This window comes from Callorhinchus milii, unplaced genomic scaffold (genome assembly GCF_018977255.1).
Source record: "Callorhinchus milii isolate IMCB2004 unplaced genomic scaffold, IMCB_Cmil_1.0 Scaffold1, whole genome shotgun sequence".
Taxonomy (NCBI): Eukaryota; Metazoa; Chordata; class Chondrichthyes; order Chimaeriformes; family Callorhinchidae; genus Callorhinchus; species Callorhinchus milii.
In genome coordinates, this window is record NW_024704742.1 from 112,198,293 (window position 1) to 112,270,381 (window position 72,089).

The 72,089-nt window shown below is 41.3% G+C and overlaps 1 protein-coding gene across 2 annotated transcripts; it reads left to right on the forward strand.

Annotated features, from left to right (window-relative positions):
* The first annotated feature begins 9,065 nt into the window (after nt 1-9,065).
* On the forward strand, nt 9,066-58,322 carry tmem161b (transmembrane protein 161B). Of its 2 annotated transcripts, none has more exons than XM_042334450.1 (12): nt 9,066-9,083; nt 22,334-22,437; nt 31,733-31,816; nt 34,260-34,357; nt 36,469-36,625; nt 43,188-43,339; nt 45,386-45,446; nt 46,212-46,352; nt 47,213-47,326; nt 50,981-51,155; nt 52,005-52,101; nt 54,880-58,322. In XM_042334450.1, the coding sequence occupies exons 2-12, from the start codon at nt 22,364-22,366 to the stop codon at nt 55,155-55,157; spliced, it is 1,431 nt and encodes a 476-aa protein (XP_042190384.1). In that variant the 5' UTR covers nt 9,066-9,083; nt 22,334-22,363; the 3' UTR covers nt 55,158-58,322. The 2 variants fall into 2 exon arrangements, with proteins under 2 accessions (XP_042190384.1, XP_007897928.1); XM_007899737.2 differs by lacking the exon at nt 9,066-9,083 and adding an exon at nt 10,196-10,313.
* Nucleotides 58,323-72,089: the final 13,767 nt, after the last annotated feature.

The following is a 72,089-nucleotide window of genomic DNA, read 5'->3' on the forward strand; positions in this document are numbered from 1 at the left end:
AATATGTCCGCACTTTTCTCTTGGCCCAGCTCGTAGCTCACTATGTCAAAGCAATGCGAAGCCGCAATAAACAACAACAACAACAACAACAAGATTCCATTTATAAAGCGCCTTTCACGTCAGGAGGACGTCCCAAGGCGCTGCACAGTTGGGTCATGACCCGAGCAGGGGGGAAATGGTCAGGGTGAGGGGAGGGAAGGGAGGGAGCGAGGAGGGGGAAATGGTCAGGGTGAGGGGAGGGAAGGGAGGGAGCGAGGAGGGGGAAGAGAGTCGAGAGGGGAGCTGAAGGCTCGGTCAAAGAGAAAGGTTTTGAGACCGGCCTTGAAGGAGGAAAGGGAGGAGCGGCGAAGGCACTGGGGGATGGAGTTCCAGAGCCTGGGGGCTGAGAGGCTGAAGGCCCGACCACCGATGGTAGGGCGGTTGGGGCGGGGGACGTGGAGCAGGAGAAACGGAATGCTGGGCTAAGCAAAAGGCAAAGTACTGCAGATGCTGGAACTCTAGTATAAACACAGAAGTTGCTGGGAACACGCAGCAGGTCAGGCAGCATCTACGGAGAGAGGAAAATGAGTTAACGTGGCGGTGGGGAGGCCCTCCTCTCCAAAGCTTCCCTTGGTCTTACCCCCTGTTTCTCTGGCTGCTTCCCCTCTTTTGAGCACCTCATCCTCTTCCATCCCTCTCGCCCACTGAAAATCTTTCTGGTCTACCACACCCCTAAGCCCCCCGGCTCCTTCCTCTCTGTCATATCTACTCTCCTCTCTTCCCTGTCCGTCTGCTCCAAACGCCTGCTCATAATGGGCAATTTCAATCTCCACCTAAACTTCCCTTGTGCCACATCTTCTGACTTTACTGCCCTCCTCTCCTCCCTAAACCTCACCCTTTACATTAATTCACCTACCCACAACTGTGGCCATGCCCTCAACCTTGTCATCACCCATGGCCTTGACATTTCCCACCTGAGCATAGTGGACAAGGCCATCTCGGACCACTTCCTCATCTTCTCCTCTCATATCCCTCTCTTCTCCACCAAGCCCTCAACCATACTCTACCTCCCGTGGAAAAGGCTACCCCTGAGACCCTCACAAAGGCCCTCACATCCTCCAATATCCTATCCCTCTGGCCTTCCACCCACAGAGATCCTGAAGCAGCCATCCAGCTGCTTCATGATCGCCTCTCCTCCATCTTCAACTCTCTCGTCCCCCTGAAATCCAGGACCATCTCCAAACCCACCCAATCCCTCTGGTATAACAGTCATCTCCCCTCCCTAAAAAATCCAAACCCAGTTGCTTGAGTGCAGAGGGCAGAAAACTGGCCTGACAGTTCACTACCAACTATGCCTCGAGCATCTCCACAGCTACCGCCGTTCTTTGACGCGTGCAAAACTGCCTCCTACTCCAACATCATCTTGGAGGCAAAAAATAATCCCAAAGTCCTTTTTTCCACCACCCACTACCTCCTCCGTGTGCCCCCTCAGGCCTCCTCAATCTTCACATCTAATGTCAAGTGCGAGGAGGTCATGGACTTCTTTTCAACTACCTGCATCTTGTCACCCACCACCAACCCCTCTCCGTCCCCCTCACCCGCCCCATCATCAGCTCCTACCACAGCCCCCATCCTACATTCCTTCCTCCCCATCTCTCCTTCCTCCCTCTCACCCACCATCATTTCAATGAAACCCACCACCTGCTGCCTCGACCCCCTCTCCACCAACTTGCTGGTCACCCAGCTCTCCCTCCTTTGCCCACTACTGGCTGATGTCATCAACCAATCCCTCTCTGGATCAGTCCCTGCCCCCCCCTCAAAACTGCTGTCATCAACCCCCTCCTCAAAAATCTTTCCTTCCCTAGATCCCTCAAACCCTAGCTACTACCGCCCTATTTTAAACTTGCCCTTCCTCACCAAAGTCCTAGAACGTGCTGTTGCCAATCAACTCCACGCACACCTCTCCTCCTACTCCCTCTTCAAACCCCTCCAGTCCAGCTTCCACCCTGCCCACAATACAGAGACTGCGCTTGTGAAAGTCTCAAACGATATCCTCTATGTCTGTGACCAGGGCTCCCTCTGCCTCCTTGTCCTCCTGAACCTCTCTGGCGCTTTCAACACAGTCGATCATGCCATCCCCCTCCACCGCCTTTCCTCCATCATCCACCTCAGTGGGACCGCACGTGCCTGGTTCGAGTCCTACCTCATGAACTGCCAGCAGTACATCCGCACAAACAGCTTTTCCTCCCGCTCTCACCCGGTTAGTTGCGGGGTACCCCAAGGATCCATCCTTGGGCCTCTCCTCTTCCTAATCTACATGCTCCCTCTTGGAGATGTCATCCGCAGACATGGGGTACACTTCCACATATATGCAGATGACACCCAACTCTATTTTTCCACCTCACTTTGCAACCCCCAGTCCCCTGATATTCTGTCAGCCTGCCTGTCAGACCTCAGGAGCTGGATGAGCACAAAATTCCTTCAGCTAAATATTGACAAGAAGGAAACCATACTCTTTAGATCTCGTCAACGTCTTAAATCATATGATTCTCACCTCCTCCACCTACCCGACCTGCCCCTAAAACTCTCCAAACTCGTACGCAACCTAGGCATCAGGTTCAACCCCCAAATATCCTTCCTCCCCCACATCCGGTCTCTCACAGCACCACCTTTTTCCACTTCCGATGCATTGCCCATCTCTGCGAATACCTCACCCCAAAAGCCGTCGAAATCCTGGTGCATGTCTTTGTCACCTCTCGGCTGGAATATTCAAATGCCCTCCTCACCAGTCTCCCCTCAACTACCATTCATAAAATCCAGGTCATCCAGAACTCAGTCGCTCGCATTCTTACCCATACCAAATTCCGCTCCCCGATAATCCTAGTCCTTTCCAGACTGCACTGGCTGCCTGACCCAGAGAGGATTGACTTCAAGATTCTCACCCTCATCTTCAAATCCCTCCACTTCTCTGCACCCCCCCTACCTCTGACCTCCTCTCTCCTCACAACAGTACCCGTTGCCTTCGCTCCACTGGGTCTGGCCTCCTCCTTGTCCCCCGAATTCTCCGGTACACCCTCGGCAGCCGTGCCTTCAGCCACTACACCCCGAGGCTCTGGAACTCCCTTCCTCACTCCTTTCGTCTCACTCCCTATTTTCAGGTCTCGGCTGAAGACCTTTCTTTTCAACCTCGCCTTTGGTCACCTTCCTCCCCCTCCCCCTGGCTCGGCACCGGGATCCGTTACTGCAAAGTGTTCTGAGACACCGTCCGGCGTGGAGGGCGCTATATAAATCCAAGTTGTTGTTGTTATTAACGTTTCAGGTCAATGATCATTTGTCAGAACTATTGAAAGCTGGGCTAAATCGGTAAATCAGTTGAGTTTAGAACCCCAAACGTCAAACTCAGGCTGTACAGTGCTCTGATCAGACCACACCTTGAATACTGCATACGGTCTAGTTTGCCTGACTTTTTTTTAATGGGTTCCCTAAATAAGGAATCAGAGTCATGCAAATGAGTGCTCTATCTGGTAATTGGAAAGTCTTTGCCAATCTTTGCTCCAGAGTGGAGTTTCAAGGAGTTAATAAGAATCTGTTAAAAACGACTTCAAATTACACCCAATTATTACTACTCTACTGTTCTATATAAGTGAAAGTTGTTGTTGTTCTCTATAAAACAAGTATAACAGCAAACAATCCAACAAGGTCAACCAGGATTGGCTTGAATCACATTCAGCATCATCCTGCTACTAGATGGAAAACTTACTAACAGAGGTGAGATTGCTCACTAATTTTCTTCTTTCTTGCTTCAAGAGGAAATAGAGAAAACATGGCAGATAACTGAGGAACACATCATGCATTGCAATTGTCCACTGAACCATAAAGTGAATGCATTTAGATGTTTAATTCCCGTTTGTCACTTATTCTGCATAAGTGGAGCACTGGCTGAAATCACGTCATTGGGGATGAAAGAAATGGAAGATGGATCTCATAACATCTGCCGTTGCTTGTGCCCATCCCTGAACCACTTGAGTAAAATTACACTGGCAGTGATGTGAAAGCATGCCAGTGGCTAAAGTAAATTTTATTTGATCCTAAAAATGTTGTTTCTGATGCAAGCTGCCAGCTCCCTATTAGTTCTGCAATGCTGAGACCTCATGTTTCAGTGACTTCCACCACCCCCTGCTGTTCAACAGAATGGTTGAAAAATCTTTCTGCAACAACATTACAATTTTTTTTTAAATTTGCTTTTCTTCTCTGTTCCAATTTTATTTCTCCAAAATGTCTCTCCTTACCCCTCCTTCCCTGAAAGCAACAATTAATTATGTTGAACACTTGCATGGAAGTTCAGACCTTCATACTTTCCATTAGAGATAATCTATGAGGCTTATTATGTGTTGTCCATTCTATTGCCAAGTATGTCACCTTGGAACCATCTTAACTTCAAGGAAACCCCACTTACTTATCTGTCTCGTTCTCTTCCCCCCACCGAGAACAGCAAAAGCAGTCAAAAGGTATTACTGATTGGGAGGAGGAATTCACCCCAAGGCCAGTGATAACTATTGACTGCATTAGACTGCAGTTTGGTCAATATCTGATCTCTCATTTGATCAGGTACCATTGATACCATTACATTTCCGATTCTTCCCCTCTCCCCCAAACCCCATTGTATGTCATAATAATAATCCTTGCATTTGATATAGCACCTTATCATGTCTTCCATATGTCTCAAAGCGCCTCACAGAATATACTGTAATGTGATTGACTGTATATTTTGTGGGCAAAACTCGGGCAGCCAATTGCACACAGCAGTATACCACAAACAGTCGTGCATTGAGTGATCAAATTATTATTTTGTAAAATGTATTTTTGAAGGGATAATTATCCCCAGAAAAGCAATCCACCAATCGACTAACAACCAGGTTCCTACTTATTGCTAGGTGAACAGAGACATGTGGAGTAAGGAAACTAGCCCAATGTTTCACCCTGCCTTGGAATCGAACCCAGGTCCTCTCAAATGCAAGGCGAGTGCACTAGCAATGTACTACAGGAAGCTACAACATGCTACAGGACTCCACACTATTTGAAATAGCAAACAAAATGATAAGAGAATAATGCATTTTTAAATAGCATATAATCAGCCTTTTTTGAGGTGAGTGTCGACTGTGAGCACTGGAGGCTTATCACCATGGAGGATACCACAGGTAAGCCCAATCCTATCTCCATCCAATGCCTTCATATATACACGCTGTTTCTCCAGGGAACAATAGAATACAATCAAAAGCAAGAACTCTGGCTGTTTTTATTCCCATCCTATTACATGGCAACTTGTAGTGTTTCTCTACTGATTCAACTGAAGTTGACTGAAATGGCATAGATTGAGATTTGAACCTGGATGCCTTCATAATTTATTACACATAAGCACCTCGCCATTCAGGGCATTTATGCATTTACTCAGTGGGACCAAAGGAGAAACTCTTGATAATTTCTGAATAGTTTAGAGATGGATATTTAAAAAACTCTCTAAGGTATAGATTCCCTCTGAGATGTTAAAATGAACACAAAATAGAAGATGCATGTTCCTATGTTGGCCCATGTCCTATGTTGTGGAGTCCTGTAGCTCAGTGGTTAGAGCACTCGCTTTGCAAGTGAGAGACCTGAGTTCAATTCCAGGCAGGGCGAAACCTTGGGCAAGTTTCCTTACTCCACACGCCTAATAATAATCCCTCCAAAACAAAAACAATAATAAATTGGTCATTTTCAATCTACGACTGTTTGTGGGACATTGCTGTGCGCAATTGGCTGCCGCGTTCGCCCACAAATATACAGTCAATTCACTTTACAGTCTATTCTGTGAAGCGCTTTGGGACGTCCTCCCGACGTGAAAAGCGCTATATCAAATGCAAGGATTATTATTATTATTATTATTATGTTGGTACATATTCCTATTGGACTCTCATGTAAATAGTTGCTCTATCACTCCTTCAATGATTGAGTCCCACCTAAGTACAGGTAAAATAGAATCACACATGATAGTGAAATTCATATTTGTGTCTTTGCACAGATAGTTGGTGAAATAGATGCCTGTTGGAGGTGGCTAGAACTAAGACATTTCTTTCTCTCTGTAAAGATATTTGACCGTTTTCCTTTTATTCAGCAAGAGGCTTCAAATCTGATCTCAATTTGAGTTTACCAAAATTCCACACCTCACATCTTATAGCATAGATGGGGTTATTTGAGACTAATTGCAATTGTAATGTATTTAGGATTTATTTAGTATTTAGAATTGTAGTATTCATGATTGTAAATTTATTTATTTATAAATTATTTAGCATTTACTGTGGAGTTCTATAGTTCAGTGGTTGGAGCACTCGCCTCAAAAGTAAGAGACCTGGTTTTAATTCCCAGCGGGGCGAAATGTTGGGCAACTTTCCTTAATCCACATGCCTCTGTTTACCTAGCAATAAGCAGGAACCCGGTTATTAGTCGATTGGCGAATCACTTTTCCAGGGGTAATAATTCCTTAAAAAAACAATAAATTGGTCACTTCAATCCATTTACTGTTTGTGGGACACTACTATGTGTAATTAGCTACCACGTTTCGCCCACAAAATATAGTTAATACATTTTACAGTATATTCTGTGAAACGCTTTGAGACGTCTCACAGACGTGATAAAGAGCTATATCAAATGCAAGGATTATTATTATTATTATTCACAATTATAGTGCCCCTATACTATATAATTATAGTGTAGCTGGGGTACTATAAATGTAAATAATAATAGGTGACCTTTCAAGTCACCTAATTTAACACAGATTGGAATTTGGATCTGCATCTGTATGGTCTTGTGCTGCACTCTTACCTAATAATACCAACAACAAAATTACATTTATAGAGCACCTTTCACGTTGGGAGGACGTCCCAAAGCATTGAACAGTCAGATGTTGGGGCCTGAGCATGGGGAGGGGTGGTGTAGGGGTGAGGGAAGGCAGAGAGATGGGAAAGAGACCAAAGGCACGGTTGAAGAGAAGGGTCTTGAGACCGGCCTTGAAGGATGCAAGGGAGAAAGCGAGGCGAAGGGACCGTAGGATGGAGTTCCAGAGTTTGAGGGCAGAGAGGCTGAAAGCCCGGCCACCGATGGCATTCTGGGAGACATGGAGCAGGCCGGAGCCTGATGAATGGAGGGAGCGGGGAGGTTGGTAGGGAGGTCAAGACCGTCTACAGCTCTAATGCCACAGCTGTTCCTTTCAAACAGTAAACACTGATCTGCTTCATGTCTCCTGCCTTTTCCACCCCATCATTGGCAGATAAGCTTTCAGCATTCTGACCCTACTCTATGGAACTCCATGCTGGAAACCGTCCAGCTTGCTTACTCCCTTCATTGTAAAAGGCTGCCTCAAGATGTACCTCTGCGCTTTCTCCTACTGACTCTCCTCGGCTCGCAAACCCCAGCTTTGGTGAACGGCCAGCAGTGAGATACTTTGAGATATCCTCCCAATGTGAAAGGTGCTATATAAATGTAAATTGTAATCCATTGTAAGGCAGCGCAAAGAATTTAGTGGTGATTTAAGACACTGTTGCAGAGATAAGTTTTTGCAAAAGTGTGAAAGCAGAGAGGTGGCAAAGACCTTAGTGGTTTACAACAACAACAAAATGACATTTGTGTAATACCTTTCATGTCAAGAGGACGTCCCAAGCTGCTGTACAGACAGAGTTTTGGATCCGAGCTGGGGGTCGGGATTGAGGAGGGTGGAGGGCGGGGGGGGAAGCAGGCAGATCGAAAGCACAATCGAAGAGGAGGGTTTTGAGATGGGTCTTGAAGGAGGCAAGGGAAGGGGTGAGGCGAAGGGACTGTGGGATGCAGTTCCAGAGGGTGGGGGCAGAGTGGAGGAAGGCCCGCCCACCAATACTGGAACGAGTGAGGCAGGGAATGTGAAGCAGGCTGGAGCCCACTGAGCGGAGAGCGCGAGCAGGGTGATAGGGGGTTAGGAGGTCACAGAGGTAGTGGGGAAAGCAAGACCATGGAGGGTTTTGCAGGTGAGGACCAGGACCTTGAACTGTACCCTCTGTGTGATGGAAAGCCAGTGGAATTAGGTGAGGATGGGGTGATAGGGTCATGGAATCAGGTGCGGGAGAGGACATGGGCTGCAGAGTTCTGGATGATCTTCAGCCTAGGGAGGAAGGAGTTAGGGAGGATGACAAGCAATGAGTTTGAATAGTCAAGCTTTGAAGTAATGAAAGCATTTATGAGGGTTTCAGCGGCCTGCGGTGTGAAAGTGGCGGAGCCGGGTGATGTTGCGAAGGTGGGGAAGTGCAGAGCGGGTCATGGCGCAAATGTGGGGTAGAAAGGATATTTGAGGGTCAAACGAGATGCCAAGGTTCCGGACTGGCTTAGCAAGGTGGAATGTGCGACCATGGATGGTGATGCTGTCAGCACTTGAGGTGAGGAGGCGTTGACTGGAGCCAATCAAGCGAGCCTCGGTCTTGTTGATGTTCAATTGAAGAAAATTAGCTCTCACCAGGACTTGATGTCCGACAGACACTCTATAAATGTATTTTTGTTGTTGTTATTGTTGTCAAGAGTGGAGGCAGAGAGGTACAGTTGGGTGTCATCCGCATACATGTGGAAATTGACCCCATGTCTCCGGATGATATCACCAAGAGAGATATTGTGGAGTCCTGTAGCTCAGAGGTTAGAGCACTCGCTTTGCAAGCGAGAGACCTGAGTTCAATTCCAGGCAGGGCGAAACCTTGGGCAAGTTTCCTTACTCCACAGAGCCTAATAATAATCCCTCCAAAACCAAAAACAATAATAAATTGGTCATTTTCAATCTACGACTGTTTGTGGGACATTGCTGTGCGCAATTGGCTGCCGCGTTCGCCCACAAAAAAAAATACAGTCAATTCACTTTACAGTATGTTCTGTGAAGCGCTTTGGGACGTCCTCCCGACGTGAAAAGCGCTATATCAAATGCAAGGATTATTATTATTATTATTATTATTGAACAGGAGGGGACCAAGGAGAAAGTCCTGAGGAACGCCGCACAAATTGGTGCTGGGGCTAGGGGAGAAACCGTTTGTGGAGATGAAGTGGAGGCGGTGAGAGAGGTACGATCAGAATCAGTCAAGATCAGAGCCGTGAAGGTTGAGGTGAGAGAGGCACTGATTGAGAAAAGATTGGTCGACTGTGTCAAAGGCAGCAGAGGTCAAGGAGGATGAGGAGGCAGAGGGAGCCCTGATCACAGATGAACAGAATGTCATTTGTCACTTTGACCAGGGCTGTTTCAGTGCTGTGGGCATAAAAACCCGATTGGAGGGGTTCATGAAGGGAGTACCGGGATAGGAAGGAACAAAACAGGGAAGCAACAACTCGTTCCAGGACCTTTTGAGAGGAAAGGGAGTTTCAAGATGGGGCGGTAGTTTGGGAGTAGAGAAGGGTCCAGGGAGTTTTTTAAGGATGGGAGTGATCACAGCGGTTTTTAATGGGGTGGGAAAAGTACCGGAGGACAGGGAGAGGTTTATGTCTGTAAATAGAGGGGCAGGGAGGTGGAGCTGGGATGTAAGGAGAGGGGTAGGGATGCGGTCGAGGGTGGTTTCATGTGGGCTTAAGAGTTCGAGATGACATGTTTGTGAATTGCTGCTGATGGATTGGGTACAAAAGTACAGTCCTTCCACTTTACAGTAATCCTGACATGAAACGCACTGTACCAAATGCAAAGATTATTATTATTATTGTAAATAATATGTATTCACCCACAAAATATACAGTCAATTCACTTCACAGTACAATCTGTGAAGCGCTTTGAGACGTCTCGACGACGCGATAAGCCGCTATAACAAATGCAAAGCTTATTAATTATTAATAATATATTGCTCAGGTGATATTGATTGATCAAGTGATGAACAGGTGATGCTGCCCAGGTGTTGGGCTCAGGTGATGGAGTGAGAGACACTGTCACGTGATCTTCAGGCTCTGGTGACGGTCTCGGTTGAGAGTGAAGGACAGTGGGGCCTTTGTAGCCGCCGCGCAGGATACAAACCGCCTGCTTTTCAGATGAAAAAATCGCCAGCTCATACGGGAGTAGGGAAGGCGAGGAAACCATTGATTTTTTTTTTAAGCAAAAAAGTAGCCCATCATATGGCTGAATCTAATGTCTCGGTTTGGTCGGCGTGGGTGAAACGGGAGGTTGTGTTTGGTTCAGGCGGGGCTGTCCGGGGCGGGGTCCTGTGTGACCTCTGGAGCGCGCGGCGGGGACATGGCTGTCGGTTATTTCAAACCTGTCTGAGGGCTCGCGCCCCGGCACCAGCAGCAGCACCGGCACCAGCACCAGCACCATGGTGAGCGGCCCGGGCAGGAGGGCAGTGTCAGCAACGGATTGGGGGAGACGGGGAACAGGCCGGGGATTGTGGGGGAGCTGGGATTGGGGAGCTGAGATGAGTGGTTGGCTGGGATGATGGGGGAGCTGGGATCGGGGGTGGACAGGCAAGGATGGGGGCGAGGCTTGGAAGGGTTTGGGGGGGGCTAGGAGGGGGGCTAGGGGTGTTTGGGGGGCTAGGAGGGGGGCTAGGGGTGTTTGGGGGGGCTAGGAGGGTTGGGGAGGCGGTTGAATGTGGGGGAGCTATCTGGAGATTGAGGGAGATGGAGGTGGGGTGGTTTTACAGGTCAGGGATTGAGGGGGTGATGGGGGACTGGGAGGGCACAGGAAATGGGACTAACTGGCCGGGGAATGGGGGAAACGGGTGGACTGGCTGGGAATTGGGGGGAAGACAATTGGACTGGCTGGGGGTGGGGAGATGGGGGGGTCCGGCCGGGGATGATGATAATATAATCCTTACATTTGATATAGCGCTTTCCACATCTTCTAGACGCCTCAAAGCGCTTCACAGAATATACTGTAAAGTGAATTGACCGTATATTTGTGAAAGAAAATGTTAGCCCATTTGGTTCTTTTCCCAACTTTCTGCTCTCTATTTTGGGGGAGACAGGGGCTGACACGCCGGGGCTTGATGGGGGACGGGCTGGAGATCGGGGGAGACGGAAGGATGACTGGCCAGGGGTTGATTGGGACTGTCTGGGGTTTGAGGGGGACTGACCGTGGATTGGGGGGGAGACAGGGGTACTGGCCGGGGATTGGGGGGAGATGGGGACTGGCCGGGGATTGGGGGAGACGGTGACTGGCCAGGGATTGGGGGAGGGACCGGGACTGGCCGGGGATTGGGGGAGGCACTGGCCCAGGATTGGGGGACTGGCCGGAGATCGGGGGAGGGACGCGGATTGGGGGTGGGTCGGGGATTGGGAGTGGGCCAGGAATTGGGGGGGTGAGATGGGACTGGCCGGGGTTTGGTGGGAGAGACGGAACTGGCCGGGGATTGGGTGGGGAGTCGGGACTGGCTGGGGATTGGTGGAGGTAGACGGGGAGACTTTTCAGGATTGTGCGGTGAAGGTGGGAGAGAGGACTGGCCGGGGATTGGGGGAGATGCTCCTTGTGTCCCGTGTTCAGAGGTTGCTCTTCCTTTCCTCCTTCCTCTCTTTCCTCCTCTCCGGTGGACACAGTTAAAAGCTGTAACAGCCTCTGGGTTGCCTTTAAATCAGACAAACAGCTACTTTTATTTCCATAACTTTTTATTAATTATTTGCTTCTTATTGTAAATGACGAATGATGAAATGTGGTGTGATCAGCCTCAATGCAGGGAGTCTTGGTAGATTGAGGAGTTGGGCTAATTGGTGATATTTATGCTCAGCACCCACAACTGGTGGAGCTATAGTACAAACACTAGGGATGTGTGCCTGAGCTGTGGGTAGAATAGCCCTTCTCTTTCTCCTCGACCCCATCACCACTTCCCTCTGCTCCAGCCTGGGCATCCTTCGCCAGACCCATCGTGGTTCCCGGCACTGGCTGTCCCAGAGCAGCAACCCCACGTGTCCAGTCATTCACTCCCTCCGCTTAAACCGCCTCCTTAAGGCAAAACCAACTTCCCCCTCCCTCATACGTACCCTCCCAAACTCTCCACTCACACCACTCTACACAACCATCTCTCCTGTACACCTGAAAATCCTCTCCGCATCACTCTCTCCTCCCTCCCCTCCCTCCAGCAAACCCACCTGCATTTCCCTCCAAAACGTCCATTCCCTCTCAAATAAAGCCCTCACCATTCACGACCTCATCCTGGACGAGCACCTTGACATTCTTGGGCTCACCGAAACCTGGCTCTCACCAAATGACCCCGTCCCCCTAGTGGAAGCCTCCCCTCCAGGTTACACCTTCCACCACATCCCCCGTCCAAACCAGCATGGCAGCAGGGTGGCCTTCATTTCCAAAGCCTCCCTTGGTCTTACCCCCTACTCTTCTGGCTGCTTCCCTCCTTCGAGCACCTCACCTTCTTCCACCCCTCTCTCCCATTGAAAATCCTCCTTGTCTACTGCCCCCCTAAGCCCCCCGGCTCCTTCCACAGACATCTCTATTCTCCTCCCCTGTCCCTCTGCTCCGAACGCCTGCTCATAATGGGGGATTTCAACCTCCACCTAAACTCCCCTTACACTACTTCTGCTGACTTTACTGCCCTCCTCTCCCTAAACTTCACCCTTCATATAAATTCACCGACCCACAACCGTGGTCATGCCCTCAACCTTGTCATCACCCATGGCCTTGACATTTCCGACCTCAGCATAGTGGACAAGGCCATCTCGGACCACTTCCTCATCTCCTTCTCCTCTCACATCCCTCTCTCCTCCACCAAGCCCTCAATCATCCTCTACCGCCCTTGGAAAAAGCTACCCACTGAGACCCTCACAAAGGCGCTCGCATCATCAAACATCCTAACCCTCTGGCTTTCCATCCGTGGAGACCCTGAAGCACCCGTCCAGGATATCCAGGACCGTCTCCAATCCCACCCGATCCCCCTGGTACAACAACCATCTCCGCCGCCTAAAAATCCAAACCCGTCTGCTTGAGTGCAGATGGCGGAAAACTGGCCTGACAGTTCACCACCGACTATGCCTCGAGCATCTCCACAGCTACCGCCATTCTTTGACGCGTGCAAAAACTGCCTCCTACTCCCAACATCATCTTGGAGGCAAAAAACAATCTCAAAGTCCTTTTTTCCACCACCCACTACCTCCTCTGTGCCCCACCTCAGGCCTCCTCAATCGTCACATCAAATGCCAAGTGCGAGGAGGTCATGGACTTCTTTTCATCTAAAATTCATAACATCCGCCAGGCAGCCTCATCCACCTGCCTCTTGTCATCCACCACCACGCCCTCTCTTTCCCCCACACCCTCCCCATCATCTGCTCCTACCACCACCCCCATCCTACATTCCTTCCTCCCCATCTCTCCCTCCTCCCTCTCACCCACCATCACCTCCATGAAACCACCTGCTGCCTCGACCTCCTCCCCACCAACTTACTGGTCACCCAGTTCCCCCTCCTCTGCCCACTACTGGCTGACTGCATCAACCAGTCCCTCTCCTCCGGATCAGTCCCTGCACCCCTCAAAACTGCTGTCATCACCCCACTCCTCAAAAACCTTCCCTAGATCCCTCAAACTCCAGCCACTACCGCCATATTTCTAACCTGCCCTTCCTCGCAAAAGTCCTAGAACGCGTTGTTGCCAATCAACTTCGCGCACACCTCTCCTCCCACTCCCTATTCGAACCCCTCCAGTCCGGTTTCCGCTCTGCCCACAGTACAGAGACTGCGCTTGTGAAAGTCACAGACGACATCCTCTCTATCTGTGACCAGGGCCCCCTCTGCCTCCTTGTCCTCCTGGACCTCTCTGCTGCGTTCGATATAGTCGATCATGCCATCCCCCTCCACCGCCTTTCCTCCGTCATCCACCTCAGGGGGACCGCACTCGCCTGGTTCGAGTCCTAACTCACAAACCGCCAACAGTACATCTGCACAAATGGCTTCACCTCCTGCTCTCACCCGGTTAAATATGGGGATCCATCCTTGGCCCCCTCCTCTTTTTGATCTACATGCTCCGTCTTGGGGATGTCCATCCGCAGACATGGGGTACACTTCCACATGTACGTGGATGACACCCAACTCTATTTTTCCACCTCTCTTTGCAACCCCCAGTCCACTGATATTCTGTCAGCCTACCTGTCAGATCTCAGGGGCTGGATGAGCGCAAATTTCCTTCAGCTGAACGTTGACAAGACGGAAGCCATACTCTTTGGCTCTCGTCAACATCTAAAATCTCACGGCCCTCACCTCCTCCACCTACCTGACCTCCCCCTAAAGCTCTCCAAACCCATATGCAACCTGAGCGTGAGGTTCAAGCCCCAATTATCCTTCCTCCCCCATATCCGGTCCCTCACCAGCACTGCCTTCTTCCACCTCTGACGCATCGCCCATCTCCCCCAATACCTCTCTCCGAAAGCTGCTGAAATCCTGGTCCATGCCTTTGTCACCTCTCGGCTGGACTATTCTAACGTCCTCCTCCTGGCTCGGCCCTGGGATCCTTTACTGTGAAGCGCTCTGAGACGCCGTTCGCCGTGGAGGGCGCTATATAAATCCAAGTTGTTGTTGTTGTAGAAAGATGGTGGCATTGTTCTCATGCATTTTATGCTGCGCTGTGTTGCCCACTAGGAAGCTCGTAGGGAGTTCCCGGTACCTGCTATCCACCTAGTAAGGGCTCAAACCTGTGCTTGTTGGATGTCTAAAATGCTGTACATTGTCCAGCACTTTGGGACTTCCTCCCAACGTGAAAGGCGCTATACAAATGTAATCTTGTTGTTGGCATGAGAAACTAGTGACTATCCTCCTTGTGTGAGGATAGACACTAGTTGCTCCTTGGAGTTAAACTGGCTCCAATGTTTGGCAACGGAATTTTGGATTTGAGCCAACCCTCTGTCGGTCGTGGTTGTCCAGTTCCTAAACCAGCCCGGTCCGCAGCATTCCAGGGGACTGTTGATGACAGCACCACCATTCTGGCTCATCGGCAGGACCTGGTGTGACAGACTGATAAGTGGGAGCAGGGATACGTTGCACTCAGCTCTTGTCACTGAAAAGCCAGGTGCGGGCTGCTGAACGCACCTGTGTCAAATCTGGCCTAACGGTCCACCGACAAATCTGGCTGGACCTCCTCAAAATTTACCACTCCACTCCAGCCTCGGCCAAATCGTCCTTCTACTCCAGGATAATCCTGGAGGCGAAGAACAACCCCAGGCTACTGTTTTCCACCACAACCCGACTCCTCCGTCCCCCCCGCCACCCCGCGCAGGTCATCTCCTCCAACCTTCACTGCGAGGAGATGCTGGATTTCCTTGAATCCAAGATCAAGGGAATCCGCTCCGCGGTCACTTCCCCTCCAACTTCCACCCACCCCCCACCCCTTCCCTCCCACACTCCGACTCCTACCCATCCTCCCCTACACACCTTCGTACCCGTTTCCCCACCCTCTGTCACTGAACTCATCCTATCCCTAAAACCAACCACCTGCTCCCTTGACCCCATCCCCACTCCACTCCTTATCTCCCAGCTCCACTTTCTTGCCCCACATATCACTGACATCATCAACCTGTCCCTCTCCTCTGGCTCTGTCCCCATTCCATTAAAAACTGCCACCATCACGCCCACCCTGAAAAAACCCTCCCTTGATGCGTCGCAGCTATCAAGCTACCGGCCCATCTCCAACCTCCCCTTTCTCTCCAAGGTCTTGGAAAGAGTTGTCGCCTCCCAACTGCGCTCTTTCCTTTCCACCCATTCTCTTTTTGAACCCCTTCAGTCAGGTTTCCGTGCTGCTCATAGCACAGAAACTGCCCTGGTCAAGGTCACCAATGATATCCTGACCATCTGTGACCAGGGCTCCCTCTGTCTCCTCGTCCTCCTCGACCTATCGGCAGCATTCGATACGGTCGACCACGCTATCCTACTCCACCGCTTGTCCTCCCACCTCAACCTTCAAGGCACTGTCCTTGAATGGTTTAGGTCGTACCTTTCTCACCGTCTTCACTTTGTCTCGACGAATGGCTTCTCCTCCACCCCCCGTACTGTCTCATGTGGTGTCCCTCAGGGCTCTGTCCTCGGTCCCCTCCTCTTCACCCTCTATATGCTCCCCCTCGGTGACATCATCCGCAGACATGGAGTTAACTTCCACATGTATGCGGATGACACCCAACTCTACCTTTCCTCCTCTACTCTCAACTCCACGACCACCGATGTCCTGACAGCCTGCCTGTCCGACATCGAGTCCTGGACGAGAGACAACTTTCTTCAGCTCAACGTGCGAAAAACCGAGGCCCTCCTGATTGGCTCACGTCAGCGCCTCCGCACCTCAGGCGCTGACACCATCAGCATCCAAGGCTGCACTCTCCACCTCTCAAAGCCAATCAGGAACCTCGGCGTTTTGTTCGACCCTGAGCTGTCCTTTCTCCCTCACATCCGCACCACAACTGGCACCGCCTTCCATCACCTCCGGAACATCGCCAGACTACGGCACTACCTCACCCCTCACGCTGCTGAAACTCTGGTCCACGCCTTTATCACCTCAAGGCTGGACTATGGGAACTCTCTCCTCGCCGGCCTTCCCGCCACCTCCCTCCACAAGCTGCAGGTCATTCAGAACTCTGCAGCTCGTGTACTGTCCCGCACCAGGCTTCGGGACCACATCACTCCCACCCTCGCTCGCCTCCACTGGCTCCCCATCCCCCAGAGGATTGATTTCAAGATCCTCATCCTCACCTACAAGGCCATTCACGGCCTTGCTCCCTCCTACCTCTCCAACCTACTATCCCCCTACCTACCTGCCCGTACCCTCCGTTCCTCTGGCTCTGGTCTGCTCCACGTCCCCCGCCCCAACCGCCCTACCATCGGTGGTCGGGCCTTCAGCCTCTCAGCCCCTAGGCTCTGGAACTCCATCCCCCAGTGCCTTCGCCTTGCTTCCTCCCTTTCCTCCTTCAAGGCCGGTCTCAAGACCTTTCTCTTTGACCGTGCCTTCAGCTCCCCTCTCGACTCTCTTCCCCCTCCTCGCTCCCTCCCTTCCCTCCCCTCACCCTGACCATTTCCCCCTCCTCGCTCCCTCCCTTCCCTCCCCTCACCCTGACCATTCCCCCCTCCTCGCTCCCTCCCTTCCCTCCCCTCACCCTGACCATTTCCCCCTGCTCGGGTCATGACCCAACTGTGCAGCGCCTTGGGACGTCCTCCTGACGTGAAAGGCGCTTTATAAATGGAATGTTGTTGTTGTTGTTGTTGTTGTTAAGCCTGCAAGCCAAAGCCCTAGCTGGACAAGCAATGGGAAGTTTGCCAGACAGACAGTGGTTTTAGTGGTAAGCCAAGCAGTTTTAGATGGCTAAATGCCCATCAGTTCCCAATGGCTCCTTCAGGTCCCTGCAAGCTTTGCCTCTTGGCATCCTGTGCTTAGTACTCTGGAATTAGGTAAGCAGGGTATGTCTCTCCAGGGAGCAAGTGTGCATTCTCTTTGAGAATTAGGGAAATTTCCCTGTGTCGGTGGCATACCTATATGGAACTGTTTGGTTTGGAAACTGTTAAGCATAGTAATGGATTTCCACATGTGGCAGACTGGCTGACCCCAATATAGGTGACATTTAATTTGGGATGCACAGTGGTGAAAGGGAGAGTAAATGGTGGGAGAACTTTGCTGAGGTGTGTAGCACTCAGTTGATGCGTACTTGAGATGGAGAGAAATAGTAGAGGGGATTAGGAGGGGTAGAAGCTCGTGTATAGAGAATATGAGCACCAGTGCAGACTAGTTGGGCCGAATAGCCTGTTTCTGCATTCATCTGTGAAATTCTATATGCAAAATGTGAACAGACGGTTCAGATTTAATTACTTTTACATAGAGATTGATGAATATGTAGATTAGATTAACTGGATAGATGGTGGAAAAAAATCATTTCAACAAATTCAAGAGCGAATTGGGTAATTGTGTGTAATTGGTGAAGAAATGAATTGAATATGAGAGAATAGTATATGACTTTTTAAAATAAAGTTACATTGGACTCTGGGCTCTGTTCCCGCGACTGCTTTTGTCTTACTACGAGCATTGTCCCATTGTGGTGTATGTCTGAATTGTGTTTTAAGATTTATAACAAACTGGAATAACATACATGCCAGGTGTTGCCACAAGGCTTAAGGTGTTGGTACTGATGTACGATAAGAAAAATAAATTACACATAAGCCAATATATATTTATCCTCCTCCTCTTCAATAATAATAATCCTTACATTTGGTATAGCATCTATAATATCGCAAAGTAGTTCACAGGATATACTGAAAAGTGGGGTGACTGTATATGTTTTGTGGGCTAACCCGGCAGCCAATTTGCACTCAGCAATGTCTTACAAACAGCTACAAAGTGAATGCCCAATTTCATTTGGGGGATTGTTCGACAGGACACAAGGAGAAACAGATAGGGCCTCAGTTTAACGTCTCATCCGAAGGACAGCTGATGCAACATTGCAGCTTGAAGATGTTACAATACAATAACAGAATACAATTTACACTTGTAATGTGCCTTTCGTGTTGGGAGGATATCCCAGAACACTTGAGAATTCTAGCTGGACATCAAAACATGGATTCAGGCAAGGCTGATCCTGCCCTTGAACAATGTTCATTCCTAACTCCAAACTTTTCAGCTGGAAAGTGATCAGATCTAGAATACTGTTTTATTTTCCTCCTTCGTTCAGGAACACTGAGGTTCCAGACTTGCCCTTTTTGAATTATACATTTATTGTTTCCACAACAATAGAACAATCTGTTTGCATCTCAGTATAATTTAAAAATTTTCTCCAAAATGGAGAATTTCATTCCTGTTTTGGCTCTATGTTCATTCTTCCTGGGTAGTAGTTGGGGGTGGGGAGAAAGAAGTGGCTGTGTAGGATAGAAACTGAGCATGAGAAACCCTACCACTAATGATAGATCTAGAATTACCAGTGTTCACTGAATGGTTCAGAATTGAATGAAATGCTACTTGCTGTTAAATAACTTATGAATATTCATTATCAAGATTTGCCCATAAATAATGTCCGCTTGGGTAAGCTACTGGTGGTAGAACAATAGCTTTTTAACTGAAGTATATCTCAATAGAAAAAAACGAAGGGATCAAACTCAATCAGGAGATGAGGAGGGGAACCTTGGAGGAGAAATATTGGTGAAAAACAGCAGGATTATTATTATTATAATCTGAAGAACATTACTTTCATTGTAAAATCAGAAGAATTTGATTCTTTAGCTTTCCTGTACTACTTTGAGGAGAGTTATGCAAAAATATGTCACAAATGAAAGTGAGTTATGTCACATGGTTTACTTCACTATTAGTCTCTGATTTGTATTCCATTTGATATGACATAAGCTGTTTTCTTTTGCATAGGGTGGTCTTTTTTAAGTGAGGATCGTGCATGATCATGTCAGTAGTTTTGCTTGGTTGACAATTGTGTGTATTATCACATGATGTTAATGCATTGCACAAATTCTTGTTTGTGACAAATTTATCCAAGTATGTTGATTTAGCTAATCGATGGTTCCTGTACTGTAGACTTGAAGCTGAGCAGAGTAATTGAGTTGATGTTGTTGATTCTTGAACAGTCCAGGCAGATCATTGTTCTTTAATTACATTTCCTGCAATATTTTGAGCCAGTGCCTTATTTTAGTTCATTTTACACATTTCAAAAATTACTGCCTGAGATCAAACAGCAGCCGAGAGCTCCCCATGGTTACTGACACCCATCACCTTTATGGGATCCATGATGCATTCTCAGTGAAGTATAAATGTATAGCATTGAGTCAGTTGTCATTGTGTATTTTCAAAAGGAAAGTTCAGGGGAGTATTTGCTGTTCAAAGTACTCCTTCTAGACATTGAGAAAAAGAATGTTGTTATAAAATTGTTTATTACGAGAAATCCTTACTGTAAGTATAAGTTTGTGGCAGTAAGTTCCTCTGGATCTATGGGGAGTGCCCTGAAACGGAAAGTATTCCTGCTCTTCCCTATCACTCCTTCACCCTCAGACTTTTCAAACGGTGATTCGCTGGAGCACTATAGGACTATAGTTGCCAGTTCTGATCCTAGCCATTGGGTTGGAGGTTGGGGGAGAGCGATTGGTGTGCATCTTGAGAGAAGGCTAACTCTGACCTTGGAGAGAGTGAAAATCAAAGGTCACTTTCCCTTAGATTAAAAAAAAGGTAATTATTTTAAGTTTGTTACCATATTATATTGAAAATACTAAAGGCCAGACTCATTTTACTTAAATGTAAAATGGAGGCTGCTCTATGTGATTGCCTTTCAGTCTCTCGATTAGATTTTTCCCAACTCATTGCCACAAATATGAGGGAATTCGACTGCTACAGTTTCCTGTGAATAAATCTATTATTATAGTCTGTCTTGTGCATTCACTTTGGTCGGATTGTATGTGTAACAAAAGTTTTGTGTAGACATATTAAGCATTGTTGCACTTCACAATTCTAGAGGGAGTACTTGTGTTCAATTGGAATTGGGATCAATGCCAGTCTAACATATGGTGCTGTCCAAATGTGCCAGTAACCATTGTGTGTCCCGATGTAAGTCTATGATTTCTATTTATGTTTATGTATTTGCACACAGGCACTCCCCAGGTCAACTTGGGATATGGCTATTATTCTGGTTGCACATACACCCACTTCAAATTTTGCATACTCACAGCTATGCAGGTAGTGCATTCATAGGGCAGTTGGTGACAACAATCCCAATTTTAGAGGGAGACAGAGTGGCCACTATAACCACCTGCCAAATAAGATATATTGTAGTTGGTGTGAGCAGTTGGATTCATGCTGGCATAAGTGGAAAAGTACTGCAGTTGTTTGTGACGGATGTTTCTGTAGCTAAGGTGGATTGTACAGTTGCAGAATTTACACCTTTGCTAACGATCAACTCTACTCCACACTGAATCTGAAGGCCATAAGCTTAAGAGATTACTTGGTTTCAATAGATTTTTCCACATTCAAAATCTTTATATTAAAAAAAGCTTTAATATAGATCCACACAGTAAGCTATTGGCTAATCAGCAGTTACTAATGATTTTAATAATGATACTAACTTTGTTTCTGAGACAGGTCTTTAGAACATATTTTTATTAACCTCATTCATGTATTGAACATACCTCACTACTGTGTAAAATTTGTAACACAGTTTAAGTAAATTAAGCTGGAGGTGTGTGTACATCTGTGTGTGTATATATTGTAAAATGTGTTTTCTGCAGAAGGAAAAAAATACTGGATAATACAGCATATGCCTTCTAGAAGCAATAGTGTAAAAGTTTGTTGCCCAACTTTCAGTCACTCTGTGTCCAGAACTCCACCCTAGTCTCTCACAATCTTGCCTTGCCCCCTCTTTTCCTGCCTTCAAAATCTGCCTGAAGATGCATCTCTTCAACTGTGATTTTGATCACGTTTCCCCTCAGCCCCCCCACCCCCCCCTTCACCATACCCCCAGCTCAGGCTTTATCAGTTGTGTTAAGCGCTTTGAAATCTCTTCTCGATGTGAAAGGCGATATAAATGTAAATTGTTTTGTACACAAGATCGAGAGAGGGGATCTAGATAAATCTACTTTTCACTAAATCATTTTTATATTATAGGGGAAAAAACGTATTGGCATATCAATTAATAATAATAATAATAATAATAATAATCCTTGCATTTGATATAGCGCTTTTCACGTCAGGAGGACGTCCCAAAGCGCTTCACAGAACACACTGTAAAGTGAATTAACTGTATATTTGTGGGCGAACGCGGCAGCCAATTGCGCACAGCAATGTCCCACAAACAGTCGTAGGTTGAAAAATGACCAATTTAATTATTGTTTTGGGTTTTTTGGAGGGATTATTATTAGGCGTGTGGAGTAAGGAAACTTGCCCAAGGTTTCGCCCTGCCTGGAATTGAACTCAGGTCTCTCGCTTGCAAAGCGAGTGCTCTAACCACTGAGCTACAGGACTCCACGTTATGGAATGTTATGGAATCTATTTCAGTATTAAAACTTAAGTGTTCAGTATGTGTTTCAATTTAGGCACAAACTTTATTTGGCTTTATTTGTCATCAACAACAACAATGTTACATTTATATAGCGCCTGTCATGTAGGGAGGTATCTGAACTCAAAGTGCTCCACAGAGCTGACTGGAGCCCAGGCGGGGTTTAGAGGTAAGGGTACTTTCACAATTGATAACTGGCTTTGATTGAAAGTGTCCAGATATTGGGGGGAAATGGAGTAAAATATTACAGGTTTGATCATTTTTAGTGTTCAGATTGCTCTATTTCAGAGAAGGTAAGTTTGTGATTATTTGCCTCTTAAAGTGTGGTTTGTTAAGAAACAAGCAATACAATTTGGAGATATGGTTCACGTAGACCTTTTTTTCCCTCCCTCCAGGGTGTGATAGGCGTGCAGTTGGTGGTTACTATGGTAATGGCCAGCATCATACAGAAGATCACACCTCACTACTCATTTGCTCGTTGGTTGCTTTGCAATGGAAGGTATGAGGGAATTCTTTTCAATTGGAAAACAAAATTCTGAATTTTTGGGGAACAATTATTATTTATGCCACACTTTGTTTTTCTAATTTAAGACAAAAGGTGCACGTCTCTAAATGTAAAGGTGTTTGCTAAATCAATGTGTTTTCTCTAAAAAAAACGTTACAAGATACCTTTTTATGTGTTATTCAGTCAATGTTTATTGGACTAATGTACATCATTCCTTAGTCCAGGGAGCGCACTCCCTTTGGAGGCCAATAATTTGAGTATTGTTTAGACCCTGAGAGCTTACTTTCTTAGCCCATATTAATGTACACTGGAAAGAACAAGGTGACGGTTCATTTACTCCAACCCTATATTGTATTTTTCACTCTTAAACTTGTATTTTCAGGGACGCATATGGTTTGATTAATTTGATGGGCTTCCATGGCGTCATGTTGGATGATATGTTGGAGGTAGTTTGGTGTATTGTGTTTTTCTCTCTGTCTATGGGAGCAACTATTTTTGCAATATTTTTCCTCGGTGTCTGTAGGAAGTAGGACATTAAATTAAGAATGCTTTTTCTTCCCCTCCACCTTTCCAGTTCCATGAATCACTTGAAAATATTATATGGAAAGTTAAAGGGCAGCACCGAAAATACTGAATGCATCGTTTTACCTGCTTGCGGTGATATAACTTCAAAACCCCCTTTTGTGTCCTACTTCAAAGCTACTTTACTTGACATAGTTGGATATGTGTAACTATTTTGATATTTTTGATCTCTGTCATTTCTTTCATGTTCAAGGCTGTTTACAGTAGAACTATGAGAGCAGCAGTTATTGTGATACTGCTACAGCAGCAGAAACAAATGTGTATGTATTCGAATTGGTAAAGTGATCAGGACTATAAAAACATTTGTTGGATTTTCTTGCTGGTTTGCTTGATTTGAAGGCTTTGGCTTGTATGCCCCTAAACCCGTAGCTTTACTATTTCAAAGAATCTGTTCTGTCTTGGCATTGCTATCTTTGCTATATTCTAGCCCTTCTTTCCTCCCTATGCTAGGCTTTGGATTCATGGCTGATTCTTTTAAATTCCATTCAATCCTGTTTCACATCTTTGATTATGCCACAACCAATGCGGCAGTCTGCAAATCAATTCATAAATTAGGAGCTAAATGACAGTAAGATAGAAGGAAAGAAGTGAGAAAATTGAGAAAGAAAATGGAATTGTTAAATAAGACAGGTGAGTGTTCCTCAATGAGTAAGTAATGAGTAATGATATCATCAGGATTATTGGCTTTATATAAGTTCAAAGATTAGACATGCTAGTGAATATGCTGTGGATAAACCTTGATGCTCAATATGGTGTTAGAACAGAATTGAGCAATGGGGCAGGTTTTTTATCAAGATCATTAAGGCTGGAATTTAAAGAGAAATATAAGTGAGATAGAGTGGATTTAATTTGAGGAGAGATAGTGACACACCAATCGAACATGATGGAGTTAGAAAGACAGATTCACTGATTTTCGGGGTTCTGCTTTGAAAAAGTGCAAGAAGAAATGGTCACTAGAGGACAGCAATTGCTGCTCCTTTTCAATAGTTCTGCTTGCTATTTCGAATAGTGGACTTTAAAAAGGTATCAGCAGCAATCACGGCTGCTTTAGACTGATCAAAATGCAAGGTGTGGTTGGCAGAATTGTTGTGAGATTAATACTGGGCTATTGTTCTTTTGCTTTCTTTAGGAAAAATGTTTCAATGTTTGATATATTGTTTTTGATATTGTGTTCTATTTATATATCGTTGTTTTTATTGGTCCTGGATTGGGTAATGATTTCTTCTGTACATACTGGTTCTGTTAGGAATTATGGCTATGTTTGCCAATGCTGAATTAGGAGTTTAGTTTTTCTTAGTCTTTTCAGACTAATGTCACCTTGTTGGTCCTTGGGGCTGCTGCGGTTATTCCAAATTTGAATTAGTCACTGTTTGTCTTCCTGATTTCTTATCCCTATCTTTCATTAGGTGAACAGAAAATAAACTAAGCAATCCTAATTTGAAACACCCACAACAGCCCCAAGGACTAACAAGGTGACAACCATTAATGTTGGTCTGAAGAGGCCTGTATTGAAGAAAGGAATAACACAGAAACCCAATCAAGAACAATCAATGCCTAATTCAGAGAATGTATTCTTGCTCAAGGCAAATGCATTGATTTTTAGCATGTCCTGCTTGTGGAAGATCAGTAAGGTCACCTCACTTTAAGTCCATTTGTGTGATTGTTTCGTACTTATGAGAAGGTCTTTATCATCACTTTATTCAGGATTGCTGAATGTTGGTTGTGGGGTTCAATTTTGTTGGTATTTAAGCCCAAAATTCCAGATCTCATACTTCTCTTTCTGACTTCCGTTGCATTGTGCATCTTAACTGAGTTGGGTAAATCTCCTATTGATGGTTGATAGTCTGGAGGTGCTTAGCAGAAAACTTGAGTTTAGCCTGCTGATATACCAGACATGTTTGTAATTGGGACAGACAGTGACTAATTCAAATTTGGAATACTCAAAGCAGTTCCAAGGACCAACAAGGTGACCTTAGTCTGAAAAGATTGAAAAAAAAGTACCTAATCGAATACTGATGACCATTGTCATACCTCCTAACCAAACCTGTTCCCAAGAAACTATGTGGCTTTTACCCTATAATATAGTTTTGGGAAGGAAGCATTGGTCATAATAGCAATGTTTAGTGGAAGAAGATATCGGTGCATTCTGTTCAGATGAACGTTAAAGATCCCATGGCACTGTTCGAAAAGATAAGGAAGTTTCTCCCAGTATCTTAGCCCATAATCCCCCAAATAAAATTGATCATTCGTTTCATCACTTGTGGGATATTGCTGTGCTCAGCTGTGCTGCCTACAAATACAGTCACTCCATTTCACAGTAATTCCAGTGAAGCGCTTTGAGACGTTTTGACTTGATAAGGCACTTTAACAATTGCAAGGATTATTATCATATGATTTGTGAAGTGTACTATTTCTCTACATTGACTGGAGGTACAAGTTATGTAAAATTATGTATCTTCTGCACAGTGACCTGTTGATTAACCTTGCTAAGTTACTCAAAAATTTCTGAGTTGAAATAGGTTTGTACATGCAAAACATTGTGCTTCCAAAAGTTGCTAGAATTGAAAACCATGCAAATTGCAATTGAAGTGGCAATACATATGAAAGCACAGTACTTATTATGGCTCATGTTTTCCTGGAATCCTACTTTTACTTATCTGGTAGGGATATTGCATGGTTGCTGGTAGAGTAATGAACATACCCACAATTGACCCATGCACAACTATGGCTTTGTAGGCATTCCACCTCTTTATTTGTAAAAATAAGTTTTACATTTTCCCTGCAGTTACAAAACTATGGATTATATAGAAAAATTCATAAAGGCCTTGAATTATTTTCAGCATTATGTTACTGGCCTACTTGGGAAGGTGTGAAAATGTAGAAATCTGGTTGTTTGTAGATGGTAGTGTCACTCTGGTGCAAAAGTGTTCCAAATCCTCCTCCAAGGCCTTGCCCCTCCCTACTTCTGCGACCTGCTGACCACATGTCAACCGTCCGTTCCCTCCGCTCAGCAGGCTCTGGCCTGCTCCACGTGCTACGGATGGCCCGCTATACCATCGGCGGCCGAGCCTTCAGCCTTTCTGCCCCCACCCTATGGAACTCCATCCAACATTCCCTTCGCCTCACTCCCTCTCTTGCCTCCTTCAAGGCCCATCTCAAAACCCTCCTCTTCGACCGAGCCTTCGGTTACCCTCTACCCTTCTTGCCCTCCACCCTCCCTGATCCCGACCCTTAGCTCGGGTCCAAATCCCTGACTGTCCAGTACCTTGTGACGTCCTCTGGACCTGAAATGCACTATAGAAATGTAATTTGTATTGTATTTTCTAATTTTAGAATCCCTAGTCTTGATGAGTACAATAAATTCACAACAACAAAAAAAAGTAAAACGTGGGGCAGGTAATTTGCAAGGTGAAAAGATGTTTTAAAAAGTAACATACTGAATATATTCTACATGAATATCTGTGCTGGGACAACATTTTGTGGTTTGTGGAGAATTTAAAGGAACGGTCCCAAGGTCGGGTGTTTCAATTAAGTTATAGTCCTATTTGAAAATTAACTTGTCATAGTGTGGGTGAATGAACTGATTTGGGATTGCCATCTGACTGGCATTTCTAAACCTAAGTGCAGAATGGTTTGTTTGTCTGAACAAAAACTCCCAAGACACTATGCAGAGCCAGTGCTCAATGACGGAGTAATCAGCTTCTACACCCGAGCTTGAGAAATGCCATGGAGATGGTTGACAGACAAATTAGTATGCAAGAAGATGAGAATTTTTAGGAACAGATGAAAATCTTTCAGTGCAACATATCTCTTTTTGGTTGACGTAAACTCTACCATATCTTTCAATTCCCTCTCTTTCCAGAAAACATGAGTCTGTCTCTTGAATCTAATTATGCAGTCTGCTTCAATGGCTTCCAGGAACATATTTTAGAAATGCATTATCCTTTATGAAAATAATGAATGCTTTGCCTGACTTCCTTTCTTCCTCCTAGCTTTTAACTTTTGAACTGTTTGCAATGTGAACAACTTTAAGGGCCTTTAAAATCTTTTTTTAAATTGTTGTTTTTTACCGATTAAATGCGCAAAATCTTTTTGTGTACATCAATCGGTAAAGTTGATTTTTCTTTCGAATTTGATTTTTACAAAAGGTGTGTATGCATCAGTGCATCAGTGCATTGTGAATCCAGTTTGCTTGTGAGTGGAGTTGCTAACAGCATTTTTGTGTCCATGGTAACTATATGCACAATAGGATTTTTTTTTCACGGGTAAGCATTTAATACTGCACCAACTAGTGCAGTGTAACGGTGGAGATAGAAAATGCCACAGAAAGAGACAGTGATAGAAGATAAGAAAGAAGAACACTCCATGAGAGAGAGGAGCAGGCGCAGAGAGAGAGAGTAGCACAATGGGGTACTACAATGGCATTTTAACTCTTGAAACAATTTTTAGTTAGTGCAATAATCCATTTGTATTTTGTATGGTGGCCAATTATCTGCACTGTTTGCTTATCTGCAATGGAGCAACAACAAATCAATGTGGATAATAGTTTCACTCATTCATTGTATTCACCAATAAACTGCTTGTAGTATTGTACTTTTATAAGTTTTTGATGTTCCAAAATCTAATTTTCATTGAATTTACCTGTTTTTTTGTTGAATTCTCTTCCCCATCTGAATTTTCTCATAATTAACCCCAAAAAACAACAAAAAATTGTGGATTTAAACAATGAATTTAATAGTCCTTAACAATTTGCCAGCGTTAACTGTGTCAGCCTTTCTCCCCCCACCCTTTCATTAGATGAGCACAAAGTTGTTTCATTTCTTTAAGAAATGCATCTAACTTCCATAACATTTCCTCATATTTTACATTGCTGACACAGAATTCTGCTGCTTGCCTCTATACCTTCTCAAGTACAATAGAATCCTTGCTATGAGGTGATTGAGGTGACATGATCTAATAGCACCTTATACAGCAACAAAATATCCTATTTTGAGTTATACTGAAAATCTAATGCGACCCAATACCCTATTCACCATTTTTATTGCAGTCGAGAAATAGGTTGGATAAGTAGATCCTTATAATAAGAGTGGTTAGGGGTTCCATAATATCCCAACCAGCATTATAATTGGGTCCAATTGCCTTTCAGCTCTTCTGAAGGCTCGTATGCTTAGAAAGCTAGCTGGCTTTAAAACACCAACTGACTTTTCACACACTAAGAAATGGCCAACTTCCAGGCTATTAGGTTGCTGCCAGTGTTGTTTGTGCAGTGTGCAGGAAGTGACAACAAACTGATGACTTGGAAGTTGGCATTGGAAGTTTAACACACCAGAAGCCAGTTAGTATTTCTCGGTTGGGTGTAGTAGGGAGCCTACTCTCCAATAAGTGTACCCATGATAGAACAAAGCATGTTTGTTATAACTGTTACACTGCAGTTTCATGAATGTTGCCACACTAATCTCTAGATCTTGCTTGATAGATTGCTGAAGGCAATATATTTAACACATTCTCCCTCTTTTGGTTCTTTAATTCCACGTTAATGTATTTTGCAGTTGTTTATACTTGATATCCATCCAGTGGCCTAGTTGTCTAAAAGATCCAAACATTTCTAAATCTCTTTCTTATGACTTGCTCTGCTTCCTCTTGTAGGATCATCTACAAAATTATTTCCTCTTTATTAATATATTGAGAAACTGAGGCGAAGGGCCAAGTAGACTGTTGAAAATGTGAGAGAAAATTAAACCAATCTAAGAAATAGTGCTTGGATTGCCACCAAAGTTGGCGCTTTTAATACCTGCTAATCTTTAGATTGAGGGAAGATTGAGAGATGTACATTTTACAGTTTAGAAACCCTGGAAATTTGAAGTAGCAAGTAATTCAATGATGTTTGAATTCAGCATAGTAAGGAGGAGGTATAGACTACAAGATAATGTATTTGGAGCTAGAAGGAAATTTTCAGAAGAGCAACAGAAGGCTTACTATCTTTCACCAAATCAATAGCCATCTCCTGGATTGCTAAACTGGTAATCTCTTTTCATCCTGAAAAACTATTTTATGGTAATCTATTCCTCATGCAATTAATTAACCAGTGTCTCATTATATCCGCAATTCTATAACTCCTTGCTTCCCATCAGTCACCAATTTGAAACCTTGTCAAAAGCCATTTATTTACTGTATTAGCATTTGTCCAGCAAAGTTCATCTGTGTGTTAAAATGTCATATAAATTGAATGTGAGCCTGTATTCAAACAAAATAGTCGGAAGTTTCCACGCAGAGAGCCATCAGTCTATGGGTTGAGAACATGGATGCCACAAGTGGCTGTTGAATCAGAGACTATAACGTTGGAAAAGGAATCTGAAGAGGAAGAATATTAAATGTTACAGGAAAGGAGCAGGGAATTGGGATCAAAGTAGTTCTTTCCAGTGGATGAAAGACTTTTATTTGTCAGTCAGGTCAGGACCATACATGGGAACTCACCAAATTGAATGACTAGTTCCATAAACGTATGATTCCTGCTTTATCTGGTATGATGTGCACAGTGCCTCCCCAGAGGAATGCACCCCACTTACCTAACTCCAGAAAATTTACATGGAGGTTGGCAAAGGCCTGGGGTTACCAAACCATACATTGGAGGTACCAGTGGAGTTTAACCAGCTAAAAACATAACACTGATAGGTAAGCTTTCTGCTGCTTGTGCAGTTAGGACCACTGATTATGTCTTTGACTTGCAGGGTTATCTGGCGTCAAGTAGAAAACATCCCAGCTCCCAGTGACTGGTCTGCTTCTCTAATTATTTTGTATATCAGCTGCTCCATTGTGAACATGAGATATGACATGGAATGGCACAGAGTGGGAAAATTGTGGTGCAAAAGCAAAATTTTAGCTAACTGAATACTTTATCCTCTTGAAAATGTAATAGGGTAAGAAGCTGGTTGTTTTTATGTACTGCAGTACAAGGATCAGTCATAAGTCTGTACTGAAGAATACTGAGAGGTTTCCACATGATCAACTTGCAACAGCTTTTTTATTTAAGATTTTTAAAGCAAATTTATGATTCAAAACTAATGATTCATTTTAGAGTCTCCTAAATATTAGAAATTAGTGAAGTGACCCGCACTGTACTTGGCATGGGCCCAGTATTTTAGATGAAATGTATGCCCTGCACATGCTGAATTGTGAATCAATGATTCATTCAACAAGTATCTGCGTTGATTCAGCAAAATCGGCATCCTTTCCTCAACCAGACAGAATTATTAATTGGTTTACATTAAAAACTAAAAAAAGTTGATTCCATTGAATGAATGGAAATGGTCAATTTCTAGGTCTATGTCAACTGAGCACGTGCCTTCATTCAGTTTAAAATCATGGAATCCCACTAGATGGTGCAGTACCTTTCATGTTGCGAAGACGTCTCTAAGTGCTTCACAGGTATTACTGCAGAGCATAGGCAAACGGCAGCCAATTTTCGCAAAACAATATCCCACAAACAGCCATGAATTCAATGACCAGATTTATCTGGGGGTTGTTGGCCAAGACACTGCGAGAAACTCCCTTATCTTTATGAATGGTGCCATGGGATCTTCTAATGTCCATCTCAACAGCACTGTATTGGAGTACAGGTATCAGCCTAGACTGATTTAAAAGCCCTTACGCGGGGCTTGAATCCACAATATTCTGATTTAGAGTGCTACCAACTGAGCCAGGTTGACACCACATAGTGTACACTGTTTCAGATAGACTCACTTGGAGCTCTTTTGGTTGTATCTCTATATTAGACTGGGCCTTGTCTTCTACTGAAAAACAGATTAATTTATTTTATGCCTAAACATGAGGGGTGTTATTTCTGGAAATGGAAGGTTTTGCTGTTCCATAGAGCCTGTATCAATATTAATAGTTAGGATCAAATTACATAATCATTCCCTTAATCTGCAGTATTCTTTCAGGGCAATAGTGCATCACTAAATCTTTGATCTCTTCCACATCACTTGGAGCAAATGCAATATTTTCTTTTATTTCAATTCTTCAGAGATTCAGTTTATTTCAGTCTCTAACAAGTCCAACCAAACACTGCTGCCTCAATTAATAATAATAATAATCCTTGCATTTGATATAGTGCTTCACAGAATGTGCTGTAAAGTGAATTGACCGTATATTTGTGAGCAAAACGTTAATACTCTAAATAAAAAAATTAATGCTCTAAATTTAGTCTTGTTTCATCTATACTCCCCATCTCACACACACACACACACCCCCGGCTCGGTCAGGCTCCGCCTCTGGTAAGTGCCTTGAGATGCTAACCTTGTGGAGCGCGATATATAAGTGCAAGTTGTTGCTGTAAACATTAATTCCATGAGTTAACAGAGAATTCCTTTATTTGCTCCATTGCTACTTCCAAGATACCTTTTATGCCACACTACTTTTTTTTTATTACCTCCCAACTTGCTGTAAAAGTTGAAGACGTGTATGTTGTTCTGATATCCGAGTTTGTTCTTCCAAATCTCCTGGGAGATCTCGGTTGGGAGGTAAAGTTGCTCTTCTCTAGTTGGTATGATATGCAGAGAATACATTACAGAAAACTGTTGATTTCCTAAGCACCTTTTCAGTCATCACACCATTCAAGCACTTTTTCAGCTCTGTTGTGTAAGTTTGAAACGCTAATTGTTAGCAATATTTTTAAAAGTTTTGAAATTTTGCCCTTTATTTGTTATAGTTTGCAATGGTATCAGCACCCGACAGAAGAACAACTCCGAACTCTTGCTGGGAAACAGCAAAAAGGAAAAGCCAAGAAAGACAGGTAATTGCTGTTGCAAAAACTTTAGATTATCTATCCGAGATTCATCAAAGTAGCTGTTGTCTGTGTTGCTCAAAATGTCTGTGTTCAAATAGTATCTTCCATTTTGAGCTATTTGGAAGATTATCTGATGTTTCTTCTATCTTGCTTTCTATTTTCGGGTTTCCGTGCTGCCCATAGAACAGAAACCGCCCTGGTCAAGGTCACTAATGACATCTTGACCTCTGCGACCAGGGCTCCCTCGTCCTCCTCGACGTATTGGCCGCATTCGATACGGTCGGTCATGCTCTCCTCCACCGCTTGTCCTCCCACCTCAACCTTCAAGGCCCTGTCCTTGAGTGGTTCAGGTCATACCTCTCCCACCGTCTTCATTTTGTTTCCACTAACGGATTTTCCTCCAGCCCCCGCACTGTCTCGTGCGGTGTCCCTCAGGGCTCTGTCCTCGGACCCCTCCTCTTCACGCTGACAGCATCAGCATCCAAGGCTGCACTCTCCACCTCTCAAAGACAGTCAGGAACCTCAGCATTCTGTTCGACCCTGAGCTGTCCTTTCTTCCTAATATCCGCACCACAACTGGCACCACCTTCCATCACCTCCGAAACATCGCCAGACTACGGCACTACCTCACCCCTCACGCTGCTGAAACTCTGGTCCACGCCTTTATCACCTCAAGGCTGGACTATGGGAACTCTCTCTTCGCCGGCCTTCCCGGCACCTCCCTCCACAAGCAGCAGGTCATTCAGAACTCTGCAGCTCGTGTACTGTCCCGCACCAGGCTTCGCGACCACATCACTCCCACCCTCGCTCGCCTCCACTGGCTCCCCATCCCCCAGAGGATCGAATTCAAGATCCTCATCCTCACCTACAAGGCCATTCACAGCTTTGCTCCCTCTCTCCGACCTACTATCCCCCTACTTACCTGCCCGTACCCTCCATTCCTCTGGCTCCGGTCTGCTCCACATCCCCCGCCCCAACCGCCCTACCATCGGTGGCCGGGCCTTCAGCCTCTCAGCCCCGAGGCTCTGGAACTCCATCCCCCAGTGCCTTCGCCGCCTCCTCCCTTTCCTCCTTCAAGGCCGGTCTCAAGACCTTTCTCTTCGACCGTGCCTTCAGCTCCCCTCTCGACTCTCTACCTCCTCTTCACTCCCTCCCTTCCCTCCCCTCACCATTTCCCCCCTGCTCGGGTCCCGATCCAATTGTCCAGCACCTTGGGATGTCCTCCCGATGTGAAAGGCGCTGTATAAATGGAATCTTGTTGTTTGTTGTATTTAATGACTTACTTGATACCATTGATTTTAAATTAAATTTAAATCTCGAATCCAAGTTTTCAAAAAGTTATCAAAAGAACAGAAGCACCTTGGTTTGAAAAGGAAGTTGTGAGATACCTAATCAGATTATTTAAATTATCAGATGAACGTGGCATGCTTTGCCCTCGAGGGAAAGTATCAATGATTCCATATATCCATCTACTTATGAGTCATGATTATTTTTCTCATAATTCCTTTCTCTCCCTTGTATCTACCTGCATCATCCCATACCAAGAGAACAGGTAGGAGATCTGTCCCCAAGTCTTTGTTAGTGCTGCTGTATAATGTCCTACTGGAAGTAATTAAATACTGTAGGTTATGGATTGGTGCAAAGAATGAAGCTGGTCTAGCTGCAGATCTAAACATAATACAAGTTTGTGAGATGTAAAAAATTTAAAGCTTCACTATAATAAAATAAGAATATCAAGATGCAAGAAGAGTACCGAAGATGAAACTAGGTATGTGAAAAACTAGAGTTGGTCCCACAAATGCAGTTAATATGTTTAATTTAATCTTGTTTTGTAATACAGCATATATTTGATTTAATCTCAGAAATGTTGGGGTGCAGGGCAAATGCTAAGTTTCCAACAGACAACCAAATTTCCTTTCCTCAGTTTCGACAAAAGGTATGCTGAAGGTTTAAGCAATAAAAACTACCAACAGGATATGGAGTAGTTTACACCGCCTCCTCTTTGGATTTATAGTTGCAACTAATTTATTTCCTCCACTATATTTGGGTTTCTGTGCATTTTCTTCCCTCCAGAATTTCGCTACAAACAATGTGGTTAAGAATGAGAACTCAACAAGAGAATCATCAAATGAACAAATGTACATCTAACAATGTATAGCAAAGAAAAGAAAGTAGCTTGCTAGAAAGTGCATGATCTCGTATTTTAGATAACTGTGGAAATCAGGTTCTCAATAATTTTTAGTTGTTCACATTAGGTAAGAGGCAGAAATTCAAAGCTTGTTTAAAATCCTTAAATATGGTGGTCGAAATTAATCATCGTCAGGGATACGATAGTGAGGACATTCCACCTAAAATTATTGTATTTTGTGTCTGTGTTTGTGTGTGTTTGCTGTAGTATTTGTAATGAGTGTTTACTTGATTTGCACCCTTTATGTTTGTATTTTTCTAGGAAGCACAATGGGCACATAGAAAACAAACCACTGACTGTTCCTAAGGATATTGATCTACATTTAGAGGCAAAGACTATTTCTGAGGTGGATACAACAGGTATGATAGGGATGAAGATGCACTTTTCACTGTTGCATTGAAAAGTTCTTTAAAAAGAACACAATGGCTGTGTCACAGTCACAGTTTTCCTTTCAAAATAACACTGAGAAAAGAATAATGTTTCAATCCAGTGTTGTTATAAATGAAAATATTTAATGACCCTTAGAAGCATCTTTTCCTTACATTCATTAAAATCTTATATGTAAAAAGCATCACTTGTATTTTTGTATTTCACTTTTCCTGGCCAAAGCAGTTGTCTTCTACTTTCATTTCGTCACCCATCAGTGAGTGGGAACAACTCACCAAGGTAATATCCTCTGAAGTCATATGATTTTGAACTCGTACCAAAAAAAATTTGACACGTCGTCTGTTCTTTTTTTCTGCTAAACTTCTCAATCTAAACAAAATTTAGATTTGTGTCTACCATGTATTGTGCTTCATGCACAAGGCCAGGCTTCTGCTGTTATCTTCTTACATATATTACACCACCTGATCTTAGTTTGGCACACAGAATTATTGGCACAAAAAAAACTGCTATTTGTGGCAGACGTGTAATATTTCATAAGTTACGTTGATCTCATCTGAACTTTCATCTTTGTTTTGAAACTCTCAGGTCACTTTCAGAGTGACTTTCACTCTGCAGCCATCTAGACTAGACAATGAGTATAATTAAATTGCCGGATAAAGCATTCTTGTTACTTCCAGCAGAAATTACTGGATAGTAGGAAAAGTAGGAATGTTGGCAAAATTTTGTTACTACTTCTCAGTCGCTCAAGAAAATTGAGTCCAGTTGTGTTCCTACTGGCTAAGAACAGTTAACTTGTCACACACCACAGAACAAACCGGGGACTTGTTTGGTCTCCTTGGGTGGTGCATTTGTGGACTGAGGAGAACATATCAGCGAGAATATCTCAACATTCCACTGAATGTTAGATAATAGTTGAGGTTTAAGTTGCTCAAAATAATTCTCTCAATCCTTTCCTGCAGATACAGTACAATACAAATATTACTCCATTGACATTTTTCGAAATTTGAAATTCTTATCTCATGGTTTTTAAACTAAAAAAGATAACATTTGTCCTAAACTGTCCTAAGAACATGCAGATTTTGAAAATGCAGGCTTAATGTCGAAGCTGGTTTTCTAAAATTCTGAAAAGGATTGGTTATTTGTTGCAAACTTAATAAATCCATATTTATCAATTTATAAATCCATAAATTATGGACAGTTGTAATTCTCTCAGGACATGTTTATTCCTTTGCTTGTATATGTCTTATAAATGGTTGAGCCAAAATGTGTTATAGATGCCAGTGCACTTAACTACTTAATTTATTTTGGATTGTAACTCATGGGTTATTTTCATGCCAGATATCGTGTGAACAAATGAGTGAATCACCAAACCAGTACGCAACCTTGGTGTCTGGTTCGATCTTCAACTTCTATTTCCTTCCTGATCAAGATATCTTTTCTTCATCTCTGCCACATTACCTGCCTCCACCCCTGTCTGGCACCAAGTGCTACTGAAACTCTTATTAACACCTTTGCTATCTCACGATTAGACCTCAAATGCACTCCATGTTGATCTCCTTACCTCCAACATCCATAAACTCCAATTTATCCCAAACTCTACCATGCATTTCCACATCCACACCGAACTCCGCACGGACATCACCCTAATCATCGCGAATTCCACTGTCTTCCTGTGGATTGATTTTGAGGTGCTCATGCTCACCGATAAATCCCTTCATGGACTAACATCTCTTCATCTCTGATATTCTTCTGCCCCACTCCTGCTTGCCCCCCTTCTATTGGTCTTACTCAGACTTACTACGCATCACCTGCCCTCTGCATCGTCAGTGGCTGAGCCTTCAAATTCAACTCCTCTATCTTCTGGAATTCCCTCTCTATCTGTGTTTAAGTCCTGTCTTAAACAAAAACCTCTTCAAATATGCTTCTGGCTACTTCCCCCCTCTCCTTTACTCGAAACCTGACCCCGTTTTTGCACAGTGTTCGGAGACATTGTCTTGCATAAAGAGTGCTATATGCATAAATGTTGTTTTATTTTTACTGTCTCAAAATATTAGTTCACTAAAACATTAATTTTCTTTCACAGTTTTGCATTACTTTGCTGAGTACCAGTGGTTGGTTGATTTCACTGCCTCAGCCACAATTGTTTACATCATTACAGAAGTCTACTACAGCCTGGTAAATCCCAACAACGAAATGAACATTAGCATAGTGTGGTGCCTGCTGGTCCTTGCATTTGTATTGTATCCTTTTATAGCTGCAACATTTTGCACATAATTCTTGTACCTAATCACCACTTCATTTGTTGGGACATCCTCCCGACGTGAAAGGCGCTATATAAATGTAATTTTGTTGTTGTTTTGCATGTTCAAGTATTTTGTTAATAAAAATAATCCTTACATTTGACATAGCACCTTATGTTGTTGAGATGTCCCAAAGCATATCACAGGAGATGTAAAGTGGATTTATTGTATTTTGTAAATGAAATGAAGCAGCTAGTTGCGCACAGAAATGTCTCACAAATAGCCATGGAGTTAGTGACCAATTTTATTTGAGGCTAGGACACCGGGAGAAATTCCTTTTTCTTTTCGAATAGTATCATGGGATCTTAAACATGCACCTAAACAAGCAGGTGGGACCTCGGTTTAACGTCTCATCCGAAGGACATCATCTCCGACAATGCAACCACTCTGAAGCACTGCATTGGAGTGTCAGCTTAGACTTTGTTATGCTTGAACCCAAAACCTTCTGACTCAGCGACGAGAGGGCAACCAATGCACCAGGCTGACACACAGTTAAAGCTGTATTGCACAGCTGAGAAGCGACCGCAAGGTTTGATATATTCAGTATCTTCGGTATTTCAATGCTGGTGAGGAAAGAATGTTGGAGCAAATATATAAATTATTAAATTGTTAACTTAATTTTGTTACACTATGAATGAGTAATTGACATCTATTTCCTAAGTTTCGAACCTAACACAATTGTGAAGTGTTAACTTCTACAAGTACAATCTCTTGTTTTTACCTGGCTTATTAATAAAAATGTTTATTGTGAAAATTAGGCCTTCCATAGACATATTCAAATAAATCAAGAGGCTTTTGAAGTGCCATTTTATTTTTTTCAAACCATTACACCAATATCCTAATGGCAAAACTAAATTACCTGCGTACTGTTTTTATAAGTTTCACAGGCAGTTATATTGTCCAGTTAACTTGACTTCTCAAAATTGTTTTTACATCAGAGAGATTCTATAGATTTCATGCTTCAAGCCTGAGTTTTCTTTCTACTGGCTCAATCTCACCTCTGAGTTAGAAGGTTGTGGATCCAAGCTCCAGTTCGGGACTTTAAGCTTGTATTTAGACTGACACTCCAAATGCACGGAATTGTTGGAGGTACTGTCCTTTGGATAAGACTTTAAATCAAGGCCTTCTCTGGCAAATTAGATCAAGCATTCCGGAACCTTGCTTGAAGGGAACTATATAAATGCAAGTTGTTGTTGACGTTAAAGATCTCATGACACTAGATGAAAAGAGAAGGTAGTTTCTCCCGATGCCCTGACCAACAGTTCCCTAAATAAAATTGGTCATTTACTTCATGTCTGTTTGTGGGACATTGCTGTGTGGGCAGGAATTTGAAATGGGAAAGTTTGCCTACAAAGTAGTCGCTGCATCGTAGAGTAAATCCTTTGAAATATTTGAGACATTTTGACAATGTAATAAAGCAGCATATCAAATGTAAGGATTATTATAGTCGAATTTGGTCATGACATGGTGGACCAGGCCCAGCATTATAACAGGGCATGCTATAATATTGGCCACCTGTTAGTGCTTCTGGCTCAACGCTGCTGGCATCACTTGCTGCATGCAGGAAACTGGCAATTGCTCTCTTGAGCATCTACAGCAATTGCTGGGACAAGGCGAGACACTGGGAGTTTTCTGTATTTTATGTGCTATGCACAGAAAGCCAACAAATCCGTGCTATAAACTGGCAGTGTACCTATCTGCAGCAAGTGTATGCTGTCAGTACACAGTGCTATAACATTCTTATAACAGGTTCCAACTGTAGTTAACTAGATCCAACTTTATAATGGTTTATTTTCCTGGTTTAGCAACTAGCTTTGATTTCCTTACAATGTCAAAAAATTCCCGTTTAACATTCTTATCCTGCAGTACTGTCAGTGTTGATTAATTAGTCTGTACTTGACTATGTTCTTTTAATGACGTTGCTTACGTTTGAGTAGTATAGTCATGAGTTTTTAATGATCAAGATTTTTTTAACAACATAACCAAATGGTTGGGGTTGTTCCACATTGCAGTAAACACATTTATTGGAGCTTGTAAAGTTAGAACAATACTGTTCCTTGTTCATAGCTCAAGTCAGTGGTGGCTCAGCTTATGTCAATTATGCGAGCATAAATGCGGCACTTTTTAGAGCACAATATAATCACAAACCAATTGTGGATTTGGAACAATGACTAAATATATACGACTGAACTTCTCTTCCTCTGCTCCATTTTATGTTTGATTGGTTTACTGCCTGAAGATAGTTACTTGAATTGCAATAAAAGCATGCTTTCAAAGGAAATTGGTTTTTAGTACCAGTAATTTACTGAAAGTCTTAGTTAACTACATTTTTAGGGGCACATAGTATTGCAAAGAGAACAGGATTCAACACAGTTTGCTGAGTCCAGCTGGGTGGCAGTTGAAGGAGCTCTATAAAGGTGCAAGTTCTAATTTAGCAAAACTATGGTTTCATTTCCAGTGCCTACTACTTGGTCATCTTTTCTTCTCTGTATGTTTCTTTTAGCTCTTTTTGGGGTACTTTAGATTTGTGATCCTTGACTGATCATTGAGGCCTTCAGTCTCTTTCTTTATTCAATATTCAACAATCGTGTTCCATATTACATTCTATGAGTGTGCCCATTCCCTTCCTTCATATCCAACAAGAAGAAGTACAAAGGTGAACCAGAAGACCTATAAAAAAGGTGAATTGGAGATAAGTTATCAGTCTCAGTGGTCCAACAGTCTGTTCAGTTTGTCCAATTCTGATCCTTATCCTTTCTGAATAGGATAATATTGTGGAATCTAATAACAACAATTTCAAACAGAATTCTTTAATAAGGTCTTGCAAATGGGTAAGCTGCTCTGATGTGATCTACTTGTAGAGTCATTTCTGCTATACAGTATGACATATGTCTGATTACAGAAGGGGTTCGCCCCCTTTATGATCATAGAGTTATTAAGCAATCCTAAAAAAAAGTATTTTAGACCCATTATACAACATCCATCTGGAATATTGTTACAAAGGTCTAGATTTTTAAACAAGAAGATTTTTAAAATCAAATATTTCAGTAAAATGACATGTTACCATTCTAAATGCGTAGAGTCCATAGAAATGGAAAAGATCTGCAATGAGACTGTTGTAAAATTAAATGAGTTTTCATTACCATTAAGTGTCTGAAAGTTAAATTGGTTAAATTGCATTTTGTATAATTTGTACATCTGGACATTGTCCAGATAGGCAAGAAAGTATATCTACATTTTGCAATTTCACCTTTTTATTAATGGTTACATGTGGGTGCTGTGCTGTTGGGGATTAAATTTGGGGAAACTGAATATCTAATAGACGTTTGAGGGAATATGTTCCAGGCTATAACTTATTCTCATATATTGCTCCCTTGAATTGCATGAATCTGTGACATTCTTACAGAACAGTGACCTATTTTATCCTGTTATGGACAGAGATGTGGGTTCTAATTAAAGTTTCAATCTGTGTTCTTGTGTGGTTTAAGATGTTATTAGCACTCCCTTGATTTAATTACCCTCTTATAACTCTCTCCATCAGAGTCATTATTCCATGTATTTGTTTTTTGTAAAAGTGCTTGTTTATGAGCTAAATCTGAAGGCAGTAGACAAGCAATCTGTCTTTGGTGATGTAATCTTCCTCAGACAACTCTCACAAGGGGAATCTTCCTCCCCAGATTCAATGTTGCAGTAGGATTCTTTCCACTTGAATTGAACAATGTTTACAATACTTGGTAGAGAGCATTTCTAAAAAAAAAGATTCTGCAAAGTAAGATAACATTATTCTTTTAGCATTAGTACATAGTAAATATTGGACATTTTCCATTTATGGAAGCGTTTCACCTTTCTTAAGTTGTTATGAATGATTCAAACTGACTTTCCAGTTGAATACTGATTCGGTGTTTTGCGTAGAAGGGTGAAACTGTTGATTCCTAACTAGAATCACTTGTCCTGCAGCAGAGATCTTAGTTCTGTCCGAGAACATTGCATCAGAAGTTGATCTGGACCACATTTGTGAGTGAAACATGTAAATCATATTTATTACTTCCACCCAGCTGAAAAGCCATTAATCAATCCAGCCTCTCAGCTCCAAAATAGAGAGTAGAAAGTTGGGAAAAGAACCAAATGGGCTAACATTTTCTTTCACAAATATACGGTCAATTTACTTTACAGCATATTCTGTGAAGTGCTAGAAGACGTGAAAAGCGCTACGTCAAATACAAGGATTATTATTATTATTAAAGGCGATTAAAAAAGGCATTAAATACAATAAGTCATAGAAGATAAATAAGCTTTTTTTTAAAAAGAGAGAAAAATGGAAGACTGGAAGCAGATGGAAAGAATAGTGTTTTTTCCTAAATTTTGATTTAGAATACAATAGTTTTTTCTGATATTTATGTAACTTTATTGGTTTCAAAGGTGTATGAAATTAAACCTCTTGTGAAAGAAATGTATTACTCTCAGTTACTTGGAATTAATCTGGAGCTTCCAGCAATCTGAGGGTTAATTCTTTTCAATCACTATTTCAGCCACTTTGGCATAGAATTTCATAGCAAGTTATGCCTTAGTTAACAGCGAACGGTACGCTCCAGAGTGAAAAACCTATCCCAGCTTGAAAAATAAATATTACATTGATCCAATGCTAATGGCACATTTGAATTCCTTATTGGCTCGAATATATTGGTTATCAACATATATCTCATGGCAACAGGCAAATGTTTAAACCGCATGAATTAAACCTTTCAATATACTGTAGTTGCAATCTGTAGAGATTGAGTATTTATTTTATAATCCAGAAAATCAGAATGGCATTGATAATAAATGGGGTTGGAGGCTACAATCAATGAAGTACCAGTTTCTTGATGTGGAATATGTTGTGCAGAAGAAATGGCATTCAGTAATTTTTGTGGGGTTTTTTGCACTCCAAAAAGCAAAGATTCTATTGTTGAATTTGATTCCAAGAATTTAATACGAATGAAATGCTATGGGGTTTCATAAGATATTGTGCATTGATTCTGTGTTTTTTGTTCCATTGGCGTTTTGAAAATAAAACACTGTTTAAAAATTCAAAGTGAATTTCTTACACTGGAGTTGAATATATGCTTTAATCACTGGAAAGGCACCACAAAACTGTTCACCAGGGAATCCCCTTGTTATGATCTCATCTCTTAGTCCGATGTAGACTGATGCACTGACGTAGCCTGCTAGTTATGCTTGACTCACAAGCCTCCTACTTACATCTACTTCCCTGCAAATGAAGTCTGAATATTGAGAATTTGTCTCTTTTGGGAACCAGGATATGCTTGGTTAGTCTTCGTAAGAACCCAGAAATCAGCAGACAAATAGTGGTTCATAGCAGATCTTAATTTTGCAGGCAAAAATGTGGATATGACAAACAAAACATAAAACTAACAACTATACATAAGAACATAAGAAATAGGAGCAGGAGTAGGCCATTTGGCCCCTCAAGCCTGCCCTGCCATTCAATAAAATCATGGCTGATCTTCTAACCTAATTCCATTTACCTGCCCTATCCCCATATCTCTTAATCCCTTTAGTTTTTAAAAATCTATCGATCTCAGTCTTGAATATGATTAGTGAGCATTCAGTCTTCTGGGTAAATATATATAGTATAATGTATAGTAGTTCTAACTTGAACAAGTCACCTTGTTTTCTTAGATGGTAATAAACAGCTCCTGCTGTTCCAAGCTGGAGTTCAACATCCCAGGCTTTCCCACAGACCATGTTCCACAGGAAACTGAATTGTGTGCTCAAGGAGTTAGGTTTTCATTGTTTTTGTGTTATTTGTTGCACTCGAGGAGCTCCAAAGAGGGTATTTTTTAATACAATAACATTGAAACTAATTAACAGATTCACATTTATTCCAACTGGTAATCGAGCTAATATAAATATTTAATCATTAAAGCACTTTGTAGAAGTAGGAAATTCTCATACAGGACAGAGGCAAACCAAACCAACTACTTTTATCAATACATCGAGGGGCATTACATGAACTTGGATTAAACGAAGAGAACAATCTAATTTTGTTTAGAAAGGCTGGAGCACAGATAACAATTAGTATTGACAGTGTATACTAATTATCTAGTGCATGGATCAACGAATGCTTGACTCATTTCTTATTACAACCTCCAGTTCACAGATAGATACATACACAAACCCACATACCATTTGAGTTTGTGACTCTTCCTGTAACATCACAGTAACTCACAAGACTTGATTCTGAAGTGTGGGGGCTGAGGTCTCATGAGTGGGAGGTATAAGGGTTTCTTAAAGAAAGCACAGTTTACATTACAAAATGTGTTTTCCAGCAATTGCCTCATTCAAGCAAACTTTTGCTTCCAATATGAACTGTCCCAGACATTTTATTTTTATTAAGCAAGATTTTGTAGCTGCATTCAAATTGTTATATTTAGCATTTACAGACTTAACTGTGTGATACTGCATTTCTTTAATTTGTTTTCCTTAAGACATGTTTGTTTAGTAAGGTATTGTTCTCTTTGACTACTCACTACTTTAAAGTGGAGGAAGGTGGGGAGAGGTCCCTCTGCATCACTTTTGGCTTCTTCTTCTTTGTAAAAGCCATGGTAATCCTGATTATAACCGAAAATTACCTGGAATTTGGCCTGGAGACAGGTATTTAATTCTGCATTGTTTTTCATCTCTACACCATAGACAGTTTTACCTTAACTCTGACTTCATGACCACTCTGTGTGGAATATTTCATATCCAACCATTGCATAATTACCCATTAAAATTACCTGCCTCAGCTTTGTAACTTCACATGAACAGTGCCATATATACAACAATAAGTAATATTAAATTGTTATTTTATTCATTGATTTAACTAAATTCATTTTTAGCTTTGTGGTTTGCTATCAGCATGCTTATGCTGCCCTTTGTTTAGTGATTTGCTATATTTTCACTTCATTTTGGTCCATCCTGAGTTGTCAATGTGGTTTACACACAGTGCTTCAAAAATAAATGCCTGAGTTAGAAAGTATTTGGTAACGTTACTCAGCTGGTGCAGCAAAGGACAGCTAGGACCACCCTCCCCATTAGGGCTTGCAGGGTTAACAGGAGCTAAGTGGGATGACTCCCTGCCTTCAATGACTGGTCTGCCCTTCCAGGTCCCCGCTGATGAGCCAGGCTGACTGTGCTGTCATCAGCAAGGCCCTGGAATACTGCGGAATCACTTGGCTCAGGAACCAGACTACTGAGACTGCCACAGAGGGCTCGATTCCGACATTCCATTGCCAGGCATGTCACCTTGGAGACAGTTCAGCTCCAAGGAGACCTCACTAACGCTCCCCCACCGAGTCACTAGTTCGATATCTGACAAGTGTGGGTTTGAGCCCTCATTAGGTGGATGGTAAAAGAAGGATAGAGGCTCGAAGGTATACGGGGATAAGGCAGATCAATGGAATTGAATGAACAACTTGCGCTGAAAGTCAGTGAAAACTCGATCCAAATGGTCCAAATAGCCTTTCTGCGCTGTAAGTTTCTATGATTCTAAGAAGGTGTACTAAATGGGTGGAATGGCATGCATTGTTGGCCGTTGGCATATATGGTCTTCCACAGGAATCCTTTTGGAGCTGCTCACTGTTTGAATGAAATATTTCCAAGTTGGTAGGGGAGAGAGAAGAAATGTCAATTACAAATATGTGTTTAAGAACAGTTTTTTAAAAAAAAAGAAAACTAATGAAGATTAAAAGTGCAGTATATTTTCCCGTTTGTTTTCTTTGAATTTATCGCGTGGTCATTTGCCACTGTAGACAGATCATCTGACTTTAGAATTTCTTTTTGATAAGTTTCAATGTACTTCTAAGGTTTGTTGTGTTTTATCTGAAATTCTGAATTCGATGAACTGCTTGGACACACCCATCAACAGATTTATATACCACTGGCAGCCATAGCATATTTCACCAAACTAATAAATGCAGCTATTGATGTAGGTCCAATAAACAACAACAACAAATTTACATTTGTATAGCGTCTTTCACGTCAGGAGGATGTCCCAAGGCGCTGGACAGACAGAGTTACGGACCCGAGCTGAGGGTCGGGGTGGGGGTGTGGGGAGGGCAGGGGGAGAAGCAGGGAGATTGAAAGTACAGTTGAAGAGGAGGGTTTTGAAGTGGGTCTTGAAGGTGGCGACGGAGGGGGTGAGACGGAGGGATTGCGGGATGAAGTTCCAGAGGGTGAGTGCAGAGTGACGGAAGGCCCGCCTGCCGATAGTGGGGCGAACAAGGTGGGGGACGTGAAGCAGGCCGGAGCCCGCTGAGCGGAGGGAACAAACAGGGTGGTAGGGGGTTAGGAAGTCGGAGAGGTAGGGGGGAGCAAGACCATGGAGGGCTTTGAAGGTGAGGACCAGCATCTTGAACTGTATCCTCTGTGTGATGTTAATAAAGATAAATAGTGATAAAAAGTTGAATTCTACACTTTATGTTTTTAGAATTCGATTGATATCAGATTTTGCGAAATTTTTGCTGACATTTAAACAGAGTTTTNAAAAAAAGATTGTTTAAAAGAAAGGCATTTCTCAATTTAGCCCTTTGTCACCTTTTAGTGTGCTTACAGACAACGTGCGTATCTATATTGTGCTGTGGATATGTCTGAGCTACTGATAATGCTGTCAGTTAACTTGCATATCATTTTGTCTTCCTTTTACCCTCCAATATTTAGGGTTTGCAAACTTTTCTGATAGTGCTTTGCAATTTCTTGAAAAACAAGGCCTGGAATCCAAGTAAGTTTATTAACTATTACATTTTACTAACTGTTAAAATACAGGTACAGTATAATGACCAATCTTTTGCTCCAGTTCTAGAGAAAAAATACAAGTTATAAAATAATCGACTCTTAGTGTGTTTTTTGGATGAAAAATGTATATTTATTATCATCTAATGTATTTGTGGTGTTTTATACCATATAAATATTTCAAACTACTTAATGCCACATAATACATTTCCTATTGTAAATGTTTAGACAGAGTGGAATTTGAGGTATTGGGTTAAGTAGTAATAATAATTATCTTTGCATTTGATCTAGAAGTAGGTTATCCATTTCATGCTATGACTCCCTTTCAAGGTACCTTTCTGAATAACATAGAGACTTCCTAAGAGGACAAGAAGGCAGACAAACTGTGACAAACCTAAGTAGAGTTTAATTCATCCAATTGGTAGTAAATATCAAGGAGCAATTCAGATTAACCAATCTGTTCAAACCTCAAATTGGCTTTGCTGAAACAGGAAATTTGTACCTTGTGTGGAAAATTGTGAATGCAAATGTGTGTTTTGATTCATTCTGTCATTGTACATTGAGCCACCTTATTAATAGCAATAAATTTTAGATGAGTCTCCAATAGTTCAACATTTTTCTTTGAATAACCAGCAGATCTTCATGTAAGCATATTAGTTTTTATATGGATGTTCTTTTTGATATTAATGTTAAAAAATTAGCATTACTTTTGCTGACCACAAGAATGATTTTGTATTGATTTCTTTTGTTCCAGAGGCCCTGTCTCAAAACTGACTTTTAAAATGTTTCTGGCTGTTTTTTGCGCACTCACTGGTGCTTTTCTGACATTTCCTGGCCTGCGATTGGCTCAGATGCATCTGGATGCCCTGAATCTTACAAAAGAGAAGTTAACACAGTAAGTAACTATTTTGGAAAGACTAATAATAGAACTGCATGCTTGTCATATATTTACAAATGGAGCTGGTCCACTGATAAACATACTACAAGCATACAGTTCTGTTATCCCATCTGTTTCTGTAGACATGTTGATTTTGTTTTAACAATCTAAGCAAAATGAAATCTACAATTGAATGATTTAGACTCCATAATACATCCCAGTATAATACATAGCTGAAGTCACTGAAGCGCAATAAATTGATGGAGAATGGGCAAGATTTTTGAGGGAGGAGGAAATACTGTTTAATAATGCATCACACAGCCCAATGGGTTCCAGCTCCCTGCTTTTTTTTAAAAAAAGAAATCCCTTGTCACTTCTTAATTGTTGGTATTTATGAAGCAGTATTGAAATGCCGCTCCCTCGGTCAAGAGCAATGTTTATTTGCCTTTGATTAATATCCTCAAACATCTGACCCTTCCTCCTTACCTCCCTACTTGGTGATCCTTAATTCCTTTGTAAAGCACTTTAACACATTGTCTTTTGTGAAAGAAGCTATAGAGGTACAAGTTGTTGATGTGTTTTAACAGCATGTTCTGAGCATGTGACAATTGTCACCAGTGATAGTTATATCACCCAAGTTGCATTCCCTCTCCCCACCGCCTTTGTTTCAGAATAGTAATACCTTAATGGTATTTTTTGTATACGCTTAACAGGTTACTGGTATCTTTAAATTAAAGATACATATGTAACAGATACAGTTAAGAAGCAATACAAACATACCCTTCCATAAAACTATATTTAGAAATCAAATTGCCATGAGTACTGTAGTGTGATGTTGGGTTAATAATGTGTTTTCTTTTGGCCTTCCTGGTGTTTAGGACTCTCCTTCACATAAACTTCCTGTCACCACTAATTATGGTATTGCTGTGGGTGAAACCTATTACAAAGGACTATATCATGCATCCACCATTTGGCAAAGAAAATATTCATTTGTGAGTATGTCTATTTGATCTGTTTTCGAGGAACCTGCTTGTACAATATTGAATTTACCTGCATTTCAAATTAACGTGGGATCGTACTGTAGTTTCTCCTGTACCTTGGTGTGGTTAATTGGGATGGGAGTTGTAGGGCAGTATTAATTACCAATCCAGATTCTCCGATTGTTTTTCTTCCTAACAGAAAACCACAGGAGTTTTGACATTCAGGATTTAAGGCCCTTTGATCCAAATCTCCCAATCTGTAGTTTAGCCAGGATTTGGTATTCAGATGTGTGAGTAATGACTTAAGGCTATCAGCATGGGTAACTGCACACTGGTTATGTTGGAATTTTACCTGCATATTTGCATCCATAGTATAAATTCATTTAATATTCTTCCACTTAAGTATAGAGGCAACCAATCCAATCTCAGTCAACTGTGCAAGTTAGAATTTACACAACAGGAAATACTGACCTGTACTGTTTCAAGAACATTTTATGTTGATGTATTTTAACCTATTGCTTTATATTTAAATTAAACCAAGTATATTTATTCAGCATGCAAAGTTATTTTCATTATATTCTTAAGGTAAACATTCAAAATACTTTTTAACCAATGCATGGCATGATATTGCCAATGTAAAGACCTTGTAATTCCACTAAGAAATAAATAAGGATGATATTTTGTGGAAGGTAGGAAATGGCAGATAAGCCAATTTTTTTTACACCAGTCTTCAGAAAGAAAGATTATGCACAGATTTATAACTCAATCAGTTTGTGCTTAGACTCAGTAATGTATGAAGGTGAATAAGTTCAGAGCATTGCATATTTATACAGCACCTGATCCTAATAGCATGCATGACAATATCAACAGGGAAGTGAGTGCAGAAATAGATGAGGCTGTGGTATTATTAGTTTCATAAATGCAGAGATGATACCTAAATGCTGGAGAAGTGAATTATGGATTGGATAATTATTGATCACTAGTTTAATATCAAGAGTGGGAAAATTGTAGGACATTATCAATATTTCATAAAACAGCACAGACCATAAGGAATAGGCACCATTTTCATACCTTGAAGTTCCACAAGCTTTAGAGGAGCAAACTAAATTAATAGCTATGGGGATTATCTGTCTGATATAATTGTTAACTACAGAAAGTAAAAGAAACCTGCATCAGTCAAAATGTGAACACCAGCACCCTCAGGCCTGCACTTGAATGTTCAGATGGCATTTGATAAAAGTATTCCTGTGAGCCTATCAAACAAAATTAAGGCCCATGGGATTGATGGTAAATTAGCAAAATTGTGGATTAGAAAGTGGATGCAGATGATCTAGCTCTGTCAAGAAGAGGTGGCAGAGACTAATATTGTACCATGGGAGTTAGTTTTAAGTACTTTGCCTTTTACACTGTTCAGAAATGATATGGAAGAGAGTACTTCAGTTGTGCTATCAATTCTAAAATTTGCCGAATGACATCAAGCTATGTGTAGGGCAAAATAGATTGTTTGCATCAAAAAGAATCGGGACAAGTTTAAGTGGATCAATTAAGCAGTGGGAGTTGAATTTAATTTGGAGATGTATTAAGTTAATGTATATTGATACAAAAAATGCAATATGTGCACAATGTGGGTGTCTGTTCAAAAAGATGCAAGTGATGAAAGGTTTTGTGTTGCCAAATATTTCCCCTCCATATGAGGTAGTTATCAACAGGATGAACTTTTGGAAGTAGGGAGAAAGTAAGCAGGTTCTCTTTGGGGCTGAGTTGGTTCCAAGATAATGTACATCTGGCAGACTTGGTAGTTTCATTACTAAGCCAGGCCTGTCTGAGGTACTCTAAGGCACTGCTGATGACAGACTAGGCAGCCTAGCGAATTGGCAAGATTTGGAGGGGCAATTTGAGGTAGGGATTCTTCCCTTCAGCTCCTGTTAATCATGCAAGCTAAAGCTCTAATGGATAAGTGGTATTAGCTGGACAAGAAGTAATAAGCTTGCTAAACCAGCTCACAATTACAAGCTAAGTGGTTTTAGCTGGATATGCTCCAGCTGTATTCCCAATGTACACTCTGGGGTCCTTAATTATTGGTTTTCGTCAACCTGCAGGTAATACATTTACGTATCAAATACAAGTACATCCTGGGAAGGACTTTGAGATGTCCTGATGTGAATGGTACTACATCAAATGCAAGAATGTTATTAATATTTTCCAGAATCAGACAAATAGGGTGCCTATCTCTGTGGAGAGAATATACATTCCATTTCCAGCTGCACGGAAACTTCCATAAATAGGTGGCATACATACGTGAACTGTGTCTGGTTTGCTTACTCTTAAGCACAGTAATAATTTTCACAAGTGTTAAGATACCTGGCTAACCAAAAAAAAAGTACAGTAGAAACCCGGTTTGCGGTCACCTCAGTAATCCAGACACCTCACAATTGTGGGCACATTTTCAGTCTCTTTCATTGTCAATGTTAAAAGATAGGCTGTCGGCTTCAGTAAACCGGGCACCTCACTATTCAGGACAATGGTCATTGACTGCGGCCGCTACAGCACCATCCTCCGCTTCAAACGCGGTACAAACACCCCCCTCCACTACTAACCTGTACAGTACACAGTGCGCTAGGCCTCGGGCTTCTTGCCCTGTTTCCTCGACGCTGCTGCTGTGGGCAGAGTGAGCTCCGGGTTGGGCATGTGCAGCGCAGGGAGTGTTGGGATAGCGGAAGCAGCGCGAGTGGCAAGTTGACTTCGCCCGGCGCCTGCAGCCTAACCTGAGCTCCTGCGGCCAATTCTTGGTAAGTGCTGTAAAAGTGCCACATGGAAAGAGTTGTCATTACATGAGATCGTGGACTTAATCAAACACAGTAAGGGCAAAAGTCATAGACAGTTAGCTGTGAGCTATGGCATTGGCAGAACACAAGTTATCTTCAAAAGGAAGGCTGAATTCTCAAAAGGAAGGCTGAATATATGACAGCTTTTGTTTTAAGCGTGACAATGCCTTTATTTTAATGAGATTGCAAACTATGGTTGTTGAATGTTCATCACCTTCGCCCATTACCAATGCCCTTAACATTACATCAGTGACCTGAATCACCTGATCTGTTTCAGTAAACAGGTCACCTCACTAAGTAGGTCACTTTTGCCTAGTCACTTGTGTGACCGGATTAGTGAAGTTCTACTGTACCTTGAAGAGAGTTCAAAGAATCAACTCTGGTGATTCTGATACAGTAGTTGTGAAGAGAGATTCAAAAAATGTAACATCTTTGTAGAGAAAACCACACTAGAACAGGATAAGATTCACATGTTTGAAACAATTGGAATTGCATCTAGAGTAAATGAAGAAAAACTAAATTCAACACGTGGCAAATTGTAAGGCGGACTAAAAATGGGAAGACTTGTTCCCCTCTCACAAGCTTGTACATTTATTTTAATACAGTCAGCAAAATCAGTTAATTCTGTATCAATTAACTTCTTTGTAGGAGCTGGGTGAATATTAGGTTAAGAATGTGATTAAGATATAGCAATAAGTATAAGCAGAGATAATAGGATACTCTAAATTTCAAAGATCATTTTAGCAGCAGTCTGATTTGAGTGACAGTTGAGTTGAAAGGTTGTGATTTTTTTTAATTAAAAAGAATCCAATAAAAACATGGATTACTAAATGATCCACAGAATGACCGAGGCTACGTATGACACATTGCGATTGTGGATTATCATCCTGCTCTGTGTTCTCCGGCTGGCCTTAATTCGTCAACATTTACAAGCGTACTTGAATTTAGCACAGAAGTGTGTGGAACAGATGAAGAAGGAGGCAGGACGAATCAGTACCAAAGATCTGCAAAAAATGGTAAGAGAGTAAGAAAGGAAATGTAGTGCTGGTGACTGCAGAATATTAAGATGAGGGGGAAAGCCAGAAATTGTGTAAACCAATGAGATGTGAGAATAAAATAAAGCATGTTCATACCATTACTGGGGATAGATAGAGGATAATGATTTTGAGACATTTGAGATGGGGAGGAAGTGGACATATTAGTACTGCATAAGTATTGTTTAGCTCGGGTATCAGTTATGTTTGGTTCATTTACAATAATTTTTGCCTCTGGGTCAAGATTGTGGTACAAGTTCTGCTTCAGGTATGGAACTCATATTCCAGAGGAGTACTGGGGAGCGCTGTATTCTCAGAGGTTCAATTTTTTGAATAAAACTTTTGAACTGCCTGGGCATTAAATGATCAAAAAGAAAATAGTATTTTTCATTATGTCAAGGAGGCTAGTTAATAGCCTGGTTGTGCAGAGTAGCTGTCTCTTACTTACCAAAAAACATCTTGACAATAAAGTGCTTTGAGAATATCCCAACTTCAGTTGCAGTCAGTCAGCAAACCTAATGGTGGGAGGACATTGGGAAAATGACCATGTTTTCAGTATTTTCAAATTCAATTTTAGTTCTGTAACAATTTCCAATAATGAGAGGTAAATTTAACACATATTCGTGTTGTACAAGCATTTAAAATAAGCAAATGGAAGTGGATAATATTTTAATATATACTGATTAGTGGGAAGAGTAGGAAATTAAATATGTGAATAACAATATGTTTAACTTACCCAGTTTTGTTAGATATTCTTTAGAAAGTCTTAAACTTTGTTTTTAATTAAAAAGGCACATCAAGTAACTTTTATTGTTTTCCCCCCGCCTGCAGGTTGCTCGAGTTTTCTATTATCTTTGTGTGATTGCAGTTCAGTATGTGGCACCTGTCATAATGCTTCTGCATACAACGCTGCTTTTGAAAACTCTGGGTAAGTATGAATGCGCGGGGTAATGAAACTTGGTTGTCCATAGCTGGTTTTGGCGCTTTAATATTCTTATGATGACTAGAAGCTTGATAGCTAACTCAACCATTGATGGAAATAATAAAATTGGCACACATAGACCTTCCTACCTGTTGCTTATAATAATCCTTGGATACACAGGGTGGCAGGACAAGCTGATAGAGCTGTTGGAAAGCATATGGGATCCCTGACTTTAAAAAAGAGGCATAGAGTACAAAAGCAAGGAAATTTTCCTAAACCTTTATAAGTTACTGGCTAGGTCTCAGCTAGAGTATTGTGTATTGTGTCCAATTCTAGGCACCACACTTTAGGAAGAATATCAAGGCCCTGGAGAGGGTGCAGAGGAGATTTACCAGAATGGTCCCAGTAATAAGGGTCCAGTGATGAGGGACTTTTGTTATGTGGAGAGACGAGAGAAGTTGGAATTGTTCTCCTCACAGCAGAGAAGGTTAAGGGGAGATTTAAAAGAGGTGTTCAAAATTATGATGGGTTTTGATAGAGTAGATGGGGATAAACTGTTTTCACTGGCAGGTTCGGTCAGTAACCAGGAGACCTAGATTTAAGATAATTGGCAAAATTATTTTACACAGAGTTGTTACTGGAATGCACTGCCTGAAAGGATGGTGGAAACAGATTCAATAACACCTTCAAAAGGGAATTGGATGGGTACTTGAAATGGCAAAATTGCAAGGATATGGGGAAAGAGCGGGGGAGTGGGACTGATTGGGTAGCTCTTCCAAAGAACCCGCACAGGCACGGTGGGTCAATTGGTCACCTTCTGTGCTGTAATATTCTATGATTTGTACATTTATTCAGAGATACCAATGGTGACGTAAAGCTATCGTGGCTTCGCAGACAAATTGTCGCTGTGCCTTTTTGTGATTTTACTATGTTTTAAACACTCATTAATACAGTAATTAATTTATTCTTTGTGGTAAATTGGAAAATTTGGGCAAAATATTCTCATTGCTCTTAGCATATAAGAGTGCCCTCTGTTGGCTGGTGACTTGTCAGTTTTGCTGGGACTCGCAATAACTTTCGATGCTGTTTAACAAACAATAATAATAATCCTTGCGTTTGATTTAGTCCCTTATCATGTCTTTGAGATGTCTCAATGCGCTTCACAGAATATACTGTAAAGTGAATTGACTGTATTTTGTTGGTGAATTAATTGCCTGAGCTTGACTTTATAGTCTCTAATAATATTTCTTGCATCTACTTCAGTTATCAGGCGAGGCTAGAGAAGCTAGGATTATTCTCCTTGGAATAGAGAACGTTTAAGAGAAGACTTAGTAGAAGTTTTCAAAATTATCAGGGGATTTGATAGAGTGAATAAGGAGAAACTGTTTCCACTGGCGCAAGGGTTGGTAACCCGAGGGCACCAATTTAAAATAGATGTTAAAAGAAACAAAGGGGAGGTGAGGAGAAATTTTTTCACACAGTAAGTTGTTCGGATCTGAAATGCATTGCCTGAAAGGGCAGTTGAAGCCGATTTTGTAACAACTTTTAAGAGAGAAGTAGATAATTATTTGGGGAGAACAAGTTTGCAGGGCTATGGGGAGAGAGGGGGGGAATGAGACTGATTTGGATAGGTCTTTTCAAAGAGCCGACACAGACAGAATGGCCTCCTTATGTGCTGTATAAATCTGTGATCTGATAAAGCACCATATGTCGTTGAGACGTCTTGCAGGATATACTGTAAAGCAGTGTGACTGTATTTTGTGTGTGCAACTATCTTCTTTTTAATAGTGCCATGGGGTCTTTCACGTCCACCTGGACAGGCAAACGAGATATTGGTTTAATGTCTCATCCAAAGCTTGGCACCTCTGACAATTCAGCACCCTCAGCACTCCATTGAAGTGTCATCTTATACTATATTAGTTCCAAGGCCCAATGTGGGTCTTGAACCGACAACCCTCTGACTCAGAGGCAATAGTGCTACCAACTGAGCCAGGACGCAGTGTTGCTGTCCTTCAAAAATTGTACAATTTGATGAATTACAAAAAAAATTCCAGTAACACGATTAATGTTTAAAACCATACTAGTTGATAACAGGAAAAACCAACAGGTATGTAATTGTTCCATATCCACAGCTTGGTATGTTTACACCAATGCTGTTGTCCCTCAATTAACTCTTGGCCTTGGCTATTCTGTGGATTCTTTCCACTCAGCTCCTGTTAACCTTGCAAGCCTAAAGTCTAATGGATAGGTGGTCCTAGCTAGACAAGCAGTGAGAAATGATTTAGACAGTGCTCTCGTTGGCAAGCTATGTGTTTTTAGCTGGTCATCTGTTCCTAAACTCTTAAGTATTCCAACCCACACATTGGAGTCCCCAAGCCTTGACTCTTGCCAAACTGCACCAAGTACTCACTGGATTAGACAAATTAGGAGTGTCTCTCTTGGAAGAAAGTACGCATTCCATTGCAGACGCACAGAAATGTTCATGCGCAATGGCTTACATATGAAGATCTCCGCCTATTTTGGATATTCTAAACATAGTGGTGGGTTTTTGTATGTGTCAGATATCCAACTAACCAAAAAAGATTTATAAAAACGGCATCATAGCCATGGATTGACCAGGATAATATTATAAATGGCCGTTTTCTTTTCCCTTCATTGTTTAAAACTTGAAAGTCAGTAGTTTAATAGATCTAGTATGGATTTTAGTTCTTTTTTTAAAAAAGTTAACATTTTATATCAATTAATTTTAAAAAGGTGTTCTTTTATGTGTGTTTCTTACAATAGGTGACCAGTCCTGGGCTGTGCTCTCAAATTCTTCTGATGTATCTCCTACGGAGACGATTGCAGCAACCAACCTGATCACCTCAGCTCCCCCTACTATTAACGAAAGCAAGAAGCTGACTGTTGCACAGATAACAATGGCTCTGGGTGGCCTGCGGAACGTTTTTACTCCTCTTCTCTTCCGAGGCCTACTCTCCTTCCTTGCTTGGTGGATTGCAGCTTGCCTGTTTACCACAAGTCTTTTTGGTCTTTTCTATCATCAGTACCTAAAAGTCGCATAAGTGACCAGCATAATGTCAAAAACTCTTCCAGATCTAAACCTAAAATTAAAGCCACTTTATTGGGGGGCTGGAACAAAAAGAAAACTTAAACCATTGGGAAAAAGCATATTGCTAAAATGCAGAGCACAGATCAACCTGCTCATTTTAGATGCTTCCTGTGGTCCTCAGGGTGAATAAATGTCTTAATAATTTTAAAATAATGAAAGTTATAACAGGAATAATGTCATGTTTCTAATACCATGGGCAGACCACGTATTACTGGTTTCTGACAGAACTTTGGGATTTCGGGAGGTTAATAACAAATGGTAATTTCCCTAAATGGGTAAACAAGCAGACTGGGGAATAACAGTAAAACTGTGAACAGGATTAAATGATCCTATTGTAAAATTAATTACCATCTTTAGTTTAGTTTGTTTTGCATATAATGTGAAATTACAGTTAGTCAGAATTTAAAATGCATATTATAACTAAACAAAGATAAATTAGAGTAATATTTGCCTCCTTAAATATGTTTAGCTTTGCAATATGCCCACCTTTAAATTCTGGCTAGTATATACAGTTTGATTTGGATCCTATTATTTGCCAGCACATATGCAAGTCAGTACTTTGATCCTGGTTCTTGGGTGGAAAAGAGTAGTCGTGGAAACACTGAGATGATTGCTGGAAAAATGACTCCAGCCTCAAGTGTAAATGGGACCTTAGTCTGCTAACTTACCAGTTCTAACCCATGGAATTTCAAATATGTATTGAGAATTGGCTTTTAAATGCTTATATATTTGTGGACGAAGTGATGTTGAGCAAATCCAGTTTTAACAAAAACATTCTATTGGAGTCTTGACATTAACTGAGCCATATGTGGGGAAAAAAGTGTTTTTTTGTTTGTTGGGCAATCCGGCAATTTTTACTGTGAAGATATCTTTGCAGCTGGAGTATGAATATAGCTACTGTATATTACAGTAAAGTTAATATTTCAGTTCTTTGAGGGAACAAATTGCTTTGATGTGTTGTGGCGTTTGCTGAAAAACAGTTGTCCAGTTGCTTGAGGTTAGACACTTAGAGCATGACATTTTAGTTTTTATTTTAGCTTTGTCCAAAAAGTCCTGGAGTTTAATGGGGCTATAGTTCCCAGAACATCACAACATCTATGGAGAAAGCACATTTCATAATGCACAACACCAATACATGTGCTAGATGCAACAAAAACAATAATTTATCAATAATATCTCCGAAATCCACTTACCTATCAGTTGCTGTTGACTTATTTTATCCCAATGCTGTAAAATCTTGTTTTCCACAATGAAATCTGCTACCAAGTTTTGATTAAACATTCTTGTGGTCAGAAATTCACAACAGTACAAAGCAAACTGTTTTAAATATTATATATATATATATATATATATAAAGATAAGGTAAGGCAGACTTGATTGACAAAAGGTCTCCAGTTATTGAAAATAATGAACTTTTGTAGTAATTGCAGTGGGGTTTGGTCAGTTTAGAAATGCCCATAGTGAACATATAATACCATAAACACTCAACACTAACTTTTTAAAAAAAGCAAACTAGATGTTATTTTCAGGGTAATTTAAGCAATCAACAGCCGTATTAAAAAACACAAGTGATTCAATTTTCTCAGTATTATGTTTCATTTCAGCAGATGGTGTGATTTCAATTTTTTTTACAGCATCCCCAAACAGTAATGTTTTGAGCAAGTTTTGCTTTTTATGCTTTTTTAAAAATTTTGTTTTACTTGTAAATGTGGTGCAGAACAAAAACTAGGCATGTGAACTCATTCAATGCTTTGAGTTTAGGGGGAAAGCGTGCAACTACATTTAACTACATAAACAATTGAAGGAGATACTGCATATCCTTTAGCAGTCTTGAGTTGCAGGTTTTAATCCAGTTTGCCAAGGACATTCAAATAACAAATTCACTTCAAGCTTCCAATAATCCTATTGGATTTTGACATTCATACTGCTGTAGATTTGTGTACAGCATCTCAAGATAGCTAAGGAAAATCTGAAATCCAGGGGAAAATGCAGAATTGTTGCTTTAATATTTTTCCGATGTAAAGAATATTTTTTAGATAGCACAATATCAGTGGGTGGTAACTGTCAAATTTTCAATTTTTAAACAATACTTTCTTTAAGCGATACAATTCCCATCTTATTAACCCATTTACAGTTGTACGTCATAATGGAACATTGTCCAACAAGTAACAATCTGTCACATCGGTTTATCAGTTTGTTTTCACATAATAGCTTTTGAATAGACCAAGGAAGCTGATTTTGTGCCATTTTATAATAAAGCTTGTTTGGGTGTTAAACAAATGATGCCCAGTTGCAATTGTTGCTAAGTTGATGTAGGTGGATGCATGTTGCTAAGCAGATGTCCTTTTTGTGTACTTTAAAAGTATGTTATAATGTCTCCCTCTTTGAATATGACTGATGTACAGACATCATAACTTTGAAGATAGTGTCATAAGTCTTGATGTATTTTTGGCCGTACTTGTCATCAATACAAAATGGCCTGTGATTGTATTGATCTTAAATCTTCATTGTCCTGATTGGTTCTTGTTCCTGTCAATAATAGAAATGGACAAAAAACACTGTAATAGTAAATCCTTTCAATTATTATCAGTGTGCCAGTGCAAAGTTAAACTGATGAGCCTTTTGGATGGATACAGCTTCCTCCTGCTCGTCTGTTCAGATTGTGAATAATTCAATACTGGCAGAGCTTGCAACTGTGAAGGATCTTGCGGTACTTTTAACAGCACCTCTAGCTGAGGAGGCACTGGATGATCATGAAATGGTCAAGCTACCTCATAATAACACCCAGTTCAGTGGTGATGTATGAACAGGAGGAAATTGCCTTTTTAATCAGCCCAGGTCAGCATTGATCTCTACAACTACAGTATTTTAAAATAAGCAAGGCATCAGAGAAAAAAGATAAAATAAAACTAAATGATGCTTTTTGTAAAAGTTCTCCGAGATGCAATCCTTCTCCCCCTACCCCCCCCACTTCCATCAAAATGGCTTTTGTTAAGTCATTTGTGATGGTAAAGTTTCTTGTACACCGTAGCATGCAAAAGTAAAATCTTCTCTGCAACTTGAACTGAGGTGTATTTGCTAAACTCACATGGTTTATAATTAAAACTGCTAACAGATTCATGAGTTTTCTGGTATACAAACGGAGCATTACTTTTGGACAGGTTCATATCTGAATTTGTTCACCTAGTATCCAGGAGATCACAAATGTAAAATTCTGGGAGAGCATTTAAACATTCTTAGTTTTGATTTGTAGGCTTCACATGTTATGTAATCGGGTAACATACGGCAAATCCATTGCCAGTAATAGATGTCCGAGGCCTTTCTAAAGAATTGTACAGTTGCTCTTGATGTTTGGTTAGTGCCATATTGCCCTCCAAGGACTTGTGGCCTTTTTTGTAAATCAATGTTGATTTGAACACAGCACAAAACATTATTTATTTCATATATAGATGGCTCTTTGCTTGGTATGGTAATAAGAAATGTGTTGCAATAAAACCAATCTAAATTGGTCACCTTGGAGACTAACGTAAATGAGTTGCTAAAAACTGATGGCCTTTGAATCTATGTAACAGATACTTAAGTATTATGCTGTAGATCCAACCACAGTGGCAGCAATGAATAATGATCATAATGGTATTGAAGATGGCTGGCTTAATCCACGTTCATCTACCATTTAATTATACAGTATTTGATTGCATGTGACTGATAGTAGGTTAAAGAAAAATTCTCTTGAAATTGTAGTTGAACAAAAGGCTTGAGCATCAATTCACATGGGCAAGATGTACAGTCTTATTTTAATCAGCACAGCTTGCTTTTATTTTCCTTCCTCCAACCTCAAATTCAACTGAAGACATCTTTGTAGAGAATTTCTACATGATTTAGGATGGCTTCTACTTGCTATAATGTGATAATTTTAGTTTTTTATATAAATACGTTTTAGATATTTTAGATAATCTCCCTTTTTCTGTCCCACCCTTTTTCATATCCTAGTGTGAATCACTATCAAATCAAGGTGACTTGAAAGTCTAGTTTCATTGTAACACATAATAAAGCCAAGTTTAAGTATGGTGTAGTTATTTTTAAAATTATATTACCAAAGATTATCTTATGAATCATTTCACTTTTATATGTAAATTATTCTTTCCTGTACATGTGCATGTTTTAGAATGTGATTGGTGAAGTTGTAACAAAGCAAATTTTATGTTTAACAAATTGTATTGAAATAATCTTGTCAGAGTGCAGTGGCAATGCCTATTTCATCCCATGTTTTATCGAATAACTGAAAGATTAGATTGTGTACTTAGAGCATTGATTAAAATATATGGCAAAAAATCTGATATCTTTTGCATACGCAACATATCTGTCATTGAAGAAATCACTAGAGAGCAATGGATATGTTCTTGAATTGTATGTACAATATAAATCTTCAGATGACTATTGTAACTGCTTTCATCTACAGCTTTCAGAAAGTGAAAAGCTTTTACATGACTAAACTCTGAGGTAAAGATATAGTGATCAGGAATGCTTTTCTGAAAGTACAGAAGTGCATAGTGTGTATATGATGATATTTTCAGGTTTTATTTTGGTATCTAATTTTGAAATTCAAGGAGGAGCATAGATTATTATCTCCATATAAATATACAGTCAAACACTACAGAATACAGTGTTGTTCAGAATTTATACAGGAATACAGTACATATTGAATAAATATTCGGGTCATGGACCCGAAACGTTGACTTACTTTCCTTTCTCCATAGATGTTGCCTGACCTCCTGAGTGTTCCCAGCGACCTTTGTTTTTGAATAAATATTCAATAGGTTTAGATTGCGATCAGTTTTTTCAAATCTGTTTAGTGGGAAAGATGATATGACTTGCATGTAACAGTCAGAAATAACTTAAGATGCTCAAGCTAATATATATTAAAATATATATCTCCATTTTATTTTCCATATTATAGAAAGTCCCCATATCCTTTATATAATATAGAGGCGCTGGAGAAGGTGCAGAGGAGATTTACAAGGATGATACCATAACTGCAAGGTTATACCTATCAGGAAAGGCTGAACAGGCTTGGACTCCTCTCTTGAAAAGAGAAGGGTGAGGGGTGACCTCATAGAGGTCTTTAAAATTATGAAAGGCTTTGATAGGGTGGACGTAGAGAAGATGTTTCCATTTGTGGGGGAGACCAAAACCAGGGGCCATCAATAAATAATAGTCACCAATAAATTAAATAGGGAAGTCAGAAAAAACTTCTTTACCCAGAGAGTGGTGAGAATGTGGAACTTACTACCAGAAGGAGTAGTGGAGGCAAATAGCATTGATGCATTTAAGGGGAAGCTAGTTATGTACATGAGGGAGAAATGAATAGAAGGTTATGCTGATAGGCTTAGTTGAGGAAGGGAAGCAGGAGGCTCAAGTGGAGCATAAACACCGACATAGACCAGTTGGTTCTATACCCAGAAATGTCTGTTTCTGTGTTGCATATTCTATGTAATTCTATATAAGGTGGGGCCTGCCCTAACTGACTCCAAGGTGGCAATGTTTGGCAACAGAATTTCATCGAGCCAACCCTCTGCGGCAGTCTCAGTCGTCCAGTTCCTGAGCAAGGGTACTGCTGATGACAGCACAGGCAGTTAGACTCATTGGCAGGATTTGGATGGACAAACTAGTCACTGGGCGCAGGAACTCTTTGCAATCAGCTTCCATTAACCTTGCAAGTTGAAGCCCTAACTGGTAGTGTGGTCCTCACTGGCAAGCAGTGGGAAAATTTGCCAGACAGTGCCCTCAATGGCAAGCTATGTAGTTTTACCTGGATAGACTCCAGCAGTATTCCAAAGTATACTCTGGGCTCCCTAAGCTTTGGCTCTTGCCAACCTGCACCAAATTAGGTAAGTAGGATGTGTCCCTTCAGGGAGAGAGTGCACATTCCATTTCAATAAACATCTCTGGAATTTCCATGTAAAGGTGAGATGTATGAGATTCTTAGTTTGGTTTGGATACTCTTAAGTTTGGTGATGGGTTTCCACAGGTGTCAAGACATCAGGCTGACCAAACCAAATGATTATTAAAGGTCTGTTCTGTCCAATCTGAAAAGTATTCACCAGCTTCTTTATAAATAACAATGCAGTGGCTACAGAGATAAAAGTATTAAAACTTATTGTGGCCAGCCAAATACAATATAATATTTGATGCTGTGACGATTCAAATAGAAAACTTGATGGGTCTTGTGAATGACTAACTAAATTGCACTAAATCCATTATATATTTTGTGCAATAAGCTTTGTGAACCCTTGAATAGAATATCATGGGTACATTTCAAATGCGAGATACATTGTTTTTCATGCAAAACACGCAATGCAGAATTTAAGAACTTATTTTAAAAGGCTAATCTTAGACATTCAACCACTTGTTGAACTAGATGTTCCACCAGAGCTGTAAAAACATGTGTATTTGTAAAGACTACTCCACCACCCCCAACCATGTCTATTACATTTTTAGACTCACTGAGAGGTGCCAACCTCATTTACAGTATTTCCTGATTAATTGCAACTCTGGCCTAAACTGTATCTGGCCTATAAAGAATAGTATTGATAAATAAATGTACCTTGTTCTGACCTAACCATCAACACCGAGGTTGTGTACAACATAAAAAAAAACATTTAAAAAAAATATAAGAGTAATACATTTTCTTCAATGTAAACTTGTTGCCTTGTGAACATCATACAAATTGGTATTGCATTTAAATTTTTAAGAATGTGATTATTGAGGACTATTTAAATTTTGTTCCTCAGACTTTAAAGTTTGCACTTCATTTAGGATAACTTGCTATTCTAGGATTTATTTTATTATGTGCAGGTTTTATGTTCAAAACTATTGATTTATTTTTACATATCTATTGAGTGACGTGCAGTGTGGTCCTGTAAAGATTTTAAGCATTCTATCAAATGCTTGGTAATTTTGTATGTTTAAAACCAATAACAGTGATCAAGATGCAGGGACAATGAATATAACATGACCACCTAAGTTATGAGGTGTATAAGTGAAAAAGGCCATCATGAATTCTTTGTCCATTGTTTTGTATTCTATTCATAATACAGATTTCTAAAGCTAAATAACTGCCATTAAAATGTATTTAACAATGAATGACGTTAAACAATTTGGATGGAAGGAAATGCAGCTTCTTTAGGACATAAGGATTGTTTTGTATCAAAAGTGATAATTCAACAGATCAAATGCAATGGACAAGTTTATTCTCATTAGTGATGAATAAGTATGTTGTCAAGTATAAACTAAGTATGTTACTGCAAGGCCCTTTATTGCACATGGTGAGTTGAGAACATCTGCTCTACAGCTAGCATAAATCATGATGCTATGTGAACAAAGTTTGAATAATTGCATGTGCATTTAGAAATGTATTTAATTCCACAATACATGTGCAAAGAGAGTTATTTGTGGTGTTCTAATGTACTGTGCTGTTAAAGCCATAAAGAACAAGTTGGTGATAAGTTTTTTTACCGAGGCTTTCATTATTAAATATTGGTTTATAGAAAACAAAACTCACCAACCAGAGTTTATTGTTAAATCTATGTGTACAAATGCATTTCAACTTTATTTTTTGATATATTGTCCATAGGAAACAGTTCTCATCAAAAACTGTCAAACAGGTAGCATAGTACTGAGACCGCTTATTTACAATCAGAGGTTACAATTTGAAATATTTCTTCCAGATGCTAGAATATTACCAGGCTTTGTTGATTTTGATAGTTCCCATCTGAGTCATGGGAGTAAGAACTGCCCATCTTGCCACTGTACAATTGTGCTTGTAATCATGGCCTGGAGCAACATTATCAGAAATTTGAGGTTCTGCAGCTCACACCTTTCATTGAGAGCAATAGAGAACACATGCATAGGAGCAGAAACATGTTTAATAGAATAAAATGTTTGTTGCACAGTGACCCTGTGGAGCACTTGATTGTTAACCAGAAGGTTCTAAGATTTTGCCTGCATAACCCTTCATTTAACTCCCATTGCGTTTTAGAATTTAATTTATTTTCATTTGGGACATTGCTATGTGCAAATTGACTGCTACGTTCGCCTGCAAAATACATAATCACTCCATATCAAATTAATTTTTCCAAAATAAGTGAGAGCTCGCGCTGGTCTTTTCAATTTTCAAATAAGTAATTCTGAGTAGGGGTTAACAAGAAGGACATTTCACATTTGGTGCATGACCAAAGGTTCCTACAATATACCCTCACATTTTTCTGCACTGCTGTTTGGCCTGATGCAAGAAAAAAATACTTCTACTCTTAATATTTTTGTGCTTTTAAATACAAAATGTGCAACATGTAATTTGGGTGTGAATGTTGTGTTTTGTCAAACCACCATTAGATTGTGCCTTTTCCTACTTTGACTGCCAGGTGCAACATTGACTATTACAATGTATTTTGATCATATTTTTGGTAATCTGGTTGTGTGAGATTTGTATAATACATGGATATGACCAAACATGCATGTTTTTAAAGAAATCAAAATAACGTACATAGAATGGTGTTGAAAAACTGCTGTTCAAACTTAGCATGTAACTAAATAAAATTATGATACAACCTCTGGTCAATTTTGTTATAAATGCACTTAAGAAGCCACAATTGCTAAGTTAATTTAATATTGTGGTTTACCCTTTTGTTATTGAACATTACTAGCATGTGTGACAGATCGTGAGAGGTTTGGATTACGGAGGCCTTTCAACCCATTTAATCTCATCCTACTGGAATACTAACTCTACCATCTTTGCATTACAAAATAAAACCGCGTTTTAGCAGTTCAACCTCCCTTCCTCGTAACCCATTACGGTTTTTGATTACACTTTGCATAAAGAAAAAATTCCTGGTACCTGTCCTACACTTGTTCTTTATGATCCTAAAACTTTTGTATTTGTGTCCTGATGCTTTGGTCTGACTATCTGAAAATATTTATTTGGATTTACTTTATCTATCCCATTTAATATATTATCTCAGCAAAGTACCCATTGAGATATCTCTTCAAGGCTGAAGCAATCTAGTTTGTCAAGTATTCTTCAGAACCCCTTCCTTTAACACTTAAGAATCAGCTTTGTTGCTTTCCTCTCCACTATCTTTAGGATCCTCAGCAAACCTCTTATTAAAGGGATTGAGAAAGTCAATCCAGAACAAGACTTTCAGATACACCAAAGCAGCAGAATAAGAGGGCACAGTTCAGGGCTGCAACGAAGAGCAATATCGGGAAAGATGCCAGAAATTATTGCCTTTGTTTGGTTCCCAGGAAGGATCATTGAAATCAGGAAACGACTGATTTAAGAAACGGATTGATGCTGTAATGGGAAGACAGTAGGGTGGGTATTCTGGAAACATTAGATCAAATTGGTCTTCATCCAAACCTCATGATGTGGTACATTGTCAAAGCCATCTTGGAGTCTAGGTACAGAATGTCATATGGCTTCCCACTTTCAAATTGGAATATAGGGATAGTTAAAATCTATCCCTACTGATGCCATGTTAGCCATCATTTTTATGTTATTTTCATGCAGAAAATCTTCTATTTTGCATCTAATATTGATTCCTTTAGGGAATAACTCAATAACACCTTGCTAAATCCTTGCAACTATTCAGGCTGTAGACCAGATTTTTTGGTGCTTATATGATTGATTGTATGGCTTTATCAACAAGTAAATGCATATGCCTAAGGTTATGTATGATCCTTGATCTTTTCCATAGTCGGTGGATTCCATCGCTACTGGGCATGGTTGAGCATAAGAACAATAAATCCATAACATTTCCCTCTCCCTCTCCCCTCCCCCCTCACCATCTCCATCTGTCTTCAACTTGGGTCTTAAAACCTCACCTTTAGTCATCCCCTTTCTCCAGCCCCATCCCGGTCCAAAACTCGTCCTATAAAACATTCTGAGACGTTATTCTCTGAAAGGCGCTATATAAATGCAACTAGTTGTTGAAAGGAAAAGGTGTTGTGTCCAACAATCCTCCAGAGAAATTTATTTGTATACTTCATGGCTGTTCATGGGACATTGATGCTGTCTTTACCTCCAAATACAGTCAAATTACAACAACTAGCTGTGAAACTCCTTCAGATGGTTCAATGTCATAACCCTATATAAAATTGACTATAACTAGCGTCGAATACAGAATTAGCAAAATGAATTTGAATTTAGAGATTAGATTATTTGCCACAAAATAAAGACTATATGGAACAAATTCTGAGTAAAAGAAATCAATGCCTTGTAAATTAACTCCCTTTAAACAGTTGGATAAATATCGGTTAGGCACCAAATTGAACTTGATATTTGTGTATATTTCAGTGTTTTAATGTGTGAGCTGAAAGTTCACAAGAAAAACTCAGAGATGGGAGTCTTTTAAACACCAAGGTTTAAAACGGAAATGCCAAGACATAAAGTGAGCACAGAAAGTACTGAAGGTGAATTATCTCTCACTGAAGGTGAGAGAATGTAAAGAATTGGGACACGAGTAAAGATTAAGGAACAAACAAATAGATACTATTTGAGAAAGGCATTCAAAGAGTGGAGAAAAGTAATGAAATTAAAAGTAATTTAGAAACTGGGCATAAATAGCTGCCATTATTTTTCACCAAATTCCTGAAGGTTCACAACCCTGAAGGTTATCGGAAGTACTCGAGCAGCTGTCGAATGTGATGACTGATTAGATAGATATAGGATCAACGTGACACATAGATGTTAACACCTCACATGGCCCAACCTGCTCAGGTGGACAGAGTTGATGTTAAGACATGGTCTGTCGATTGGAATAAGCTAAACAGGCTGAATGATCTTTACCCATTAAATGCTTTCCAATGTTCTGGTTAATGAATTTGATAACCAGAGTTGTTCAATTCAGAGATATTTGGCTCATTATGCTTACACAATCATGCAATCTATTTGGTGAATAATAATAATCCTTGCATTTGTAATAGCGCCTCAAGTCATTGAGACATTTCAAAGCACTTCACAGGATATACTATAAAGTGGATTGATTGTGTTTTGTGAGAGAAATGTGGCAGACAATTGTGCATAGTAATGTCCCACAAACAGCCATGGAGTGAGTGAGCGATCTTACCTGGGACATTTGTTGGCCAGGACACTGGGAGACACTCCCTTCTCTTTTTGAATAGATCTTTAATGTCCCCTGAACAGGCAGGTGGGAACTCGTTTTAATGGCTCATCCGAAGTACAGATATGTATAAATGATTTGACTAAAATGTTTGCATCTATGCACACTCTGCTAACATGAAATTTAGAAAATGATTAGTTTTGTATGTCAGATTAATTAATTTTCTGGCTATGGAGTCTTTTGATAAAACATGAAATTACGTAGATTGCACAGCACAGAAACAGACCATGGAAACAGGCTACCATCGAGTCTGTGATGATGTTTATGCTTCCCTGAGCCTCGACTCCTTCAAATTCTCTCTCCCATACTTTTCTGTTACCTTCTCCCTTGTGCATACATTGAGTTTCCTCTTAAATAGATTGATGTTTTCTGCTTTAATCACAGCTTACAGCAGTGAGTTAGTTCCACATTCTCACTACCATCTGCAGAAAGAGGATCCTCATAAACTCCCTATTAGACCTATTAGAGACTATCTGTATTTATATCCCCTTGTTTTGGACTGACCAACAAGTGGAAATAGCCTATTAATGTCAACTTTATCAAATCCTTTCAGTTTAAATACGTCTATTAGGTGCCCACTCAATCATCTCACCTGCAGCAAGAAAAGCTCTAAACTGCCCAATCTTTCCTGAGAGCTGTATTCACTCATTCCTGCTAAAATTCCAGGCCCTACAATGCCCTCTTTATTCCTTCATTCTTTCACTGGACATGAACATGGCCTTCATTATATATTATATATTAATGACCTGGATTTGCTGACCCACTCTAACATAGTTACGTTTGCAGATGTCATCAAGTTGAAGGGAACTGTAGCATCAGAGGACACAGCAAAGGTCCTACAAAGAGGAGTCCTGTAACTCAATGGTTAGAACACTCGCCTCGCAAGCGAGAGACCTGGTTTCGATTCCCGGCAGGGAAACGTTGGGCAAGTTTCCTTACCCCCCCCGCAGTAAGTAGGAACCCAGTTGTTAGTCGATTAGTGGATTGCTTTTCCAGGGGTAATAATTCCTTCAAAAATTATAATACAACAACAACAACAACAACAAGATTCCATTTATAAAGCGCCTTTCACGTCAGGAGGACGTCCCAAGGCGCTGCACAGTTGGGTCATGACCCGAGCAGGGGGGAAATGGTCAGGGTGAGGGGAGGGAAGGGAGGGAGCGGGGAGGGGGGAAATGGTCAGGGTGAGGGAAGGGAGGGAGCAAGGAGGGGGAAATGGTCAGGGTGAGGGGAGGGAAGGGAGGGAGCGAGGAGGGGGAAGAGAGTCGAGAGGGGAGCTGAAGGCACGGTCAAAGAGAAAGGTTTTGAGACCGGCCTTGAAGGAGGAAAGGGAGGAAGTAAGGCGAAGGCACTGGGGGATGGAGTTCCAGAGCCTGGGGGCTGAGAGGCTGAAGGCCCGACCACCGATGGTAGGGCGGTTGGGGCGGGGGACGTGGAGCAGACCAGAGCCAGAGGAACGGAGGGTACGGGCAGGTAGGTAGGGGGATAGTAGGTTGGAGAGGTAGGAGGGAGCAAGGCCGTGAATGGCCTTGTAGGTGAGGATGAGGATCTTGAAATCAATCCTCTGGGGGATGGGGAGCCAGTGGAGGCGAGCGAGGGTGGGAGTGATGTGGTCGCGAAGCCTGGTGCGGGACAGTACACGAGCTGCAGAGTTCTGAATGACCTGCAGCTTGTGGAGGGAGGTGGCGGGAAGGCCGGCGAGGAGAGAGTTCCCATAGTCCAGCCTTGAGGTGACAAAGGCGTGGACCAGGGTTTCAGCAGCGTGAGGGGTGAGGTAGTGCCGTAGTCTGGCGATGTTCCGATGTGATAAGGTGCTATATCAAATGCAAGGATTATTATTATAAAGCGATCTTGATAGGATATTCACATGGGCTTTATCTGGCAAATAGAGTTTAATACAGATAAATGCAAGGTACTATAAATACGAAGTAAGAATAGGAAACGTACTGCTTAGATAGGATAGAACTTGTCAGGGGTGGAGCTGAAAGATATTTAGGGGTGTTTGTTGACATTTTGCTCATTATGTCAAAACAATGTGAGGCAGCAATAAACAAAGCAAACATAATGCTGGGCAATAGTGCTAAATCAGTTGAGTTTATATTCCCCAGATGTTATACACATGTTGTAGAATGCTTTGATCTTGCCAGTCTCACAAGATGCCCATTACTCCTCTTTGTGTCTATTTCTATCAGAAGTTTGTGGGTACATGCCCCCATTGGGACTTTGATCTCACAGTCTAGGCTGACACTCCAATGTAAAGTACTGGTGAACAACAACAAAAAAATTACATTTGTATAGCACCTTTCATGTCGGAAGGACGGCCCAAGGTGCTGGACAGTCAGTTTTGGACCCGAACTGGGGGTCAGGTTTGGGGAGAGTGGAGGGCAGGAGGGGAAAGAGGATGATCGAAAGCACGGTCAAAGAGGAGAGTCTTGAGATGGATCTTGAAGGAGGCAAGGGAGTGGGCGAGGTGGAGGGACTGTGGGATAGAGTTCCAGAGGGTGGGGGCAGAGTGGCAGAAGGCCTGCCTGCCCACCCGCCAATAGTGGGAGAGTGAGGCAGGGGACATAAAGTAGGCCAGAGCCTGCTGAGCGGAGGGAGCGAGCAAGTTGATAGAGGGTTAGGAGGGGGGAGTGAGGCCATAGAGGACTTTGAAGGTGAAGACCAGGATCTTGAACTGTAACCTCTGTGTGATGGGAAGCCAGTGGAATCGGGTGAGTATGGGGGTGATAAGGTCGGGGAGCCTGGTGCAAGAGAGAACACAGGCTACAGAAATCTGGATGATCTGCAGCCTATGGAGGGAGGAGTTGGGGGGGCCGACAAGCAAGGAGTTTGCATAGTCAAGCCTAGATGTTATGAAAGCATGTATGAGGCTTTCGGCGGCCTGTGGTGTGAGACAGTGGCGGAGCTGGGTGATGTTGCTGAGATGGGGGACGGCAGGGCACGTCATGGCGCAGATGTGGGGTAGAAGGAATAGTTGAGGGTCAAATAAGATGCCAAGGTTCTAGACTGGCTCAGTGAGCTGGGGTGTGCATCCATGGATGGTGATGTTGTCAGTGCCTGAGGTGTGGAGGCGCCAACGGGAGCTAATCAGGAGGACCTTAGTTTTATTGACATTCAACTGAAGAAAGTTAGCTCTCATCCAGGACTTGATGTCTGACAGACATTCTGTCAGGACAGCAGTGGTCCTGCAGTCAAGGGTGGAGGCAGAGAGATAGAATTGGGTGTCATCCACACACATGTGGAAGTTGACCCTATGTCTGCAGATGATGTCACCAAGAGGGAGCATATCGATATTGAAGGGGACCAAGGACATCCTTCAGATGAGACATTACACCAAGGTCCCACCTGCCTGTTCTTGTAAACATTTAAGACCCATCACACTAATTGGAAAGAGAAGGCAAATTGGTTGCCGTGTTTGACTACAAATATAAAGTCACTACACTTCACAGTAAAGCACTTTGAGACATCTTGACGATCTGATAAGGTGCTGTACCAAATGCATGGAATATTATTTTCCAGCTATTTTTTAATCCATTCTGCTGCTTCTACCATGATTCCACATGCCCTGATTTTAGCCATGAATCTGTGTTGGACTCTGTTGTGCGCAATTGGCTGCCCCGTTTCGACAACAAAATATACAATCAATTCACTTTACAGTATATTCTCAAAGACATGATAAGGCAATATATCAAATGCAAGGAATATTGTATATAATTATGTGGCACCTTATCGGAAGCCTTCTATAAATCCATATACACCTCATCCACAGCATTTCCTTTATCTACTTTATCTGTTAGTTCAAAATATTTGATAATGTTGATCAAGCATGACCTTCCTCATAAATTCACACTAGCTGCCTTTAATTATATTCCTCGAGATGCTTAGTTATTTCATCCATTACTATAGACTTTGATGTAAAATATTAATGGTGAAAAATAAGGAATCAAATAATGCATCCTTAATTTTCTTTCTTGCCTCCACCACCACCCCCCCCAAGAACAGTAGAGCAGATAATTGAACTCTTAGTATCATTATTGCTGACTTTCCCACAGGCTGATCACTGCACTCTAGGTGATGAGGGTATCTTTAGTGGTTTACATTCCACTTTCATATATTTTAACATGGGTTTAATACTGCAGTAAATGAGCACCACACTAGTGAATTGAAAACACCAATTTATCCAATTATTGGGAGGGTGGGGGGCAGGTCCAATTATCTAAAGTACATTAGTCGTGTTCTGATACTTTAAAGGCCTTACAGCAGTAGCAAAAAATAAGTCGTAGTTAGATCATATTTTATTACTTCTGATACCCCCAACAAAGCATCCATCTGTTGAAGATCTGCACACTGTAGAGCAGACACTGTATTTCCTGACAAGAAACATGAGGTCTTGCAGTGGAAAGATAAGAGAAGGAAGAATTGGCCACATTCTCACGAAAGAATGGACAAGCCACAAATGAACTCTTTGGTCCTATTAGTACATACATTTCAAAAAGGTTTGGGTCATAGCAAGGTGATTTACAGAGCTGTGTGAAACGTTACTTTGAGCTAGGAAGAGAGTTCCTCAGTGATTCCAAATAATTTGCCTATGACTTAAAACCATAGCAGCCACTCGTTTCTTGTCTTGTTCGGCCTCTCCAGGCCCTAGGAGGATATCATTGCAGTGTTTTATACAAGCTTGCATCCTGTCCTCATGGTTTAGCACGAAAGTCTGCAGTTTGGGCAAATGGGACTTCAAAGGGCAAACATTATGCTTATTGGTTATTTAGTGTGATGAAATGAAAGCATAAACAATGATAGAATGGAGATGCAGTGGAATTAACTTGAGTTACTGGCTTGAGATACAACAGAACTAACTAAAACAATGCCATTCACAATGAAAATATATCAACTTTCATCATTGCACTTATGGTGGAATAGATAAATAATTCACTCCACTTATCCTATCCATCGGCATATATAATATTTCCAGCTCAAATTTATACCGATGAAAATATTGTAATTAGCATTTCATTAATAATCTAAAATAATAAGTGGATATAATAATTCAAATGTAAAAGAACTTTCAAAATGATACTGTTGCCCATGAGGTGTTATGATAGATCGGATGGCAAACAGTTGTACACACTTCAGATATGGGTAACCAGAAAAGCATATATTTCAGATTACTGTTCTCAGTGCATTCCCCGTGTAATAAGGGAAGTGTATAGTGCTATGTTGCTCCTGCAGGGGAGTCTGAATAAGAACAAGGACCATTTGGCAGCTTCAGGCTCACAACAACCTCCTCTGTTACGGTTTGTAACCATCAGGAAGCTGATGGTGGGGATGAAATGCTGGCACAGCACCAAAGAAATTTTTACACCTGAACAGACTGCTGAACACTTGCAGAATGTATGAAAAGATAACTTGTACAAAATGAAACAGAATCTACCAGGAAACTGAAGCAAGCTTTCACCATCCTGCGACAAACTGTTGTGTTGCTTTACAGAGATTTCAAAGCTCTCACGTTCAATTCAATCTTTGTCTTTATATTGGAAATTGATGGTTTTCAGATGGATCATTTGGGGGAGAAACTAGATAATTGCAGGAGAAGTTAATATGTGCAGATATTTGGCTCAGTTATGAATTAATTCTATTACTTTATGTCCCCATTGCATTTGCCCAGCCAGAGGGCCAGAGTGAGAGTAAGGGAACTATTCCCCTAC

Bases quoted from the DNA above. Each gene is read 5' to 3' on its own strand.
- tmem161b (XM_007899737.2), top strand. The intron at 43,340-45,385 runs GTATTTAATTCT...TCCAATATTTAG, and splicing joins GGAATTTGGCCTGGAGACAG to GGTTTGCAAACTTTTCTGAT. The intron at 47,327-50,980 runs GTGAGTATGTCT...AATGATCCACAG, and splicing joins GGCAAAGAAAATATTCATTT to AATGACCGAGGCTACGTATG.